At 41.0% G+C, this 72,089-nt stretch overlaps 1 long non-coding RNA gene across 1 annotated transcript; it reads right to left on the reverse strand.

Annotated features, from left to right (window-relative positions):
* Positions 1-35,369: 35,369 nt before the first annotated feature.
* LOC138756231 (uncharacterized) lies at positions 35,370-36,499 on the reverse strand. The gene is made up of 3 exons (XR_011352887.1): positions 36,378-36,499; positions 36,193-36,232; positions 35,370-35,449 (listed from the first exon to the last, which is right to left on the reverse strand). It is a non-coding gene; the product is annotated as an uncharacterized lncRNA (long non-coding RNA).
* Between the last annotated feature and the right edge of the window lie 35,590 nt (positions 36,500-72,089).

Genomic DNA, 72,089 nt, shown 5'->3' on the forward strand with positions numbered 1-72,089 from the left:
TGACCACCATTTGTCGTGGTGCACCAAAATGATGATTATGCCCTAGTCCTGCTCTCCAGACCTGGAATATCTGGCAATCAAGGGCTACCTGCTGAGGGAGTTCACCGCTATCATCCTGGTTGCAGTGTATATTCCGCCACAGGCTAACATCAGCCTGGCACTGGGGGACTGAGCACTATGATTAGCAGCCATGAGACACTAGGTGCTTTCAAACTGCCTTTTAAAATGGGGTTAACTGGGCAATTTGCTTGGTTAGTGCCCCACTCACAAGGCAGTTTGAAAGGGTCAGACCCATTCAGCGTTGTCCAAAGCCAAGTGGGTCGCTGCCCTACCTCAGAGGTAGTCAGGGAACCCAGTTAAACTTACCCAGGTCACCTCCGACTTAGGCCTGAAAACAAAAATGGCTGACCCAGTTACTCCTGTGATGTTAGCACTTGCGCGCTGGTGTCACAGAGAAACCCTGGCTGAAGTGTCTGCGGTGATCGGGGGGGGGGGGGAGAGAGAGGTCGCTGCCATGGCCCAGGGTGGAGAAGTGGGGGGTGTGTGATTGATGGTGGGAGGGAGACTGAAAGCTGGTGGGGGGTATGGGGGAGACTAGTTTGCATGATGCGTCTCTTACACATCACGGGGGCGGGATCCTCCTTAAATTGCCGGGTTGGTGATTTACTGGGGCCATTCCCCCCTCAGCTTAAAAGGTGATGGAGATACCTTTGCTCCTCTAATTACACGTGGGTCCCAGAAGGACTACCCAGGTGCTGTAGTTTAAAAGCACCTACTGTGATTAGCAGCAGACCCTGAAGCCTCATAGGATGTTACTGAATTTCTTACCTAACATGAAAACTAGTATAATATTAAAGATGTCTCTTTAATATATGACATGACTTCACTTCTGATTTTGCTTCATTTCTCCAAAGGTATGTATCATGATAGATGGCTTCTTGCTTGTTTATACAAATGATCTTTCCTGAGTGTTTGAAGTTCCTCTCTTCCAATGGTTTTACAAGCAAAAGCTTCTAGGCTTTCTGTATAGCTAAACCAGAAGAATGGTTGTTTACACACCTGCTTCTCTTAGCAAATACTAATGTCTTCAACATTACAATGAAGAATAATTTACCAGTTTCAGTCAACAATAGTTTTGACTTTCAAAAAAGTTTCTGAGTGGAAGGGTCTGTGGTGTCTGCGCCCCAAATGGAACACAACAGCAAGGAGAAGGTTAGATTTCAAACAGAGAAAGCTTGTAGACAGAATTTGGGGGTGGAAAGGCAGATAATAGAAAAGGGAGATGGTCTGTACAACAGTGGAGGGAGATGATAGAAAAAAAACACAATAGAGTTGTTTGTAAAGAAAGGGGCAAAAGAGAATAAGTAGTGGGAAATCTCTGAAATGCATATTTTTAAAGCTTGGAGCATTGTAAGGAAGATGGATAAGCTGAGGGTGTGGATTAGTGGGCTCATCCAGGGAAGCTTTTTCGGTGGAATTGAGGAGTAGGAAAGGGATAGTTACTCTTATAGGGGTGTATTATAGACCACCTTATGGGGAACAAGAACTAGAGGAGCAAATGTATAGGGAGATAGCAGATATTTGTAATAAGCATAGGGTTATGAGTGTGGGAGATTTAAATTTTCCAAATATAGATTGAGAAACCCATTCTATGAAAGGCCTGGATGGGATTGGGTTTCTGTAAATGATTGCAGGAGAGTTTTTTTACAGCAATATGTAGAGGTACCAACTAGTGAAGGGGCAGTGTTGGATCTACTGTTGGGGAATGAGATAGGTCAGATGACAGAGGTATGTGTTGGGGAGCACTTCATGTCCAGTGATCATGGTGCCATTAGCTTCAATGTAATTATGGAAAGGGATAGATCAGAACCTAGGGTTGAGCTTTCCAAATGGGGAAAAGCTAGATTTGAGGAGATGTGAAAGCATTTACAAGGAGCGGATTGGTTCAATTTGTTTTATGGGATAGATGTAGTAGAGAAATGGAGATCTTTTAAAAGTTGATTTAGAGGGTACAAAATCTTTATGTTCCTGTTAGGTTAAAAGATAGGGTCAAAAGTTTGAGAGAGCCATGGTTCTTAATGGGATATTGGAAACTTGGTTCAAAAAAAGAGGAAGACTTACAATAAATATAAGAAACAGGAATAAAAGAGATCTCTGAAGAACACATTGAATGTAAAAAGAACCTTAAGAAAGAAATTAGAAAAGCTAAAAGAAGGTACAAGGTGGCTATTGAAAGCATGGTGAAAATAAATCTAAAAGGATTCTACAAATATGTTGATAGCAAAAGGAGAGTGAGGGATAAAATTGATCCCTTAGAGCAGGGGTGTCAAACTCAAATTCACGGAGGGCCAAAATTAAAAACTTGGACTAAGTCGAGGGCCGAACTAAATATTTATTGAAAATTTTCAACAACATCTGCATGTTTTCTCTTCTTTCAACATATGTAATGTTAAACTTTAGGAGGATAATGTTACAGATCAGGAGTAGGTAGCTCAAGTTCACCCTTTGCTTGACCTGAGGGAAACATATTTGGTCCCTGTGGAGATGTAGTCAGCATTCACAGGCTGTGTCCATTTTGGCCTGCATCAGGACTCAGCATTTCCTGCTCACTCCTCAGGCTCTAGGCCTCTATTCACCCTCGACCCACCATCCCTCTACCTGACCAGACCTTTACCCAACCTCTACTCACTCCTCACTCCACTCGCTCTGCCTCTACCCACCCCATCCTATACACGCCCCTTTACTGCCTCTCCACTCAACCTGTTCCTCCTTCTACCCATCTCTCACCCTCTAATCACCCCTCCCCTACTCGCCCTGCCCCTCCCCTTTTACCTCTTCCCTATCCACCCCTCCTTCTACTCATCCCTCCCTCTAACTGCCCCTCGCACCACCATAACTTCCCCTGCCCATTACTCCTCACCTACACCCTCTGCCCACCCCTGCTTACCCACCCACTCAGGCCCAGCGAGCTGCTGATCAGCCTTTGCGGACAGCCACCATCTCTCTCTTCATGAGCAGGGCCGAACCAGCCGTCCCTGGGGTCCGCGCGGGTGCAAGCGCTGAAGGCCGTGGCGACCGGGAGAAGTGCGCTCGCGCTGTGGAAGGGCCGTCCAGTGCCAGTCGCGCGGGGCTCGCGCTGCCCAGGGGCCGTGCACAGCCTGCTGTGCCTGTCGCGCCGACAGGAAATCACAGGTGCTCGCCAATCCGTCGCACTGCTCGACAGGTGGGAGAAGTGACTGGTTGTGCGGGGAGCCTTCCAACTGGCTTGCCGGCTGATGACATCGACAGACTTCTCGTGTTACAATTTCTCGTGTTACAATGGGGAAGGATGTGCAATGAAGGGGGAGGATGGTGGGGGTGACATTACCAAAAAACAGCATCGGCTCTCGCTGCAGGGCGGGCCACCTCTAATACATTTTTGAAATGATCTTGCGGGTCAAATATAATTATATCGCGGGCCAAATTTGGCCCGCGGGCCAGAGTTTGACATGTGTGCCTTAGAGAATCAGAGTGGACCATATAACCATATAACCATATAACCACTTACAGCACAGAACAGGCCAGTTCGGCCCTACTAGTCCATGCCGTAGCAAATCCCCACCCTCCTAGTCCCACTGACCAGCACCCGGTCCATACCCCTCTAGTCCCCTCCTATCCATATAACAATCCAACTGTATATGGAACCAAAATAGATGGAGGAAATCTTGAACAATTTCTTTTTTTTCCAGGATTCACTAAGGAGAAGGATATTGAATTGTGCAGGGTAAAAGAAGCAAAAAGGGTAATTATGAAGACTATAGTGACTAAGAAAATGGAAGTACTGGAGCTTTTGAAGTATATAAAGGTGTTTATGTCTCCAGGCCCCAAAAGGATTTTCCCCAGGGCATTGAAAGAAGTAGGTGAGGAAATAGCAGAGGCTCTGACAGTGATTTTTCTAATGTCATTAGAGATGAGCATAGTGCCGGAGGATTGGCGTATGTGGTTCCTTTTTTTAAAAAAGGTTCAAGGAGCAAGCCTAGAAATTATCAGCCTGTAATTTTGACATCTGTAGTAGGTAAATTAATGGAAAGCGTTCATAGAGTTAGTATATTTAAGTATCTGGAGAGACAGGATCTGATCAGGAACATTCAACATGGACTTGTGCATGGAAGGTCATGTTTGACCAATATTGTTGAATTTTTTGAAGAGATGACTTCAGTTAGGTGTTCAATAAGGATCAGCATGGAAGGTTAGTTAGGAAGGTTCAGTCGTTAGATATTAATTTTGAGATAGTTAAATCAATTCAACAGTGGCTGGAAGGGAGATGCCAGAGAGTTGTAATGGATAACTGTTTGTTAGGCTGGAGGCAAGTGAAAAGCAGTGTGCCTCAGGGATCTGTATTGGGTCCATTTTGCTGTTTGTCATATATATTAATGATATGCATGATGGGGTGGTAAATTGGATTAGCAAATATGCAGATCATACTAAAATAGGTGGAATTGTGGATAATGAAGAAGGTTTTCAAAGATTACAGAGGGATTTGAACTGAAAAATGGCAGATGGTACCATTGTGGCTAAGAAAAAAGGTGAAGGCTAAGATAAAGGTGAGGGCATACAAGGAAGCTAAATTTAGTGGGAAATCAGAGGACTGGGATTCCTTTCGATAATTACAGAAAGAGACAAAAAAAGTCATTCGGAAAGCAAAGATGAGCTATGAAAGGAGATTAGCGAACAACATTAAAAATGATACTAAGAGCTTTTTCAAATATATAAGAAATAAAAGAGAGATATGTGTTGACATAGAACTGATAGAAAATGATAATGGGTTATAAAGAGATGGCAGAGGAACTTAATCAATATTTTGCATCTGTCTTCACCATGGAAGGCATTAGTAATATCCCGGACAGTCAGAGGTTTCAGGGAGTTAAATTCAGGGAGTTTAATTCAGTTAGGGTTACTAAAGAAATTGTGCTAGGCAAACTAAATGGATTAAAGATTGATAAATCTCCCGCGCCGGATGAGGTGCATCCATAGGTTTTGAAAGAGGTGGCTTTGGAGATTGTAGATCCATTGGTGATGATCTTCCAGAATTGATAGACTCTGGAGAGATTGCAAATGTGGTTCCACTGTTTACAAAAGGTGGGAGACAGAGAAAATGAAACTATAGGCTGATTAGTTCTGACATCGGTGGATGGGAAGATATTAGATTCGATCCTCAAGGATGAGGTGATGAAATACCTAAAGATAGATGACAGGATAGGTCCAAGTCAGCATGGTGTTTTAAAGGGTAGATCCTGCCTGACCAACTGATTAGATTTTTTTGAAGAAATCTCAAGTAGGATAGACAAAGGAGAGGCTGTGGATGTTATCTATTTAGATTTTCAAAAGGCTTTTGATAAGATGCCGCATATTAGACTGCTAAATAAAATGAGGGCCCATGGAATTACAGGGAAGTTATTAATCTGGATAGAAAAGTGGATGATAGGCAGGAAGCAAAGGGTTGAAATTAAGGATTCTCGATCTGCCTGTAATTAGTGATGTTCCGCAGGGGTAGACACTGGTGAGACACATTTGGAGTACTGTGTGCAGTTTTGGGCTCCCTATCTTAGAAAGGATGTGATGTTGTTGGAGAGGGTGCAGAGGAGATTTACTAGGATGATTCCCGGAATGCAAGGGCTAACATATGAGGAGCGTTTGGCAGCTCTTGGGTTGTATTCATTGGACTATAGGAGATCTCATAGAGGGTTTTTGTATTTTGAAAAGTTTAGATAGGGTGGATACGGATAAGATGTTCCCCTTGGTGGGTGAATCCAAGACAAGGGGTCATAGTCTGAAAATTAGAGGTTATCCATATAAAACAGAGATTAGGAAGAACCTCTTTAGCCAGAGGGTCGTGGATCTGTGGAACTCACTGCTGCATACAGCAGATCACTGGGAGTATTTAAACAAGAAATAGACAAGTATCTCATTAGTGAGGGCATCAAGGAATATGGGGAAAAGGCTGGAAATTGGAACTAGTGTAGAGTAGCTTAGTGTAGATTTACAGAACAGACTCAATGGGCCTAGTGGCCTGCTTCTGTTCCTTTGTCTTGTGATTTTGTAATCTTCTGTGTTTAATGCTGCTAAGTGTGAAGTGCTTCATTTTGGTAGTGTTATGGCCCCAGATGACCCCAAAACCTAGCAGCAATAGAAATTCTCCAAGATAAAAGTTTATTTAAACAAAAGTCATTTTTAATTTTCTTTAAACATTAAACAGGATCAAACTTTAACTTATTACTATTAACTTAACTGATCTTAACTGACTTCCAATTCTAAGCGCACATGTATATAATGTGTATAATTTCTGAAAAGTTATTTGGTTCACTGTCCAATCTCACTTCTCACTCCTCCAAGTTCACCGGTATCCGGCAATTCTTATACTGTGCACAGAATTTAACATTTATAAATTTTCACCAAGCTCTAGTGCTTTAAGGTAATTGGTTATGACTCAGGAATGTTCTTATTTGTTTCAGAGAGGGATTTGTCACTCGTTGGACACACACAAACTGATTCCCTCCAATCAGCCTCTTCAGTGTCTTGCCAAAAAATCTTGCCCCATCAAGGTTTCCAACTGATAAGCTCTTCTTCTGCAGGTCACCACAGAGTTCCTTTTGTTTTCCTTATTTCTGGTGAAATACTCTAGCCAACCATTTCCTCTTGTATGGACCACAAAGCTGCCAGCTTGCCATGACTGCAGAAGCCATTACTCTCTCTCTCTCTCTCTCTCTCTCTCTCTCTCTCTCTCTCTCTCTCTCTCTCTCTCTCTCTCTCTCTCTCTCTCTCTCTCTCCTGCTGCAAAACCACATGCATGACCTTCTTAGAACATCAAACTGCAACCAGAAAGTTTGCGGCACTGGATCCAAACTTCTGAGCCCTTTCATCTTTTGCTTTCAAAACAATAATCCATTTCTCCACAGCATGTCCAATTAACACCTACTTGTGAAGTCTCTATAGGCATTCTTCAAAGTTTTTGAAAAGGCACTCGGAGCCTGGACTCTCCGGGTTGAGCAAAACTCTGGCATTTTCATTTTAAATGAGATTGTTTTGTGAAGTATTTTTGTTTGTTTATGACCTGCATTACCCCCACAATCTATCTCATTTAAAAACATATCTATATATAAAATATAAAATATAATATAATCTGTCACAGTAGAAACAATCAAAATGGGACATACATACTAAATGGAGGGCATTGAGAAATGCAGTGGAGCAGAAAGATCTAGGAATAACGGTGCATAATTCCCTGAAGGTAGAATCTCATGTGGATAGGGTAGTGAAAAAGGCTTTTAGTATACTGGCCTTTATACTGTTCAAGGCATGGGTGAGGCCAAATTATGAGTGCACTGTGCAGTTCTGATCACCAAATTATAGGAAGAATATTAACAAGGTAGAGAGAGAGTGCAGAGAAGATTTACGAACATGTTAACTGGTTTTCAGCATCTAGATTATGAAGAAAGATTGAGCAAATTAGGTCTTTATTCATTGGAGCATAGAGTGGAGATTTCATAGGGTATTTAAGATTATGAGAGGGATAGATAGATTTGATGTGGATAGGCTGTTTCCATTGAGAGTAGGAGAGATTGAGATAAGAGGTCATGGGTTAAGAGTTAAGGGGCAAAAGTTTAGAAGTAACATAAGAGGCAACATATTTACTCAGAGAGTGATGGGTATATGGAATGAGTTTCCAGAAGAAGTAGTGGCGATGGGGTCAATGTTGTCATTTAAGGAAATATTGGATAGGTATATGGATGGGAGGGGAATGGAGGGTTATGGGCAAGGTGTAGGTAGGTGGGACTAGAGGAGAGTACTTAGTATGGTGTGGATTAGAAGGCCAAAAGTGCTCTGTTTCCATGCTTTAATTCTTATATGGTCATATAGTTAAAGATTAATATCACAATACCATCACAGCTCCTATCTGCTTCAAAAGGGCATCAATTATCCTGCTGCCAAAGAAGAGTAGAGTGTGCTCCCTCAATGACTATCATCCAGTAGCACTAACATGAAAAGTTGGCCATGGCCAGAATTAACACAAAGGACTGGACCCACTGCAATTCACCTATTGTCACAATCAATCCACAACAGGCACAATATCATTGCCTCTCCTCTCAGCTCTGGATCACCTCAAAAACAGCAACATATGCATATGGCTGCTCTTCATAGTCTACAGCTCACCTTTCAACACCATTAGTCAATCACCAAACTCCAAATCCTGGGCCTCTGCACCTCCCTTTGCAACTCATTGGTAGATAACATTCAGTATGAATTGGAAACAACTTCTCCTCCTCACTGACTATCAATACAGGCATCCCTCAAGGATGCATGCTTAGTCCATTGCTCTACTCACTATACACCCATGGCTGTGTGGCCAAACACAATTCCAATGCCATCTACAAATTTGCCGATGACACCACGGTTGCTGGAAGAATCACAAACGGCAATGAGAAAACATAAAAGAGGGAAGTAGATCATCTTATTGAGTGGTGTCACACCAACAACCTTGAACTCAACATTAGCAAAATCAAGGAAATGAGTGTGGACTTCAGGAGGAAGTCAGGAGAACACAAACCTATCCTCATCGAGGGCTCCGTGGTGGAGAGAGTCAATAACTTCAAATTCCTGAGTGTCAACCTCTCCAAGGATCTGTCCTGGAGCCTTCTGTTAATGGAATCATGAAGAAGGCTCACTGTGGAGAGCGTTCTGTCTGGTTGCATCGCTATCTAGTATGGAGGTGCCAATACTCAGGGCAAGAATAAACTCCAGAGGGTTGTTAACTTGCCCTGCGACATCACAGGCATCAGACTTCAATCCATCAAGGACATCAACATGAGGTGGTGTCTTAAGAAAGCAGCCTTTATCTTCAATGTTCTTCATCACCCAGGCCATTCCCTTTTCATTCTGCTGGTATTGGGAAGAAGGTACAGGATCCTAAAGATGAGCACTCAGCGGCACAAGGACAACTTCTTTCCCGCTGTCATCAGATTCCTGAATGATCAATGAACCAAAGACTTCGACTATTATTTTGATTTATTTTTGTAAGCTGGTGTGTATGAACGATGACGCGAATCAAATCGTGACACTGACGCAAAACAATGAATTGTGTGATTTGTTCATGACAATAAATTCTGATTCTGATTCCCCCTTCCCACTTGCTGCTGATACTACAGCCCCCTCATCCTCTCCCTCTCCTAACAACACAGTGGGGTTTCTTCCCACCTTTTCTGCAATGCTCATCTACTTCAGATTCCCTTCATAAACTCCATCAGATCTCTGTCTACTATCTACCCTCTCTTCACCCATATGACCGAAACAGCCCACAAGTGAAGCTTTCACTTTCAGAAGTGTTGTCTAGAATTTCTGGCCAATGCTGTCTTATAAATGCCAAAAAAAAAGTAGTTTTATTCATTAGCATGGACTGTATAAAAATACAAAGAGTAATTTTTTAGCTCTAGCTAATTTTAATACCATATCTGCTGAAACGCATAAGCCCTGCCCCTCTTATTGCTGGCATAATCTCAGGAAACTAATAAATGTTCTTTGAGATTCTAGATAAAATGATCCACAGCATTCTGTAGATGAATAAATATGATTAAGTAATCCAGTATGAGCTGGCAGGAATATCATCGACAGGCAGGTGTCAAGCACGCCCATAATGAGAATTTCAATTTTCAGTCAACCTGAGGAATCATATTGTCATTGCTTGCTGAAGGAGCCAAGGAGCTAGATCTGATCCTGCCAGCTTTTTGCCCATACCTTATTCATTGTCATGTTACTTCCAGATTTCGCTATTTCACTATGTTCTTAGCTGCATCTCAATAGTTGTCTACCTCATAGTTACACAAACATACTGGAGAAACTCAGCAGGTCAACCAGCATCTATCAGAAGTAAAGGTTAATCAATGTTCTGGGCCTGGGCCCTTTATGAAGGTATATGCCAATACAGACAGGAACCTGGGGTGGGGGGGAGGAGAGGAAAGAAAGAGGAAGGGGGAGGGAGAGGACCACAGTCTAACAGGTAAGAGGACATAGATGGATACAGTGGGAGGGTAGAAGAGAAAAAAGCAGAGAAGTCATGGGGAGAGGATATGAAGAAAGCTGAGAAATGATAGGGGAGAAGGTAGGAATAAAACATTGATACCCCCTCCAATGTATAGAATGCTGTGTGATCTGCTGAGTTTCTCCAGCATGTTTGTGCATTGCACTCAACCCCAATCTCTGAAGATTTAATTGTTTAAATTCCTCACAGTTAACCATGCCTATTCTTGCTTTCAAATTGTCATGCATCCTTGCCCCTCCATTTACCTGCAATTTCATCTATAACTGCAAGTTCTTCTTTCCCGCCCACAAGATATCAAGGCTTCTCCAGTTCTAGTTTTGCTTGTCTTTACATTTACATCACTCTTCCATTATAGACAAGCCAGTAACTCTCTGGGTTGTCTCTCCCAGGGGTGCAGTGCTAATATTTTAGGTGCCAGAGCTCACCAAAAATGGAGACATGGAGATACCAGAGCCACCCCATGAGGTGCCGGAGCAGTGCTCCGGCAAGCTCTGGCAGCATTACATCCCTCTCCCATAATATCTCATCCTCCTGCTTTCTCCTTTATAAAGCTCCGTGCAACTTACTTCTGCACCAAAATCATGTAACGTGGATAATTGTAACATTTTGACTGAAACCATTCCCTCAAACCCCTTGGAATATTTTGTCACATTAAGTAAAAGATGAAGTTCCTGAAGCATGAAAATTTGACTTTTTTTTGTAAAATAAATAATTCAGGAAATATTGTGCATTTCTTTTGAATTTGAGGTTGTGCACTGCTTAAAACATAACCTTGATTTTCCTTCTCCCTTAGCATCTATAATATTAAAGAGCAAGCTCAGGCAGTAATGTTAATTCAAATATAGTTATTAAAGATTAAAATGCTCATGAACTTTTTTTCCAAGTTGGCTATTAGAGTCTGATTTTATATGTATGTCATGGGATGGAGAGATTCAGGCAAGTGACAATGTGTGGTCACCAGCAAGAAGTTGTTACAAGGTGATTATGGTTGAGGAAGGAGGCTGAAGGCTCCCTTATGTGTCCCAGAGGAGCAGAAAAACTTTAAAAAGTTGTAATTTGCTGATCCTTTTCTCCCACTGGGTCCAATTTAAAACTAGCTTTCCCCAGGTGAGTTGATACTATTTTCCACCTCTATGGCCTATGGATTAAAGTTGTGTTGCCTTCCGAATGGCATGCTAAGTTCTAACTTGTGAATATTTATGATAGCCACAGTGAAGGCAGGCAAGTGAGGATGTCTTGGAGATGGGGATAAGGATTTTTACAAGACCCACTTTCAATTTTTGTGCTCTTTCTTCTTAAATTTGAAAAATGATTCCAGCATTTTTGTTTCTCATTAGGAGGAATTGGAAACTACTGGATGTTAATAAACCATGCTCTGTTTGAGTAATAAATTCATTAGAGTAGGGAACAAAAATAATGCTTGATTTTTGGCATCTCCATAAGAATCTGAGAGGGCTAAATCTGATCTCTATGCTGCTCTGAAAATTTATCTTGCAGAAATGTCAAAGATAATGCTTTTGACATTTTATTCTTTAATAAATAGTGCTGTACTTTGAGCTCAAGGTAAACGTCTTCCATGGTATTTTTTTACAGAGCATTGTGCAATTTAATCAAAAACCTTCCTTGCAATAATATGAGCATGAATACTGAAAACAGTGTCAAACCTCATTTTTTCAAGAATATCCACGTTTCAGAAACCATTAATTCTGAAATTCAATAGCATCGCTGAGCTAAAGAGCTGAATGGAAATATTGACCACTTTTTAGTGAATGCAAGTAATTCAAGTCACAACAACAGAATCCCAGCAAGTTGTGAGTTGTTGTAAATTTAGCCATGAAAGTCAAGATGACTGTTGAGTTGAAGGGTTCAGAGTAAATTGTTTGTGAGTTTTTTGAATTCATGCTAGATTGTGGATGCATTATCAAGAATAATTACCAAAGGAATTGTCAAGTCATTTTGTTATTCTTCAAAATGTAAAATTATTTTTATTTTTATTTCTCATAGAAAGCCAAATGCAAAACATTGAGATGTTTCAGGTTCTGTTTTATCAAATGTGTCCTTGTCCTGGACATTCCCTCAACACCATCCCAATGCCAGCTCAGGCACAAACATGCTGTAGAAACTCAGCAGGTCATCCATCATGCATAGGAAGTATAGAGTAACCAATGTTTCAGGCCTGGGGCCTTTACCTTCATCAGGTCTAGGGCAGCACAGATGCTGCAGTTGTTAGCACAATGCCATTAGAATGCAGGCAACCTGGGTTGGAGTCCAGAGATATCTTTAAGGATTTCTCCCTAAGTCTATGTGAGATTTCCCTGGATGGTCAGGTTTCCTTCCATATCCCAAATTCATTTGGGTTGGTGGGTTTCTAAATTTAGAAAAGTAAAATTGTTGCAGAGCTGGCCCTTCTATTCCTTTAGGACTTTTCCAATGTCAGCAAAGATAGCCGTTCCCAGTATTGACAGGATTAGAGTGATTTGATTTGTGGGACAGAGCCTGTTTCTCCTTTTCCAATTTTAATAATCATATTGCCAAAGAATTCTAAACAATTGGAATTGTGTTGCTCTATCTAGGTGCAACAAACCCTTATTTAAATTATCTTCTTGTACCCGGTCAAAAATAAACATGGGAAGAGGAGAAGGGTGATGTTGATAGTGATACTGATCAAGTGGGAAATACTGTTGCTAGATATTGTTCTAGGGGATAGAACACTCCAGCAAGGTACAGGCCCTTGGGTCCTTGATGCTGTAATAACCAATATACAAACAATGAAACTCTTCCTACCTTGTAACCCTGTATTTTTCTTTCATCCAGGCACCTGTCCAAGAGTCTCTTAAATACCCCTGATGCTTTAGTCTCCACCACCATTGCTGACAAGACGTTCTAGCCATCAACAACTCTCTGGGTAAAAAAATTACCCCTGATGTCTCCCTTAAATTTTCTTCCCTTCATTTAGTACAGATGTCCTCTGATGTTGGCTTTTCCCACCCTGGGAAAAAGGAACTGGCTATTTAACTTATCTATGCCTCTCAGAATCTTCTCATTCTTCGTCGCTTCAGAGAGACATGTCCCAGCTCTGCTCACATTGCCTCATAAAACTTATTTTCCAATCCAGGCAATGTTCTGGTAAATATCCTCTGCACCCTCTCCATAGCTCCACATTCTTCCTATAATGAGGTGACCAAAACTGAATATAATATTCCATGTGTGGTCTCACCAGAGATTTGTGGAGATGCAGCATGACCTCTCGACTCCTGAACTCAAACCCCCAACTTAAGAAAGTCTCTAGAATGCTGGGCTTCCTAACTATCCTGTCAATCTGCGTGGCAATCTTAAGAGATGCATTGATATGGACCCCAATGTCCCTCTGCTCATCCACACTGCTAGGAATCTGACCATCCACCCTGTACTCAGCCTTCAGGTTTGACCTTCCAAAAACCATCACCTCACACTTGATTGATCACTGTCTGCCACTTCTCTGCCCAATTCTGAATTATCTCTATATATCCTTTTACAACCTACAACAACCCTCAACAATATCCACAACTCTTCTAACCTTTGTATCATCTTCAAACTTACTGACCCATCCTTGCACTTCTTCAGCTAGGACATTTATAAATATCATAAAGAGCAGGGGGCCCAGAACAGATCCCTGCAGAACTCCACTAGTCACTGATCACCAGGCAGAATGCTTCCTGTCAACTACTACTCTCTGCTTTCTAGAAGCAAGGCAATTCTGAAACCACAAATCAAGATTCCATGGATCCCATGCCCATAACTTTCTGAATGAGTCTCTCATGGGGGACCTTGTCAAGTGCCTTACTAAAATACATATATAGCTACCACCCTACAATTTCTTTTGTAACTTAGGACCATAGAACATTTCAGCACAGAAATAGGTAGTTCAGCCCTTTTCTAGTCTGTGCCAATCTACTTTTCTGCCGTCCCACTGATCTACACCCTCCTATAGCACTCCATACACCTCCAATCCATGTATCTGTCCAAATTCTTATTAAATACTTAAAAATAAGCTGACAGCTCATTCCACATTCACACTACTCTCTGTGTAAAGATGTTTCCTAAACTTTTCTCCTTTCACCCTTAACTCACCTAACTTCAGTGGAAAAAGCCTACCTATATTTACTCTGTCTATCCCCTTCATAATTTAATTATCTGTATCAAATCTCTGCTCTCTTCTAACCTTCAGGGAATAAAGTCCTAACCTGTTTAACCTTACCCTGTAACTCAGTTCCTAAAGTCTGGCAACGTCCTAGTAAATCTTCTCTTGACTCTTTCTATCTTATTGATATATTTCTTGTAGTTAGGTGACCAAAACTGCACACAATACTCCAAATTTGGCCTCACCAATGTATTATGTAACTTTACCATAACATCCCAACTCCTATTCTCAACACTTTGATTTATGAAGGCCAAAATGTCAAAAGCTTTCTTTACAACCCTATCCACCTGTGACGCTAGTTTCAGGGAATTATGTATTTGTATTTCCAGATCCCTCTGTTCTCCCACACTCTACAGTGCCCTACCATTTACTATGTGTATCTTTTCTTGGCTTGTCTTTCCAAAATGTAACACCAGACATTTGTTTGCATAAAATTCCATCTGCCATTTTTCAGCTTATTTTTCGAGCTGTCCAGATCCTTCTGCAAGCTTTGAAAACCTTCTTCGCTCTCCACACACCTCCAAACTTAGTGTCATTTGCAAACTTTCTGATCCAATTCATCACATTATCATCCAGATCATTGAAATAGGTGACAAACAATAATGGTCCCAGCCTCGATCTCTAAAGAACACCACTGGTCACCGGCCTCCCGTGTAGCCAATTTTGAATCCAGTTTATTACCACACCATGAATACAAAGCATTGGAACCTTTCTGACTAAAGTCCCAGGCTGTGTAAAAGCCCTTTCTAAAGTCCATCTGGACAATATCCACAGCCTTTCCTTCATCAACTTTCCAGGTAACCTTCTTGTAAAATTCTATAAGATTGGTTAAACATGGGCATGGCAAGATGGCGTAGAAGACAGACGAGCAATTCCACCTTCCCTCAGCTAGATTTTTAAATACCCGATTTTAAAATTTATAAAAGAGGTTAAAAGTAGTATTTACAGTTTTTGGAATAGTGGAAGATTGCAATGGCTACTAATGTGAAAAAGTCAAAAGCTCAATTACAGAAAAAATTACCTTATAAAAGTGTTGAAGAATTGAGGCCTACCTATCAAGTTGAAACCACAGAGTTGTTGATGGGAGCCCCCAAGCCTCAGAGGACTCCTGCACAGCTAAGTATTTCGCCGGCGGCGATCCTGTATCCGCAAGATGGCACTGGCTCGATGACAAGCTCAGCTGAGAGAGGAGCCTGCGATGTTACCTAGTGGTCTAGTGGCATGCAGTGTAGCACCAGAAGATGCACCTGCATGATCGGTGGTTCTGCCGGGCATGCATGGTGCTCCAAGGGTGCGTGAATTACTGGAAAAGGTGTGGGCTATGGGGAAACCTGAGTGACGGCGGCCTGACGAGATCAGTGCACCATCGTCGGGTGTCCAGACCCACAGCCGCACCAGAAAAGGACCAGTTGTGGTTGAAGAAGAAGAGGATTTAACTGTATTGGAATGTACACAAGAAGAAACAAGGGCTGAGACAAGAGAAGGTAGGCCTCAAAGGGATGTGATGGAATCTGGACTGGATTCTGTGTTTACTGTTTTGGAAGGGATTGCTTACCAAATAGAGAATATGTCGAAGCAGATGACTCAAAGATTTTTGGAAGTGAAAACTAAAATGAGTACTATGTGTGAAGAAGTGATAAATATGAAGCAAGATATGACTGTAGTTAAAATTGATGTGAACAGATGTATAAAATCAATAGATACTGTTCAAGATAATTTCAAAAAAATTGAAGCAGCTTTTTTTGAATGTAAAAATCAAGTGGAATGTAGTAAGGAAAAAATGGAAAAAGTGGAGGATTCTTTTGTGGACTGGGGGATTCAAAAAAGGAATTATTGAAGAAGATTGATTCATTGGAAAATCAAAGTCGGAGAAATAATGTAAAAATAGTGGGTCTTCCAGAAGATATTGAAGGTTCTGACCCGATAAAAAATTTTATGAAATGGATCTCTGAGGTGTTGGGCAAGGAGTTTTTTCTGGAAGGTCTAGAATTGGATTGAGCACATAGAGCATTAAGGAAGAAGCTGTATCCAGTACAGTCACCAAGGGTGGTTTTAATTCGTTGTTTGAAATACTAAAATAGAGAAATTATATTACAGTTGGCGGGACAGAAGGCCCGACAAAGTCAAACTCCAATGATGATTCAAATAACAGAGTATTTTTCTATCCAAATTTGAGTCAAGAAATTATTAGACGATGTCGGGAATTTAATTCAGCTAAAGAAGCATTGTGGTGGAAGGGTTATAAATGTACTTTTCGCTATCCTGCAGTGTTGAAAGTTTTTTACGGAAATTTTCAATCCCAATTTTTTGAAAATGATCACGATGCATTAATTTTTGTTAATCGTTGCCAGATTTGTGAGGGAATGGTCGGTCTTCATCATTGTCCCCTAAAAGAAGGGCAAATGGAAATGGGAATGGGAATGAGAAGAATGGGAAGCGTGGAAAGAATAGAAAGAAAGAAGAACTGACTCAAAGTCTTCTTGATATTGAAGACCTGGAACAATCATTGGGGCTGGAATCACTGGGTTGAATATACTTACTATATTTGATTGTGTTTCATTAAACAATGTATATATGTCTGGCTGGGGTGGGGGTGGATGGCACTGAAATCTTTGATAGTCATCTGCCGCTAGTGGGCTTTATCACACCCAGACTTTGAGGGTGTCACTACCTTTGGGTGTTTTTTTTAGGGGTGATTTTTCTTTATTTTTTTTCAATTTGATGTTTTATAGGGGGAGGGTTTACGATTTTAAGAATTTATCAGGGGAGCGATATTTTGTAGTGTGTGAATATATTATTAGTTTGTAGGAATGTCTAATTTGAAATTTGCAACCTTTAATGTTCAGGGGTTGAATAATCCAATTAAGCAGAAGCGAGTATTGGCCTATATAAAAAAAAGTGAAAGTTGATATTGCTTTTTTTCAAGAAACACATATGACTGAAAAAGAACACTTGAAATTGAAGAGAGAGTGGGTTGGTCATGTGTTTTCTTCTTTTAATTCTAAGGCGAGAGGCGTAGCGACTTTAATTCATAAGAGTTTGCCATTTGAATTAGAATCGTTGGAAGGAAATGCTGGGAGAGTTTTGAGGGTGATCTGTAAAATTTTTGCTGAATCTTGGATCTTGCTTAATGTTTATGTACCTAATATAGATGATGATCGGTTTATTTCAGAAGCTTTTTTGTTGTTAAATCAAGCTAATGAAAATATCTTAGTTGGGGGAGATTTTAATTGCATTTTGGATCCTTTATTGGATAGATATTCAAAAAGTATAAGGAAATCAAAGATGGTGATACAAATTGGGGCCTTGTGAAAGATTTAAATTTGGTGGATATTTGGAGAAGAGTTAATCCTTCGGAGAAAGATTTCTCTTTTTATTCATCTCAACATGATTCATTTTCCAGAATAATTTTTTTTTGGGTATCAGCAAATTAACAGGGTAGGGTATTACAGGCTGAATATAAAAGTAGGGTTATAATCGGATCATTCATTATTGCTCTTTTCTTGTGTAAGCTCGGAAGTGGTATGTTCGTCTTACAGATGGAGGTTTAATACAATGTTATTGAAAAAAACAGAGTTTGTTACTTTTGTTCAAGAATAGATTACTTTGTTTTTGGCTGAGAATGTTAATTCTGTAGATAGTCATTTTGTACTAGATGCTTTGAAAGCATATTTGAGAGGGCAGATTATTAGTTATATTACAAAAGTTAAGAAACAATATATGGCAGAAAGTTTAGTGTTGGAGAAACAAATTGTTGAGTTAGAGAAAGATTTTCAGAAAGATGTGACAGAAGATTAAAAAAAGCTGCTTTAGCGAATTTGAAACTGCATTATAATACATTACAAACTTATCAATTTGAGCATTTAATTAATCGATCTAAACAGCATTATTATTAATTGGGTGAGAGGGCACATAATGTACTTGCGTGGCAATTAAAAACAGAACAGGTACTGCGGACCAGGTAATGCTGTTAAAAATAATTCAATAGTTATCTGCAAACCTCAGGAAATTAAAGACCAGTTTTCTTCATTCTATCAAAAATTATATACTTCTGAGGGGAAGCAAGATAATGGTTTTATTGAATCTTATTTATCCAAATTAATGTTACCGGTATTAGGGGAGGAAGATGTTATGGAATTTAAATCTCTGTTTACAGATTTTGAGATTATGGAAGCTATACAGGAGATGCCAAATGAAAAGTCACCAGGGGATGATGGATTCTCTGTGGAATTTTATAAAATCTTTTATGAAGATTTATCTTCTGTATTTGGAGATGTATTACAACAAATAACTGAAGAACAGGAGTTACCAGAATCTTGTTCGAGTGCCTTAATTACTGTAATTCCAAAAAAGATAGAGACCTGTGGAAAGTGTCTTTGTATAGACCTATTTCTTTATTAAATGTAGATTATAAAATTATAGCAAAAGTGTTAGTAAATTGGCTCACTAAACACTTACCTATGTTAATACATATTGATCAAACAGGTTTTATTAAGAATAGGAATGCGTCAGATAATATTCTTTGATTGATAACATTGGTCAATGCGCTGGATGTGGAAAAAGCCTTTGATAGGGTTGAATGGGATTTTTTAAATTTAAGGTGTTAGAGAAGTTTAAAATTGGCCCTTTTTATTGGTTGGATTAAAGCTTTATATAAAAGCCCAATTGTCAGGGTGGTGACAAATGGTCAAGTTTCTTTGCCATTTAAATTGACACATTCGACTCGACAAGGTTGTCCATTGTCACCAGCCTTGTTTGCATTGGTTATTGAACGGTTAGCTCAGACAATAAGACAGTATGATAAGATAAGAGGGATAAGGGTTATGGATGATGAATATAAGATTAATCTATTTGAAGACAATGTGTTGATATATTTGACAGAACCAAAACAGTCATTGTCACAGTTGCAAGAATGTCTATTGCAATTTGGAGAGCTATCTGGTTATAAAGTTAATTGAGATAAGAGTGAAATTTTGCCAGTTGGAGAAGGAGATTATTCAGAATATAAAAATATCATAAAATTAAAATGGTCAGATAAAATTAAATATTTAGGAGTAATTGTAAATGCTGATTATCAATCTTTATATAAATGAAATTATGTTCCTTTATTAAAAGGGATTAAAGCGGATTTAATTGAATGGAAAGATCCTCCGTTAACCTTAATTGGTTGGGTAAATTGTATTAAAATGAATATTTTTTCTTGAATTCAATATTTGTTTCAGTCAATACTATGTTTCCTTTCAAAGATTTTTTTTCAGGATTTAAATAAAGTGGTGAGGGAATTTTATGGAAAGGTAAATTACCTCAAGTAGCATTCTATAAACTCACATGGAAATATGCATTAGGTGGACTTCAGTTACCTCATTTTCAAAATTATTACGAAGCAGCTCAGTTGAAATTTGTTAGTAGATTGAGCGACTTGGATCAAACACTAAGTTGGGCGAAAGTGGAGATGACTTGTATTTCTGAAGTTGAGGTACATCAATTTATATTTCAATGGAACATGAATTTGCTGCGGGAATGTAATATGCAGGTATTAAAATATTTGTTAAAGATCTGGACTAAAAGAAATATGGTTTTAGGATCAAAAGGTAAATTATCAATTTTAACTCCATTATATAATAACCAGCTTATTCCTTTTTCAATGTTTAATAATCATTTAAAGGAGTGGTTCCCAACCTTTTACTTTCCACTCACATACCACTTTAAGTATTCCCCATGCCATAAGTGTTCTGTGATTAGTAAGTGATTGCTTAAGGTGGTATGTGAGTAGGAAGGGAAGGTTAAGAATCACTGCTCTAGACCCAATTATTACTGAAATATTTTGCTTGAGAAAAATTGTCATTGGTCCATTTCCTTTAGATTTATGAAACTGTGCATATAACAAATCAATTTGGAATGATTAAAACAGTGGTTTTCAAACTTTTTCTTTCCACCCACATACCACCTTAAGCAATCACTTATTAATCACAGAACACTTATGGGATAGGGAATACTTAAAGTGGTATGTGAGTGGAAAGTAAAAGGTTGGGAACCACTGATTTAAAGGGTTGGGATTCTAAGGTATAAAGATAATGCAGGATTGTTTTGAGGAAGGACAGTTTCTTTCTTTTAATCAATTGAAACAATTTGATATATCTCTAAGTTCTTTGTGTACTACCAACTTAGAGCTTTGGTAAAAGATAATTATGGTAAAGAGATGAATTAACCTATATTTACAACATTTGAATCTTTAATTTCCTCTATACCAAAGAAGGATTATATTTCAGTTATGTATCAAGTGTTTCAAGATAGTATGGATAAACCAGAATGGGAGAAATCTATGCTTAAATGAGAAAATGGTTTAATGTATAATTTTCTGGAAGATAATTGGGAGGTTATGTGTTATGATAGTAGAACTAAATTGACAAATGTAAGATATGGAATGGTTAATTATAATTTTCTACATCAGTTATATTTAACTCTGGAGAAATAGAAAAAAATATGGTTTTAGTACTTCAGATTCTTGTTTTAGATGTGGTTTATGTACTTGAACTTTTTTACATGCTGTTTGGTCTTGTGTTAAAGTAAAACCATTTTGGGAAGGAATTAGGTTAGTTTTGGAAAAATTATATAACATCAAATTACCATTAGACTCATCGATTTTTTAATTGGGTTATATGGTCTCTTTGAGGTGATTAGGGTTGGATAAGTTTCAAATTGCATTTGTATGCTTAGTGTTGTCTGTAGCATGAAAATGTGTAGCTAGTACTTGAAAAGATAATATAGAGATTAATATAGTACGCTGGCATAATGAATTGAAAGCTTGTATTGTTATGGAAAAGAATGCATATAACTTACATGACAATTATTCTTTTTTTGTTAATAAGTGGTCTCCTTACTTGGAGTATATGCATTTAGATATACTTGTAAATATTTTCAGTTTTTCTTTTTATTCATAGCTTTGGCTCTCCTTAAGATAGCTGGGGGGGGGGGGGAGGGTGGGTGGGGGGTGGGTTTTGTTTTCTTTTTCATACTTATACAAAATTGATTTTTTTTTGTTATTAGACTGTATGTTGTTTTTTAAAGATCTTTTAAATTTTAAAAAATTTTTTTAAAAAGATTGGTTAAACACAACCTACCAGGCACAAAGCCATGTTGACTATCCCTAATCAGTCCCTGACTATCCAAGTATATCTGATCTCTTAGAACACCTTCCAATAATTTAGCTATTACTGACGCCAACCTATATTTTCAAGGGATACTGTGGACCCTTTTTTTAAACAATGGAACAACATGAGCTATACTGCCATCCTCTAACACCACACCCATGGCTAAGGATATTTCAATTATTTCTGCCAGAGCCACTGCAATTTCTATTCTCAACTCCCTCAAGGTCTGAGGCCATATCTTGTCACTTCCTGGGGATTTTTGGTGTATAAAATGACATTTGAAGCACCCAAAAATAGTCCCAAAAAAGGGGTTGTCAGCCCACCCAGACTACACCATATAAAAAAATTTAAGATACCAGTATATTAAAAGAAGCTGCTGTCATATACACATTTTTTTATGTTGCATTGAAATTCATTACCAATGTAGTGTTAAACCAATAAAAGAATAGTAAATTTTTTTTTTTTAAATCATTTAAAATCCTTGAAAATCACTAGCTTCATTGTCTGAGGCAAAGAACTCGGCAAGTACATCCAGAGTCTCACTATTTACATGTCATCATGCCAGTCCCAGGCTGAATCTGATGAGTTGGCTTCAGCTTTGTTGTCAGTGTCCTACAATAAATCATTTTCCAAATTATACGTTACATGAGAGACATTTAACTTAAAACTTGCTTCATATTTCCTTCATTTTGCTGGTGGCTTCATGATAATAATTTGATAATTTTTGAGGGGGGGCGTCTTATACCACTGATATGAGCTAAAACTATGAAATTCAGAGTGAATTGGGATCTCATCTTATCTGAAGGTCACCTTATCCACTAAAATATCTTCTTTCTTTCTTCTTTGGCTTGGCTTCACGGACAAAGATTTATGGAGGGGTAATGTCCACGTCAGCTGCAGGATAATGTACAGATGTACAGTATAATGTACAGATGCATCAAAATTCTTGCTCCGTCATTGCCAAACAGCTGCATACTGTTGCTAGATATTTCAATTATTTTTCCTTTGTTTTTTTGCTATTTTGTATTTAACTGTCACTATTTAAAGTAATGGTTATCCAGACAACTTTGATCTGCATACTATAACAGACATTCCCTCTGTTGTCTCCATTCTACAACCCAAAAGACATCCGTGTTCTCTCTTTTGCTGTTAGGATTACTAGTCATTCATCTGAATAGTTAATTCTGTTTTCCTGCATGGCTGCTCGCTCATCTGCTGAATGCTTCTGTCATTTCCAATGTTTGGTTCAGATTTCCAACACCCTGTGGTGTTTTTTTTGTTGTTGCACCAATTGCACCTCTACTGGTTTGAAGAATTGCCACACAGCATTTGAAGAGGCGTGATGTAATTTTTATTAGAGTCTGAAAATCAGGTATTCATGTTTGCAGTGATTAGAGCTGACAAGAAATCCATGAAATGTTGTAATTGAATGTTGCCAAGCGGAATTTAATATGAAGTGAATGTTCCAGTCATGGTTGTTCTATGAATATTCCTGTCAGCCGACATAGAAGTATCCTTGAAGGCAAGATCTTCTTGATCATGAACTCTTGCTTTCTCACAGTCTTCATTTTTATCCTTTATAAGTAGCAAGATAATGAAAGGCAGTATGCAACAAAATCCCATCAAATATTCCATTCAGTTACATTCCATTCCTCTTGTGTCTTCTCAATGGCCTAAAATCCTAAAGTCTTCACAATGGAAAAGGCAGATGAATTTAGAACCTGCATCAAGACATGGAATTATTGCCCATTGGAGACTTGGATACAAGAGGGGCAGGAATGGTAGCTCAATATTCCTGGTTTTCAATGTTTTCGGCAGAATAGAGAGAGAGGAAAAAGAGGTGGAACGGTTGTATTACCACTCGGAGAGGGCAAAACCAGATGTCTATTAATATCCACCAAGAGTTGGAGGAAAAAATAGGTACAGTAGACAGGTAACTGTCGGAGTTACAGTGGAAGAGCATTTTGGGAAGAGTCATCACCACATTTTAAGTTTTAGGATAGTGTTATGAATCAGTATAAGCCTGAACCTTGAGGGAAACTACTAAATTGGAGGGAAAATTATGAAATTATTAGGAAGGAGTTAGGGAGAGTTAATTGGGAATGACTGATATTAAGCAACTGATGTGTGGAAGTTGTTTAAGGACAGGCTGAACAAAGTCTAGCAGCAGATTCCAGTGTGGAGGAGGGACAAGAGTGGCAAAGAAAGAGAGCCTTGATATCAAAGAGATGTTGTGAATTTGGTTAAGAGAAAATAAAAAATATATAGGATTTAGGAGACTAAAATCAGACAAAACCTTTGAGCATACAAAGATTGCTGGGATGACCTCAAGTGGGGCATCAAAAAAACAAAAACAGGCAAGATTAAAAGAGGTGTTTTATAATTACATTAAAAACAAGAGGTCAACCAGGGAGAGGGTAGGGCCACTCAAGGACAAAGGAGAAAATATGTGCTTGGAGTCAGAGAGGAGAGCAAGGTACTAAGTAAATACTTTGCAGTGACTAAGGAGGACATGGAGTTCAGTGAGAGCAGTGTGGAGAATACCAATGTGTTATGACATTTTGAGATCAGGAAAGAGGTGTTTATATATTTTTAAAAAATAGACCTACAGCACAGTATCAGGCCCTTTTGTCCTATGAGTCCATGCTAATTATATGCAATTGACCTGTGTTGTTGGGTATTTTGAAGAACACTAAGGTGGGTATCCCGGCAGACGATGCCACTTTAGTTGCCCATTCAGAGCCAGCTCTTCAGCGCTTGATGTCCTGTTTTGCAGAAACTGCCAAAATATTTGGCCTGGAAGTCAGCCTGAAGAAAACTGAGGTCCTCCATCAGCCAGCTCCCCACCATGACTACCAGCCCCCCCACATCTCCATCAGGCACACAAAACTCAAAACGTTTACCTATCTCGGCTGCACCATTTCATTGGATGCAAGGATCGACAACGAGATAGACAACAGACTCGCCAAGGCAAATAGCGCCTTTGGAAGACTACACAAAAGAGTCTGGAAAAACAACAAACTGAAAAACCTCACAAAGATTAGCGTATACAGAGCCGTTGTCATACCCACACTCCTGTTCAGCTCCGAATCATGGGTCCTTTACCGGCATCACCTACGGCTCCTAGAACACTTCCACCAGCGTTGTCTCCACTCCATTCTCAACATTCATTGGAGCGACTTCATCTCCAACATCGAAATAGTCGAGATGGCAGAGGTCGACAGCATCGAATCCACACTGCTGAAGATCAAACTGTGCTGGGTAGGTCACGTCTCCAGAATGGAGGACCATCGCCTTCCCAAGATCGTGCTATATGGCGAGCTCTCCACTGGCCACCGAGACAGAGGTGCACCAAAGAAGAGGTACAAGGACTGTCTAAAGAAAGCTCTTGGTGCCTGCCACATTGACCATCACCAGTGGGCTGATATCGCCTCAAACCGTGCATCTCGGCGCCTCACAGTTTGGCGGGCAGCAACCATCTTTGAAGAAGACCGCAGAGCCCACCTCACTGTCAAAAGGCAAAGGAGGAAAAACCCAACACCCAACCCCAACAAACCAATTTTCCCTTGCAACCACTGCAACTGTGTCTGCCTGTCCCACATTGGACTTGTCAGCCACAAACGAGCCTGCAGCTGACGTGGACATTACCCCTCCATAAATCTTCGTCCGCGAAGCCAAGGCAAAGAGAGAAAGAAAGAGAAGGTGTGTATCCCCAGGACCTCCCCGATTATTGGGATAGTAAGGTGGGTATCCCCAGGGCCTCCCAGATTATTGGGATAGTAAGGTGGGTATCTCCAGGGCCTTCCAGATTATTGGGATAATAAGGTGGGTATCTCCAGGGCCTCCCAGATTATTGGGATAGTAAGGTGGGTATCCCCAGGGCCTCCCAGATTATTGGGAGAGGAACGAGTGGAGAATGCTCAGGCATTAACCAATATCTTTGGTTCTTCATTAGTAACAGGAGAGACTGGAGTGTAATTCATGGCACTCCTTTGTTCAAGAAGGGATATAGAGATAATTCAGGAAATTATGGACCGGTGAACCTCACATCAGATTATTAGAGAGAATATTTAGAGATATGATTTAAACATATCTAGAAAGGCATGGTCAGTTTAGGGGCATTCAGTATGGCTTTCTGCAGAGCAGGTCACGTGTAACAAATTCTTTTTTTTTGAGGAGCTAACGAAGGTGGTTGATGAAGGTAGAGGATTAGATGTTGTCTACACTAACTTTAGTAAGGCATTGGACAAGATCTCTCATGGGAGGCTGATCTAGAGTGAAAGATGTATGGAATCCAAGATGAATTGATAGTTTGGTCTGCCCATGGAAGACAGAGAGTAGTGGTATAAGAGTATCATTCTGGCTGGAGGCCTGTTACTAATGTTGTTCTGTAGGGAGTGGTATTGGAACCTCTGTTGTTTGTGATAGAAATAAAAATGACTTGGAAGAAAAAGTAGATGTTTGTGTTAATGAGTTTGCAGATGATACAAAGGTTGGGGAGGGAACTGGGTTGAAGCGGAATACAGAATAGTTGCAGATAATAGGCAGAGAACTGGCAGATGAAGTTCATTCTGGTCAAATTAAAGGTGGTCAAATGTAAGAGCAAAGCACCTAATTAATGGCAGGGCTCTCAATAGCATTAATGTGCAGAGGAATCTGGGAGATAAAATCAGCTTCTTGAAAGTGGCTTCATGAGTAGAAAGGGCGGTAAAGAAGGTGAAAGGCACCCTTTCACTCAATGCGAGTATAAGGGAGGAGAAGTCATGTGCATCTGAACAAATCTTCGGTTAGGCCTCATTTGGAATATCGGATGGAATTGTAGTTGTCTCGTTACAGGAAGGATGTGAAGGCTTTGAAAAGAGTACAGAAGAGGATACCAGGATACTGCCTGGTTTAAAGACAAAATGCTAGAGGAACGCAACAGGTTATGCAATGTCTGTAGGAGGTAAAGGTATATAACTGACGTTTCAGGCCTGAACACTTCTTCAAGGTATAAGAAAAAGTAGATGCCTGAATAAAAGGGCTAGGAGAGAAAGAAAGAAATGGAAGGGAGGGAGCACAGGCCAACAAACAAAGGATAATAATATGACATGGAGGGGAGGGCAGGAGAGGAGAAATGTATGAATTGATCAGGGGAAGGGCTGATCAATAAAATCAAGAAAATCAAACTCTGATTGAGTTTGTGCTGAGGAGTCTAATGGTGGAGGGGTAGCAGCTGTTCTTGAACCTGGTGGTGTGAGCTTTGTGGCACATATACCTCTTTCCTGATAGCAGAAGCGAGAACAGAGCATGTGCTGGTCTTTGATGATTGCTGCTGCTGTCCAACAGCAGCGGTCCCTGTAGGTGTGCTCAGTAGAGGGGAAAGTTTTGCCTGTGATGTCCTGGGCTGTGCCCACTACCTTCTGGAGGGTTTTATGTCTAGGCGTATTGGTGTTTCCATACCAAAGCATGATGCAGCCAGTCAGCACCTCACCTCTGTAGAAATTTGTCAAGTTTTCTTGTGTTATACCAAACCTCTGGAAACTCCTGAGGAAGTAGAGGCTCTGACATGATTTCTTCATGAAGCCATTGGTGTTTTGGGGTCCAGGAAAGATTCTTAGAGATAGTAAATTCAACCCTCTCCTTGGAAAGACATCCAATCTCTCCCAATGATCATTGGATTGTACACCTCTGGCTTTCCTTAGTTTTGGTGACATTGAGTGCAAGCTTGTTTTTTTTAAACTTTATTTTTAATATATAAGATATAAGAATGTGTAGAGAGAATATATAAAAACCCCTATTACAATTCTTGATTAATAAAATACAAAGTAATAAATTAGTAAGTTAGTATACTACCCCTCCCTCTACCCGACCTCCCCACTAAAAACAAACCCAACCTACCCCTATCTCTACCTAATAATGGAGCCTTTTACATAAATAGATAAGTGCCTCTTTATTATATGTATAAAAAAATAGTTAACATATACTCAGACCCATATATTTTAAGTATGGTTCCCACATTTTAGTAAAAAAGAGTAATTATTATGTTAACTATGTTATTCTCTCTAAATAAATACATGATTTTATTTAATGATGCTATCTTTGAATACTTATCTCTACATCATCCTTCCATGCTATACATTTTTTGAAATTTATCAAATTTTAATCCCTCTTTTAAATCCGTCATGACTCCCAATAGAAATCATAAAGGATCAACTAATAACTGAATATTATAAAAATGTTCTAAAAATTCTCTAATTTTCACCCCAAAATTTTTCACATGACCAAACAGAATGCAAAAAATCCTTTTTTGTGGAGTGCAAGCTTGTTGTTGTTGTTGCACCATTCATCCAAGTTTTCAAACTCCCTCCTCTATGCTGACTCATCCCTTCCTTTATACAACCCACTACTGTGGTATCATCTGCAAATTTGTAGATGGTGTTATTGTCATACCAGCTACGTCGTCATAGGCATAAAGTGAGTAGAGCAGGGCAATAAGAGCACAGGCCTGTGGTGCTCCTGTACTTATGTAGATTGTGGAGGAGATGTTCTTACTAATCTTTACTCTTTGTATCCTGGAGATGAGGAAATTCATGATCAAATTACCCAGTGGGGTGTTAGCTCCCAGGTCTTGGAGTATGCTGATCAGTTTTGAGGGGATGATGGTGTTGAATGCCGAACTGTAGTCAATAAAGAGCATCCTGATTTGTGCATCTTTGGTGTTCCAGGGCTTTGTGTAAAGCCAGTGAGATGGCATTCGCCGTAGACCTGTTACTACGATAGGTGAACTGGAATGGATCCATGTCACTGATCAGACAGGAGCTGATCTGCTTCATCACCAGCTTTTCAAAACACCATCACTGTTGATGTAAGTGCTATTGGTTGAAGGCAGGTTACTACATTCTTCTTGGGGTCAGGTATGATTGACACCTGCTTGAAACAGATGGGTACCACATCCAGCTGGAGTGAGATATTGAAGATACCCATGAATACCTTGGAAAGTTGGTCAGCATAGATATTTAATACTCAGACAGGAAGTCCATCCGGGCTGGATGCTTTCCTTGGATTCACCCTCCTGAAGGCAACATGCCTCAGATATGCATATCCTCAGATATGCACAGGACCAGCTGGAAAAATGGCAGATGGAATTTAATGGAGACAGGTATGAAATGTTGTGATTTGGAAGGGCAAACCAAGAAAGACATACATGGTAAATGGTAGGGCACTGAGAAGTGCGGTAGAACAAAGGGACCTGGGAATACAGATACACGATTCGATGAATGTGGATAGGGTTGTAAAGAGAGCTTTTGGCATATTGGCCTTCATAAATCAAAGTATTGAGTGCAGGAGTTGGGATGTTATGTTTAATTTTTTTTAAATATAAGGCATTGGTGAAGCCAAATTTGGAATATTGTGTACAGGTTTGGTCACCTATCTTCAGGAAAGATATCAATAAGATAGAAAGAGTGCAGAAAAGATTTACTAGGATGTTGCCCAGACTTCAGGAACTCAGTCCCAGGGAAAGGTTAATCAAGTTAGGACATGATTCCCTGCAGTGTAGAAGAATGAGGGGAGATTTGATAGAGGTATTTAATATTATAAGGGGGTAGGCAGAGTAAATGTAGATAGGCTTTTACGACTGAGGGTAGGTGAGATACAAACCAGAGCACATGGGTTAAGGGTGAAAGGGGAAAAGGTTTATGATGAATATGGGGGGGAACTTCTTCACACAGAGAGTGGTGGGAGGTTGGAATGAGCTTTCAGTTAAGGTTGTGAATGTGGGATCAATTTTAAAATTTAAGAAGAATTTGGACAGATAGTTGGGTAAGAGATGTATGGAGAGCTATGGATGCAGGTCAGTGGGATTAGGAAGAAAAATGGTTCAGCACAGACTTGAAGGGCTGAAAGGTCCTGTTTCTATGCTGTAATATTCTGTATGGTTCTATCCTCCTGGCAGATGGCATCTCACACCCCAAGAGGAAGGGAATCATCACCCTCGTCTTCAAATAGAAGGGGAAGAAGGAGGAATTCAGAAATTGGAGACCATATCATTGTTGAATGTTGACAACAGAAGCCCGTCCAAAATCATTGCCATTCGAGTCATCTGCCCTGGAGCAGGTGATCCACCCAGACAAAACCTGTGCTGTTTCAAGCAGGAACATTTCTGACACCATTGCATTGCTCAGAGATACCATCACCCACTTGTAGGGCAGGGAAGTGGACACCTCCTTCGTCAGCCTTGACCAGGAGAAGGCTTTTGATTGATATTATACATGCACATGATGGATGAACTCTCTAAAATGGCATTTAGGTAGGGAATCTGAAATTGGATTAAACTGCTGAACATGGATATCCACAGCACAGTCTAAATCAATGGGTAGGAAACAGAGAGTTTTCCCATCAATCTGGAGTCAGGCAGGGTTTCTCACTCTCTCTAGTCTTTGTGTGCTGCATAGAAACCTTTGCTGAATCTATCTGGAGGGATTAGAACAAATGGGCAGTGACATTTCTAGGTAGAGGAGGAAATCAGGTCAAGGCCTCCCTTTACATGGACAACGTTTCCATCTTCTGTTTGGACAGACAATCCGTCTGCAGAATGATCAACATCTGTGGCCATTTTGAGCATTTGACACCAAGTCTGATCGGTCTACCATCCACTTCACAGTCATATCTGACTACCTAAAGGTTCTGGGGATCTGGTTTGGAGGGGCCAAGGCAACTAACAAAAATTGGTTTTAGGGGATCCCAAAGGTCTACCAGAAGTTGAGTCTATGGTTATGGTGTTCCCTCTCAATGACAGGGAAAAACTTGGTCATCAGTTGTAAGATGATCTCAGTAATGCTGTATGTGGCACAGGTGTAACCCATTCCCTGCACCTCTGCCCGGGCGGTCACCAGATCAGACTGCCGGTTCATATGGGTATCCACATTGGAAAGGGTCTGAAGGGTTGCCATGTACATGTGGCCAGACAATGGGCGCAAAGGTGTACTCAACATGGCTATCATCCTGATAGCAACCATGTGTGGCTGCATCAGGCTGCGTGTCAGACAAAGTAAGAGGGCACCAAGTACTGCAATGTGCTGAGCTTTTATCTGTATCAGGTGTTGCAAAGGATTAGCCTGCCTCATTGCCATGTAATGTCCCTGTTAGCTGGACTTTGCCATCCTACCTATCTTTCATGGAAAAGTATTTCCACACAAACCAATTTGACCACAATTCCACCAGGCAGTGGTTAGCTCAGAACGTTTCTCAGACACTGAGGCAAGGAATTAATGGACAGAGTCAGATGGTTCCCGGAGCAGAGCGTCCAGGTCATCTGATGGAATGACCCATTGCCAGTGTTCCCAAACAAACATCATGACTTGGTCTGGCTGGTGGTGATAGGAGGCCTCCCAGTTAGATCCTTCCAGTACAACCAGAACATCATCTAAAACTCCCACCCAAGATGGCTGCCGTGAAGTTGAGACAGTCGCCCATTTCTTTGCAGAATGCAGATTTGTCAACCATGTGTGGAGAAGGATGCAAGGTCCTTGCCCTGGTTCATCCCTAGCAGTACCGTGACAGAGGCATCTCCGAGTTTCGGGCTGTTCTAAGGGATGCAGAACAGTCAGACAACTGGAACTGCTGGAAGACCATCAATTCGGTGAAAGATGCCCTTTGGGCAGCCTCAAACCTGACATGGAGATGTCAGTGTCATTTTATTTAAAAATGGTGGCACTGCTGGAGCTGCTGTAATAGCGGTCCTGCTGCTGATTGTGAAGACTCGGGAGAGGGGAGAGCGGAGATACAGCACTGTTCCTAATTCTGGCCCCCCAGTACAGGCTTTAAATGGCCTGTTAAAGAAGCCGGCGGGATTTCGTAAGTAAAATCCTGCAACTACAGAAGTTTCTGCCCAAGATTGCTGGACCTGTGAACGGCAGTGGCCACAGTGTGTAGTAGACTCTGGGGTAGCAGTGAACTGGAGCGGGGACTAGAAATGGGAAAAACACCCCCCCCCCACTGTGAAGGAGAAACATGGGACCCGATCCTACAGGTCAGGTGATCATGGTGGCAGACCAATGAGGTGCTCAGCGGCTGAGAGGCACACACAGACTATAGGTCACTTTTGGCCAAAGATATAGCCAGGGGACTCGTATGAGCTGAGGGCTGCTTGATACTGGCTCATGGCGACCAGGTATCGGTGGCGGGATCCTATAGGATACTAAGGGCGCATGAAGGGCTGTGGGTATTAAAGGCTTTCTGGTCGTGTCAGCGGTTTGGATCTGGAGTTCGGGTTGCCGATGAATTGAACTGGGGTCTGTGCAGCTACAGAGGCTGTGAGAGTGCAGGTCACTTGATAACTGAAGGAACTCTCTTTTGTTTCTCTTTCTCCTATTGCTCAAGCAATGCCCGTGGAGACTCTTTGTTTGCTTTACAGCAGAGAAAAGGTAAGGCATATGATGTATGTTACATTTTTACATGACAAAAAAGGAATTTTGAGCATTGAACCTTTAATTGCTGCCTTCTGCACATTACAAGCTGCAGGGGCAGGTCAGATCAGTTCAGATTCTATTTATTGTCATGTAATAAAACAGAGATGTAATATTAGACGAAATTCCCTTTAGTCTGCCATAAGGCAGTAAAAGATTTGCTATTAGCATTGCTTGCCATCCTTACAGTTAGAGAAAGAGAAGCAAAAAAGAATCCTCTCAGAGACACAAATTGATCTCCAGCTTCTGCAGTTGCACAAGTCTCCAGTTCAGTTCAAAACTTCGGGGGCCCTTCTTGACCTCTCGACTCCCAGTTCCAGCACCTGATTCTCATGAGCCAGTCTTCAGCACCCCAATGCCTGGTGAGAGTCCTTTCCCTTGAGTCGCTAGCTGCCCGCAGCCTATGTGGGTTCCTCACTTGCAAGTCACCAAGAGCTCGCCACCAGTGTGCGTCCTTCAGTGCAAAGCCCCTTGCTTGTCCATCATCATGGTCACGGTCCTGTTGACCCAGCGTCTCTGCTTCTCCTTCTCAACAGGGGGTGTTCTCTTCATTTCTGGTGCCCTGTTCCAGTCTACTGCTCTGTCTGGAGTCCGCAGCATTTCGTGGCTGCTGCTGAACACAGGCCCTACCATCTTGGGCCCAGACCCTATGTTCTCAGGATTTTAAATAAAACACCGTTGGCTACTTTAAGAGGCCATTTAAAGCCTGTACAGAGCCAATGGCAGTAGGACTGGGATGTAGGACCTTTCGGGGAGTGCTGTGTCTCTGCTCCCCACTCTCCCCAAATCTGCACCAGCAGCAGGTCTCCGGTTACTGCAATGTACTGAGGGACACTCTGAGGCTTGGCCCAGTCCACGCGAGGGGGAAGGAGCACAGTCCTTCCGTAACTGAGCATTGAGGGGCAGAGACCAAGGGAAAACTCCTCAAACAACAGAGGGTGGAGTAATGGCAAGGTGTCACATTGGTAGTAATAATGTAAACATAAATGAATATAACAATGTACAGTAATTACAAAACTCAGGGTAGGAAGAGACCTACCCTGAATGGTTTTCAAGAAGAAACAGTTTTCCTTTTGTAAATAATTTATCGTGAATAAAGCCTATTTTTGGTTTAAAAAAATTGATTATGTATCTTCACTTCCAGTGGACGCAGTGGGACCTGCTACTTTCCTGCAGCATTTTTGTGTTTTACTACAATCGCAGCACCTGCAGATTCTGTGTGATGGTGTCTGGTTTAGACAGTGTGAGTTATAGGGAGAGGCTGGATAAATTTGGGTTGCTTTCTCTGAAGCATCATAGGTTGAAGAAAGACCTGATAGAAGTTTGTAAAATTATAAAATGCATTGAAAGGGGTGACAGTCAGAAAATCTTACTGAGGGTAACAATGTCAAATGCTCGGACATGTATTTAAACTGGGGGTGGGGGTTGCGGAGGGTGGGCAGGTATAGTGGAGTTTAAAGGAGATGGATGGGACACATTTTTATACATAGGAATGGTATGTGCTGGAACAGGATGCCAGGAAGAGAGGTGGAAGAAGATATGACAGAAGCATTTAAGAGGCTTTTGGATAGACATATGACTATGCAAACAGATGTGTATCATATGCATGCAGAAGAGTTTAATTTAACTTGACATGATGTTTTGTGCAGACACATGGGCTGACAGCCTGTTCTTGTGCATGTTCTATGACTATTCTGGCCAAATCGTAAGTTTCAATGGACACAATCCAGCTGCTCTCCTCTTCACATCCCTACCTCTGCTCACCCCACCGTACTAGCCCCAGATCAACACTAATCTTTTGCAACTCCCAATGATGTGAGGCTTTGATACCGTAGGTTGGATGGCTATAGGGCATGTAGTATCAAAGCCTCATCAAATTTTTAATCACTACCCTGATTCCTGCTGTCAAATAACTATCCTGTACATAAATTCTCTTATAACCAGACATCTAAAAAACATGGAATATGGTTTCAAAAACTGATAAAAATTTTAAAAAGATATGCAATGATAGTGATCATGTGTGCAATGCAACTAGCAATGTCTTAAAGATCATAGTTCCCATTTGATTATACTTGGCTGACAGCAGGGGCTGACACAGAGCAAGAGATTGCAATAAGAGAGATCTGTAATGGAGACTTGCAGACTCATGGCATGCCTCATGGGCTTCATACAGCAACTTTTCCTTCAACTATGTATTGTCTAAGAACTCACACATATGAATACAAGATGAAACAAACCAGACATCTAAAAAATGTGGAATATGGTTTCAATAATTGAAAAAAAAAACTGAAAAAGATACAACAAACATTACCACCATCATTAATTAATTAAAACATAAATGTTCAGAGAAATAAAGAAATGTCAACAAAATCCTTAACTAAATGTATCTTGTTTAGGAAAGCCAGTGATACCATTCAATAAATGGATTCACTTATAAGGTTAAGGAGATAGATGGAAGGAGTTCCCAGCACACTTTCTCAGCAAGTGCAGAACTGCCAGGCAATCAGTGATGTGTGCAGGATAAAGACAGAGTTCAGCAAGATCAAAACCAGTGTAAAATTCCCTGAGTTTAAAATGATGAGTCCAGAAGATAACTCACGTTTGTCTACTTTAAGTCAACCTGACACTTAATTGCTTTTATCTAAATGAATGCAGAATATTTTCACGTTTCTCAAATTCTGTGCACTATTCCACCCTCACTGTGGGAAATCATTGAGTTTTAAGTGCCTGTCAGCAACTCCTCAAAGTAAAAATAATTCCTGAAATATGTGCCACATCCGCCAAATGACTAAGAAGTTGAGGAAGTCAATGACTTTACATAGATTGCAGTGTAAACAGAACTGCTCAAAACTCATCTATGTCTTTTTTATTTGCATGTAAATCAAATCAAAATCAATGCAGTTTAATGGAGAAGAATTGAAGGGAATGCATATAATCACTGGCATTAATCTTAGTTGCAAGTGTGGACCCGTAATTGTATGAGCAGTGAGATAATCTTCTACCTGCAGAGCTAGCATTTGGACATCGTTAAGAATTCAATAGTTGTGTGGCACAGTGTCCCGATCTCCCTAATTATGGCGATTTTCATTTTACTTATTTACCTCTAAACATTACACACTCAGAAAAAGCAGCTGTCAATTATTTATGCCAAAATTTAAGAAAACTTCTACAATGTTTTGTTAAGTTCTTAGCATTTGTTTTGATGTGAAATGGTGACATTTATTATATTGGATAGATATTTAGTCAGGAGAGGATATGTTCACGTCACTACTTAGTGTGTAGTTATATGCAATGTCTATTCTTGGTCAATAGCATTAGCCTCAAAACATTAGTAATTATTACATGAAATATCAGATTAAACATTTTATTTCATTGATGCTCTTTTTGTACCACCAATCCATGCAGAAAGCCCAGAGACCAGGTTTAGAATCCGTTGCTGTGTTTAAGGAGTTGTACGTTCTCCCCGTGCCTGCATGGGTTTATCTGGATACTCCAGTTTCCTCCCACTCTTCAGAAATGTACTAGAATTGTTGGTTAATTGGTGCATTTGTTGGGTACCAGCTCGTGGGCCGGAAAGGCCTGTTGCCATGTTGTACATCTACATTTAAATTAAGAAAAAACCTACATCTTATTTTCAAAAAAGACTCTGGCTCTATGAACATTTGTTCCAAGAGTTGTCAATCATCTATACATGAGTTGCTATTGCAAGGCTTGATTGATTCCCTGGAGGTTCATCTCTTACATCTTTAAACAATCCTCAATGACATTGAGTTTGAGGCCTCATGTTAGAATCTTCCAGTTCACAATCCTGGGGATCCGTTGCGAAGGTGAAAGCAATTTCTCTGGTAACCAGAATGAATTGTGAAGTGAAGAGCACTTCCTTTACATTCCTTCCCCCTTAGGCTACGCTCAGTTTTTTGCTGATTGTATTTAAAATGGCACAGCAGCAGAGCTGATAGGCAAAATATATGGAAGGAGCACAGCTGGGAGCTTGTTTCTACCATATCAGTGTATACATGACTTCATGCAGTTGATGTAATCTGCCATTCCAGCCTTAGTTTTATTTGTTTATTTTTGGTTTTTTTTTATAAAATGGATGGGGGTTGATAATGTGGGTTCCTTAAAGAACAGACATCCTGAGCTATTCCTTGATGAAAAGCAAAGAAAATGTCATCTCTGCAGGCAGCTCATGATGTTGGGCAGGTCTGGGCTTCTGAGCAAAATGAGCTCTCACTTTACACTGGCCCTGCTATTTAATCCTTCTCTTTCATCAAAATATTTTCCATTAAAATGATTTCACCTTCATCAATTTTGAAAGGCTAAAACACAGAGAAAGCTTACCAACTCTGAGCATGTAGTGTGCCCTCTCGATTTGAGATGTCTGGGGGTCATATAAATGATGAAGCAATAAGTAAGTTAACTAACAGCCTTTTCAATTAAAATCTGCATCACTATTTCACATTTTTTTTTAATGTTTCAGAAGCTCCATTGTAATTTGTGTAACAAAGTAAAGAATTGCCACCAACCTGTGTGTTGTGACCAGCAGCAGTTGTAATTTTCAGCAATTGAACAAGTTTTACTTCTTACATGTTTAAATGTAGAAGAGTGATCTTGAAAGGAAAGAATTGCTTCATACATCCAGCCTGCAGTTGCTTCAAGATGCATGTGTTCTCAGAGTGTTCATGATGAGATGCAAAGGAAACATCAGAAAGCTTTGGCTTCTTATTTGATGCTAACAAATGAACAGGAAGGAATTGCTTAATCATAAGGAGAACTACCTATCAATTAATGAAATGCCAATCATTTATCTTTTCTTTAATTACCAATTACTTATGTTAAATTAACTTTAAAACAAAGTAACATTAACAATAGGGAGATTGTCCAGTGTTTTGAGTCCAGAGGACCTCCAAAACCCAGCAGCAATAGGAATTCACAAAGAAAATGTTTATTAAACAAAAGTTGTTCAGGAAATTTCTTTGCTTTAATAGTCCAATCATTCACTTTTCACTTCTTGCAGTTCACCAGTATCAGGCAATTCTTATACTGTGCCCAAAACTTAACATTTATGGATCTTCACCAGGCTCTGGTGCTTAAAGTTATATGGTTACCACTCAGGAAGGTTCTTGTTGGTTTCATAGAGATATTTGTTGCTCGTTGGACACACACAAACTGATTTCCTCTGATCAGTCACTTGAATGTCTTGCCAAAGAAACTTGCCCCATCATGGATTTTCCAAATGATAATCTCTTCTTCCAGGTCACCACGGAGTTCCTCTTTTCCCCCTTATTTCAGGAGAAAAATTATAGCCAGCCATTTCCTCTTGTAAGGACTATAAGGGGTTTCAACAGGCTGAACTCAGAACTCACAATCCATCTTTAAATGGGGTTTTCAATAAGCCTGCCAGCTTGCCATGTTATAGTTGCAAAAGCTACTGCAGAACTCGCTTCTCTCTCTCCTGTTTTTCTTTCCTCTCTCTTTTGCTTATAAAAGCCAGAACCCCTCCCAAGGCTCCAAACCCAATCCTTGAAAGATCTTTATCTGCACTTGAGCGCCCGGACTCTTCCATTTGCACCTGCTTTAGAAATTCCTTCCAAAGCAGATCCATTATCTCTGCAAAGTCACAGAGCCTAAATGTCTGGCTTCAGCAAAGCTCTTGCATTTCAAATGAGATGTGAAGTGTATCTGTTTGTGAAGTGACCTACACTCCCCCCACAATCTATCTCTTTTAAAGACATTTTTATATAATATAACCTGTAACACCTAGAAATAGGATTTTACACTCTATTTGAGAATTAAACACACACTACATACAGCACCAAGACTGAATTAGATGCCTGCAAAACAACTAGCGAAGTTGAGCAGAAATGAATGAAAACAATATTCTGATAACTAGCACTAAGGATTAGGCACTGCATTGGGAGCTGTACAGTTCACTGCAGAAACTGCCTGGAAACCTTACACCTGTCATGTTGTTGCCATGGGAAAAGTTCCAGACCTAACAGGCACTCTCCTTGTAGCAGCCACAGAAAGTGGCATAAAACACTCTTCTCAAATACAAAGGAAATTGCAGCAACATTGGAGCATTGTTTGCAAGCTTAGGCATTGCTGCCCTCCTCCTTCTCCCCACCAGCATAGTGGTCTGCCCCAACCACTCATGTCATTTGGATCCACAATGCTAAGAGATTATCAGTGGTGCAGAGGTCATGAAAAGCCCATAACAGGAGCATTAGAGATGCAGCTTCCATTATCCATCCATTGAATCCAAGGATGGATAATGGAAGCTGTGTGAATCTCATGAACACCTCATTACCGATCTCATAGTAAAGACACTTTGGACTTCTATGAGTGTCCAGCTGATTTTATCTTTGTAAACAAAAGGTCCATTTTATCCTGGCAATGGGAAAAATAGGCAACTTATAATGTCGATAGAAACACACTGACACTGTTAAGATCTCAGTTATACTGAGATACAGTCAAAAAGTGGAGCAACAATGAGTGAATTGTGAATTAGGTATGTCTGGGTCAATTCGCCAATTGGCATGACTTTACCTCGAGACGTTTGCCAGTGCTCACCTAACCTGAATGAGTGAAAAGAGAAAATGCTGAAAACACTCAGCAGGTCAGTTCTGATGAAACATCTTCAGCCTGAAAGATTAGAATTATTTTCTTTCTCCTAGATACATTTTCTCTTACTTTCACAACCTGAGTGAAATTGCCCTCCTGTGCAATCTGCACAGGTAAATTGAAGTGACGAATGGGTTAAATTTCTGGGTTTGTGTCTCTATTTTTGAATGCAGTCTTTGAAAATGTATTTCTGAATACCAGACTACAATTCTTGTGTGGCTTCTTTGGAATATTTTTTTTCCATTATATCCTAAAAATAACCTTCAACCTTACAATGCAATTATACAATATAAATGATTCTTTTTTAATTTAAAAATATGGCTCTCATTGTTTTAATGGCTTGGAAGCCACATTTTTCATCAATATGCTTCATAAATTATATCGTGGGCTGCTTAATTTAAAGCAGGCTATGGACTGCACATGTTAAAAAGTACAAATACCATACAGAGGGCAAGAGTGGGAGAAGGGTATATAAATACATGAGACCTCAAAAAGATGATTAAAGACTTAAAACCTGACCTGAAAGGCATTCTCCCTATGAAAACCACAGAACATTGGCATAAAAGGCTGCCTTGATTCAATACTGGGAAACAGGACCAACAAAGAATGAACTGCTATATTCATAAGAGATTGATCATAAAAATTATTGATTGTTTAATTTCCTCAGCTCCTTATAAGGGAGCTTGTTTTTCTAATTTGAACGTGTTGGTCAAACAAAATCTTAGAGTCATTGCTCGCCTCAGTGTGTACTTTTCAAATACTGGAGGAAGACTAGGGCAAGCCAATAAACCATGTGTTAGCTCATCAGAATTGAGCTTAAAGGCCATTTCCCAGCTTATTATTCATACTGGAGATCACAAATAAAGTGAGTTGAGTATGCAGTTGTTAGATACTGTATGTTTCCACATTTGCACCACTTCTAATGGTTCCCTTTAAAAAACGATATCTTGGGTGGACTGCATTCTTGAATTGATTCTTTCAGTGACAATGAATTTTAATGCAACTGTTAATTCAGTGTAACTGGACAACTATGAGATGGTGCCAAAATGAAATCTGATCATGTTGCTCTGTTCATGTCAGTGCTCTGGAATGAAACAAATATGTCAAGATCTATTTCCATTAATCTGGAAATTCAGCTTGGTACCTTCTACATATGACTTCAGTACAAGCCACACATCACATGGCATCATTAAATATGATGCTGGTGCATTGTGAGGGGAAATCACACAACATTGTTTTGAGGACTGACAATCAACAAACACTCTCTGAACAAATACATTTCCCTAGCAGTTATGATCATACTTACTTTTCATTCCTTGGCTGTCAAGCTCCTACCCTAGAATGTGGATTGTGGATGGCCATGTGACCTCTCCAGCGAACCTAAGATCGGAAGTGACCTCACCCGCCAATCAAGGGTTAGATCTGCCCTCCTGAGAGGCTGATGTGCAATTGGTCTGAGCAAGTCATGTTATTGCGCCTTCCATTGAAAAGTCAGGTGTGGAGCCTGTTTGGTCATTTTTTTGGGTGCTGCCTTAAGATCAGCACTGAAGTCCAGTCTGCCATCCAAGGCTGGGCATGAGAGGGATGACTGCAATGGGCCCATCCTGTGGTCAGTGCTGGAAACCAGGATCATTTGACATACATGTCATTTGTAGTTTATTTACTGTTCAATAGCGTGCTGTGCCTGTGGGTGTATCTCCCCCTTGCAATCCTACTTGTGAGTTTAGAATGTTTAGTAGCGGTTTAGTTGCACGCAATATGTAGTTATTTATGTATTATTCCGGGTTGGTCTGTGTGGGTGTTCCGCTTTGTGAATACCCCTGTGCGTAAATAAAGACCACTGTTTGTTGATAACACGTGTCCATCCTTGATTCTCTTTGAAGCCATCAAACCTAATCGTGAACACAATATTTGTTGCTGCGAGCAGGCTTCAAGGAGCTTCAACTGGACTTGTGCTGTGGCATTGATTTTGCACAATACTAATCAATTTAACCTTTCCCTGTAACCATCACATGCGTGCAGATTCCCTGTTGTTTCTGTGTGTCCTGTGATGCACCCTTACTGAGAGGTGGTTAGGTGGATCAGCCTGTGGTCAGGTGCAGCATCAAGTCTCCTGGCCAGGGAAGGGGCACTGAGAAGGGGGGAGGTTTGTAATGCACAGACTGGGACTCACTGTTTTGTGTGTGTGTGTGTGTGTGTGTGTGTGTGTGTGTGTGTGTGTGTGTGTGTGTGTGTGTGTGTGTGTGTGTGTGTGTGTGTGTGTGTGTGTGTGTGTGTGTGTGTATGTGTGTGTGTGTGTGTGTGTGTGAGATGGCCTAGTCTAGGGCCAGGTGAAGCGGCTTGTGGCCAGGCAGGTTGGCAGAGCAGCCAGCGGGCAGGCCGGTGGAGAATTGGTTCTCCTGGCTCGGAATGGGATATCGAGAAGGCGGTAAGTTTTTTAGCACACAGACTGGGAGAAATGCAATGGGTGGCATTACTGGGGAAATGGGAATGACACACACACACACACACACACACACACAGATTAACCCGGAGAAAATGAGTTTCCTTCATTCACAGGGTGATTTACCTGTGGGAGCTTTAACCAGTGATGGCAGCACTGAGTGGTGGTTGAACACGTAGCTGATGAATATGCTGAGAGACCCAACAACCTGAATGCTACAGAAGGACTGCTGTAAACACTGACCTGCTGACACTGAAAACAGAGACACCTGGTGAGGGGGGGTGGGGGGGGGTGAACCCTCCAGCTCTGTGGGCTTTGATATTCCTGTGTTGGCAATGAAGTGATCTCCAACCACTTTTCCCCACATCAGTAACAATGCACATCCAGTTTCCCAATGAGGGTGATTGGCCAGAAGGCAGGACTTTCCCTGGGCACAATCTGGCCAATACAATGTCCCGACTCTCAGAGTAAGTCCACGAACTGTGAGCTGGTCTTGGGAATTTCTGTGCAGATGGTACAGCTGGTACTGTTCTGAGCAATTGGTGAAAGTACAAGCAGAAACAGTATCCAGACTTGAGAGGGGCTGAAGCTCACAGTCCAGCGAAGGTGGGTGCTCCCTGGGGGCTAAATTGTCCATCCTGGATGTGTGGCTGATTCTTGGTTACCCATGGGATGTACGACACCCTCTATCTGGGATGCGTGCTACCAAATGCATTGTAGATCTGAAGGAGAACCCAGAGGAATGACCACCATGGTGGAGATGCTGGTCAATAAGGTGGCTGTGGCACTTCTGCATAAGGAGGAGTCAGGATGCCTTGAACTACCTACTCGCAGATGGAAGTGGTACCAGTGCTGTTGTCAGAAAGTAGCGAGGGACTTGCATTCCGGACCAGTCGGGGATTACCACTCACTCACCGCACATGACAGCCAGTGAACAAATTAAATAAGACAGGGACCAGTTGCTTGAACACAATTCCCCATGGGAAAGCTGGAAGGCTTGTGAGGCTGGAGGGGTGGTTGGCAGGCTATCAGTGTGTGTAATATAAATATGTCTGTAGGGTACTAGCTTGTAAATGGATTGGTGTGGTGACTGCCAAGGGGTGGAATGTAGTGAGAATTGTGGATGGTCATCTGACCTCTCCAGTGAGCCTGAGATCAGAAGTGACCTCACCTGCCAATCAAAGTTAGATCAGCCCACCTGTGAGGCTGATGTGTAATTGGTTCTTCCAGCTGATGTGTGATTGGTCCTCTGGGTGTCATCAATTGTTAGATCTGCCCACAGGTGAGGCTGATGTGCAATAGATCCGAGCAAGTCACGTTATTGGGCCCTGCTTTGAAAAGCCATGTTTAGAGCTTGTTTATTCTTTTTTTCTTTGCTGCTTCCTCGAGACCAGCACTGAAGTCCAGGGCCATCCTGGATCCCATACTGTGGTCAATGCTGGAAACCAGGTTTATTTGACATACTTGTTAGTTGTAGTTAATTTACTTTTCACTAGTGTGCTGTGCCTTTGGGTGGACAGACATTGTGTATTTAACCCTTGAATTCCCAATTAGCAGTTCAGAATGTTTAGCAGCAATTTACTTGCACCAAATATGTTGTTATTTGTGTATTATTCCAGATTGGGGGGTGGGTGGGTGGATATGTGTGTGTATATGTGTGTGCGCGCACGCACCATTTTGTGTTTTCCCCTGTGTAAATAAATGCCACTGTTTGTTGATAACACATGTCCAGCCTTGATTCTCTTTGAACCTATCGAACCTATTTTTGAACACAACATAAACCACCCCCAATTATCCTCCCACCAACTTCGTATGTTGATTCTATCAATGACCTCCTGAACTCACTGATGGTCCCATTGGCCAACCAATCCCATCACCTCCAACTCTTGGCTTAAGGCATCACTGAAATTTGCACCAAACATTGAAATCTGACTTGTTGCCACATTAGTTCTATTTTACTATTAATAATTTTTCATTGCTAGTGATATAAATTTAGCAATTAACTAAAAGACTAATTGTCACCTCCTTTAGGCTGTGTCCTCTTTAAGGTACCTAAGCTGAGAAGAGAATCGGCTTTTCAAAACACCAAAGGATTTAATCATGGCCCCTCACAAGCTCAAATTCCATTTTTAATACATTGGAATCTGATATTTTTAACATTCAGTGGGAATGCCATGCATTTACAATTAGGGTGTTTATTTTATCATGATGAGGTAAATGAATTTCCTGTTTTATTACAAGATTCTTAGATGTCAATGTTTTTAAGATACAGTTTTGTATTTGTGAAGCTTTTGACCATTGTCGATTTAATACTGATTGCATTTCTGTGAGCTGTCCTTATAGAATCTGTGAAGACACTGAGAATTTGTTGAAGTTTTAATTCAGCAGAAGCAATGGTAACCACAAAGCTAATATCAAGAGAAATTTCTGTGAAGGTTCTCCTCCTTGTCTGCCATAGAATCAATCAGTTGCAGAAACTGTGGAGGGAATGAGTAAACACAGGATGCTCAAGCTCTTATTTTGTTTCAGTTATGTAGGCAAATGGACAAACTCTGTCAAACTTCCAGTAATATATCAGACTTGGCACCTCAGAAGATGGTTGCCCCCAGTACTTGCCTATGGCTGGACCGGAGATGAAGTTAGTGATCGCTGATCCGAAGCCAGAAGTGATGTTAGCGATCGTTGTCTTAGTGACAGCTCCCCCAAAGATGGCAACCCATCACTTGGATTGCACGTGACACTGCTGGTAGTGGGCTATCCCCGGCACACCTTCGCATAGTGCAGTTTTTGCAATTTGAGCACACTGCGTTCCTATCCAGGCAGGATTACTGAGGGTGCCTGACCAGCCCGCAGAACCTGCACTCTCCGACTCGGTCATTGGTGCCAAATCCCAACATGGTGGTGCCCTCATTCCCCATGAGGATGTCGGACTGCCGGCGGTATAAGCCTCACAGATTTGCACCACACCCTCCCCCAAATCCAGTACTTTTTGCAACGTGCAGTTTCCCTTCTCCAGGAGTCTTTGATGGGCCTGGGTTGATAGCATGTTTGTCAGCAGTTCGTCCCGCATCAGCTCATCAGCATACTTGGAGGCACTCACCACGGTACATCAGCAGGCTCTCACCATCTCTCTCATTGCCTGCTTGAACTGTGCGAAGGGGTCCCCATGAGCTTGACACTAGGTCATTAATTTGTACCTCATGTTCATTGGGTTCATCGGGGTCCTGTACTGCTTCTATAGCAGGGCCATTGCCTCGTCATACTTTCGGTAGTCTCTAATTATTCGAAACGCCGATCACCCATGGATGCAAACAGGAGATCGTACTTATCTCCAGCATCCCTTAGGTTGTGAACATCCAGCCACCTCTCGAAGGTAATGTCTGTGTTGGGCTCCCTGGGTTCAATCATAAGTGTGGTCGGCTGGCAAACGTATCACATTATCCGCTGCAGAGTTGATGCAGACCCCAGGAATGTGTCCGCTACTGCACCATGTGGCTGAGTCGACTCCACTATCTGTAGGCTGAATGACCAGGCATCTTCCTGATCGCTGCTGCTTTGTCCTGTATGCTGAGCTTCCATGGCTTTTGTTTTGGCAATTAAATTGAGGACCGTACAATAATCACATCGACATGATGGATTGATTAAACGGCTTTATTACCAAAAACCTGAGCATTACTGATACACTACTTGACCACGTTCCAGATACAGGAGTAAGAGGGGGAAAGTCTGGGTACGCCAGCCTTTATTGGGAAATCGGGAAGGAGCCAAAGGAGGAATTAGGAAAGGTCAGTGAAGCTCAGGGAGGTTCTGACTGGCCAGTCCATACATCTATGCAAATGCCTTTCACCACTTCCTTTGCACAGTACGTCAGCACATTGTAAATGGTTTCATTTTGTTGACATCCAAGTATTCCTCCCAAGTTCCATGGACAATGCAAGTCATAACAACACCCTTTCACCACATCTTTTACCGCTGTACAGAGATAACTCTTGCAGCGATCGGGAAGATGCCTGGTCATTCAGCCTACAGATAGTGGAGTCGACTCAGCCACATGGTGCAGTAGCGGACACATTCCTGGGGTCTGCATCAACTCTGCAGCGGATAATGTGATAAGTTTGCCAGCCAACCACACTCATGATTGAACCCAGCGAGCCCAACACAGACATTACCTTCGAGAGGTGGCTGGATGTTCACAACCTAAGGGATGCTGGAGATAAGTACGATCTCCTGTTTGCATCCATGGGTGATCGGCGTTTCGAATAATTAGAGACTACCGAATTTATGACGAGGCAATGGCCCTGTTGTAGAAGCAGTACAGGACCCCGATGAACCCAATAAACATGAGGTACAAATTAATGACCTAGTGTCAAGCTCATGGGGACCCCTTCGCACAGTTCAAGCAGGCGATGAGAGAGCTGGTGAGAGCCTGCTGGTGTACCGTGGTGAGTGCCTCCAAGTATGCTGACGACCTGATGCAAGAATAAGATTTATACTGAAAACAAAATGACTAAATGCAATTTTGTTTGCCACTGATGCAAAATAATCGAAGTTCCCTCCTGATGTTTGCATTTAATATTTAAGATTCCTTGCTGATGGACTTCAGTACCTCAGTTGAGGGCTGGGATCATCAGAGAAGCAGGCTGGGTAAGGCATTAAGCACAGCCAGAAATGTGGGCTGAAAATTACTAAAGAACACAAGTAAACCTATATTCACCATAATAAAAATAAAACATTCTGAAAATAGCCAACAGGTCAGACAAGATCTACAGGTAGAGAAATAGAATTAACATTTCAGGTTGAAAACTCAACATCAAGTAACTTTGTTTCTCTTTCCAAAGATATTGTTGGATCAGTGGAGTATGTTCAGCATCTTCTGTTTTATGTCAGATTTCTGGCATTATTTTTTTAAATTTACTTTCCCAGACTCACAATAGAGTCATATGCATGTAAACAGCTCCTCGGGTTCAACTTGTTCATGCTGACTAAGTTGCTTACCTGAGTTAGTTCCATTTTGCCTGCACTTGGCCCATATCCTTCCAAACCTTCTTTATCTATGTACCTGTCCAAATGTCTTTCAATTGGTGCAATTGTACCTGGCTGTACCACTTTCTCTGGTAGATTGTTCACTATGTGCACGGTTCTCTTTGTGAACAAGTTACCCTTTAAGTATTATTTATATCTTTCCCTTCTCATCTTTATATGTCCTCTAGCTTTAGGCTCCCATATCCTAGGAAAAGGACTGTGACCATTGACCTTATCTATACCCTTTGCGATATATAGCTCTATAAGATCAGAATCAAAAATAGATCAGAACTTATTGTCATGAGCATGTAATGAAATTCATTGTTTTTCAGTAGCATCAAAGTTCAAAAATTATTTTTAAAAATCAAAGTAAGGCATTGTTCATTCAGGAATCTGATGGCAGGGAGGAAGAAGCTTTCCTTGTGCTGCTGAGTGCTCGCCTTCATGCTCCTGTACTTTTTCCCAATGATAGCAGAATGAAGGGGGTTGGTGGTGGTACTTGAGGATAAGATACTTCCTCTTGTAGATGTCCTCAATGGAGTGATGACTGGTGCTTGAGATGTCGCAGGCTGAGTTAACAACTCTGAATTTTTTTACTGTCTTCCATACCAGACAATGATGCAACCAGCCAGAATGATCTCCATGATACCCCTGATGAAGTTTCAGAATCTTCAGTGACATACAGAATATCCTCACAATATCCTGACGAGCCTTCTTCAAGATTGCATCGACATGGAGGCACCAGGACAGATCCTTGGAGTTGTTGATACCCAAGAATTTGAAGTTCTCGACCTCCATTGCTGACCCCATGATGATGACTAGTTCATGTTCTCTTGACTTCCTCCTGAAGTCCATAATCATCTCCTTGGTTTTGCTAATGCGGGGTGCAAGGTTGTTGGTGTAATACCACTCAACTTGATGATCTATCTCCCTCAGCCCCCCCATAGCCCAGGGAGAAAAGTCCCAGCCAATCTAGTCTGTCATTTATAACTCAAGCTTTTCAGTTCCAGTAACATCCTCGTGATTCTTTTGTGAACCTGTTCCAGGTAAATGACTGATACACCTTCAATATTACCAAAAGGCTGGAGTTGCAGGATGACAGGCTTTAAATACTATAAAACCTGGAACATGCTCCAGTTCTGGCCCAATCCCAGGACTTGTACTGAGGGAGGGACTTGGCTTAACTGCCTTTATTAGGGGATTCTAGGAGAGTGGAGTCACCGAGGGAAGGTGAGCCAGTCATGTATATGAACTAAACATATACACAGTACCAGTAGCCAAATAACAGTGTACAGTGATATATCACCACATTGACATCTGTGCTATAACTAGGTTACTAAAACAATGCACAAAGTACAAGTGCAATCTCATCAATGTCTTGTACAGTCGTAACATGACTTTTGATTTCGCAATTGCCACCCATTTCAATTCCCCACCACATTCCCTTGCTGACAGGTGTGATAGATTATGTTGTGATTGTATTGTATATAGATATGTTTTGGGAAGATAAATTGCGGAAGTTGTTTAGTGTAGATCACATACAAACACTTTAAAGCAGATCTTATTTAAAATACTGGAGCTCTGCTAATGCTAGACATATTGGCACCAAGAGCCTTTGCAAAAACTTTGGAGAGTGCCAAAGAGACTTCACTAATAGGGAGTTGTTTACAAAAAGGTAACAGATGAAAGAACTTGTCAGAGTGCAGACAGTCTGGAATAGAACTTGCTGTTCTAAGAGAGTCATGTGGTTTTGCAAGCAGAGAGAGTAAAACCGGTTTTCTTTTAGAGAGAGAGAGGGAATTCAGTTCTGCAGTTTTACAGTCAGCAACAGCAGCTGGGACTGGAACAGGACAAGCTGGAAAGCTTGTGGAAACCCCATTTTGGAAGATGGGTTGTAAGTGCTTAGTTCAGCCTGGTCAAAGCCCTTGTGGTTCATGCAAGAGGAGAGGACTGGCTGCCTAATGTTTCACTTGAAATAAGAGAAAGAATAAAGAACTCTGTGGTGACCTGAAAGAAAGAGCTTATCATCTGGAAAACCCTGAGAGGGCAAATTTCTTCAGCAAGACACTGAAGTGGCTGATTAAAAAGGAATCAGTTGTGGGTGTCCAACAAACAACATATCTCTCTCCAAAAACCGACAAGCACCTTCCTGAGTGTTAACCATTTACCTTTCAAACATCAAAGCCTGGTGAACTTCATAAATGCTAAATTCTGAGCACAGTAGAAGAATTGCCTGCAGCCAGTGAACTTGGAGGAATGAGAAGTGAGATTGGACTCTGGGCTCGTAACACAGGTCTACCTATAGTCTCCTTTCCTCCTGCTCTGTCTCTCTTTCCCTCAGTCTCCTTAACTCCAGCTCTGCATTCACCGAGCCAAAAACACCTTTCCTCCCCAATCAGTTCTCATCTTGCCTCTCTCCTATCCTCCTATTTATATCCAATGAACACCTTTTGTCTGTTGGTCTGTTCTCCTCCCCCACCCATTCTTCCCTTCTCCCCAGCCTTTTAATTCAGGTATCCGTCCATTTTAATCAGTCCTTGAAAAAGGGCTCAGGCCCGAAATATCAGTTGTATCTCTCTTCCTCCTATGGACATTGCAAGACCTGTTAAGTTCCTCCAGCATTTCTGTGTTTTTACTACAATCACAGCATCTGCAGACTTTAATGTTTCTTGCACTCTTACACTCAGTGACCTGACCCATGATAGCATCCATTCCAAATGGTTTCTGCACCACTCTGCCTCCCGTGTCATCACTTTCAAGGAACTATGTACTTGAATGCCTAAGGCTCTCTGTTGAACTCTTTCCTGGCTCTGCCAATCCTGAGTGCATCTTGCCCTGTTTAAACTTCCCAAAATGTAATATCCCTCACATGTCTCAGTTAAAGTTCATCTCCCATTCCTTGGACCAATTTCCCTGTTGATCTAATGTGAAATAACCCTCTTCACTGACTTCATTACCACTAATATACAAACTATTTTCATCCAAATTATTAATATAGATGAGAAACGACAATGGACACAGCACTGATCCCAGCATCACACAAATGGTCACAAACATCCAATATGATAAACGATCCTCCACTACCAGCCTCTGACTCCAGAATCAGAATTTATTGTCATGACATTTTTTGTTTTGATATAATTACATTTAAAAAGTAAATAGTGCAAAAAAAGAAGAGGAAATGCAGTAATGTCTGTGATTAATTATCTGTTCAGTCATCTGTTGACAGAGGGAAAGATGTCTCTGTGCTGCTGGAGGTTCTAATTCAGGCTCCTGTACCTTCTTCATGAGGGTAGCAGTTTGAAGAGTGTGGTGAGGGTCCCTGAGGATAGAGGCTGGTCTCTTAAGACACTGCCTCTTATAGATGTCCTCAAAGGAGTGAAGACTGATACCATGATAGCGCTGGCTGAGTTCTCAAATTAGCAAGCATATGCACTCCTTCTGAGAGGATGTTGTAACGCAATGGGAAGTAGGGGGCATTTGCGAGAACTGAATTTGCTTGCTAATTTGTCAATAATTTTAAACAAATTGCTTTCAAATTTACGATCCTTTGGGAATATTGGCACCGGTAGTATTAATAGCCAAGAGGGGCAATTGTCTCCACTTCATGGCAGTCATCTTGAGTAGATGTTGTGGGCATGGGTGGAGTGCTAATTTTTTAGGTTCCAGAGCTGACAAAATGCTTGCCATTTCCTATATCATCTCTCTCTATATGTCACACCCAATTTGTGTATGTGCTCATTACATGAATGGACAAGGAAGTTGCCCAGTACATGAAATGAGCAGGTACACAAATTTGTTATAGGGTGCGTGCGTGTGTGTGCGTGTGCGTGCGTGTGTGTGCGTGTGCGTGCGTGCGTGCGCGCGCTTCTTTTAATGTCATGCACTAAACCAAGATGAAAGAAATATATGAATTCCTGAGCTCCATAGAAATATAGTGATAGTTAAGACATTAACAAGATTATAGCCTATCACTACATTTCAGTGTATAACTGGAATAATAAAACATATAACACCTAATTTAATAAAATGACAAATTATTGCATGGTTGCACTCACCAAATATATGCAGAGATCTGATAGATTAATTCAAGTGAAGAAAAGATTGTCTAACACCCAAAAGGTGTCATGTCTCTGGTCCTTGCTTTCTCAGGTCTCTCCCTTGTTTCTTTAAAATGCCATCTCTTTCTTCATATACCTTGAGTTTGTCCTGTCTCTCCACATCACGAGTTTCTCTCTCTCCATGTTTGTCTGTCCAGGTCATTCTTTCTCTCTGTTCCTTCCCTCTTGCTTTCCTGGTCATTCTTTCTTCCTCCACCCAGACCCTCAGGTCACAAATCTCATTATTCCTATTCCATGTCTCTCATTTTCTTTCCTGTGTCTCTTCTATCTATCTATCTAGTCCAGATCTCCCTCCAACCTGGATTTGTCCCTCTCTCTCTCTATGACATCCTTTGTTCATTCTTCTCTCCCACCCCTCCCCCCATCCCCCTACCTGATTTAGGTCTCTCTAGAAATCTCCCTCTACCTATCTATTCTAGGTCCCTCTCTCTCTTTCTTATCCCAAAGCTCACTCTATCCCATGTGTTTCCCCATCAGATCTTCTCTTCTAACCTAAGTCTTACACTATTGAAAGTCTGTTGATATTTTTCCCCAGATTCCCTCTATACCACAACTCTCCTTTTCTATCTCATATTTCTCTCTGCTGGGGTTCCTCACTCTGTCCTGCATCACCCTATTCCAAGTATCCTCTCTCACTGTCCCTAATTCTCATTGTCGATTCATTTATCTTTCTCACTATTCCGGGTCTCTCTTTCTCTCCTGGGTGGATCTCCCAGGTTTCCGCAGCAACCCCCCTCCCCCCCACCCAACACACATACACACACACATTTAAAGTCTCTCTCAATTTTGACTGTATTCAGAGTCTCCTCTATATCCCGTGCTTCTATCTATCCCATGCTTTTCTCTCTCTCCCCCTCTCTATCCAGAGCATTTCTCCCCACCCTGCCATTACATGTCTCTCTCATTTTTCCCAAGGTATTTCTCTCTCTAAACTCACTTGCACAACTTTGACCCCAGCCAAAGGTCCCTCCTCTGCAACAACTGCTGAGAAATAAAAAATATAACTTCTACTTGAGGGCTAATTTTGAATGGAATATCCATATCCAGAATGGTTTGATCCATTCTGTAAATGGCGAGCACAGCTGAATTGATAGAGGCAGGCGAGACAGGATATTGGAGCTTCCTCTGCCATGACCTTACCATGTGATCCCAACCATATGGCAACGTCCCTCTCTGTGTAAGTATCGTGAGATTTAGCAGGATTGTGATGTCCTCGCTCACGCACATTGGAGTACAGGGACAGTAAAAAATATCCACCAATCATTCCCTCAACTTGCAGTCTGGCCTCGCCACCATTTCTGATTCACTAATGCCTGTGTGCCAAATGGAAAGTTGGGAGCAGAGAGTATTCCGATTTAATTTCTAAAACTCGTTGGAAGAAGAATGTTCTCTAAACCTCCAATTGCATCTCCCTTATTCTTGGAGACATTGATCCTATTTTTACAGAGGTGCCGAAGCTGCGCTCAGGTGAGCTACTGCAGCACTGCACCCCTGGTTGTGAGTCGTGGTTGTACAGGAAGGATCTAACTGGGAGGGCTCCTCTCACCACCAGCCACACCAAGTCATAATGCTTGTTTATAGCCCTGGCAAAGAGGTGTCCATCAGATGACCAGGATGCTCTGCTCTGGGAACCACCTGACCTTGTCCATCAATTCCTCATCTCTCAGTATCTGCTGGATCTTCTATGCTGATGACTACCTGATGGACGTGGTCAAATTTGTTTGTGTGGAAATATATTTCCATGAAGGATAGGTGGTATGGCAAAGTCCAGCTGACTAGGACATTGCGTGGCAATGGTACAGGTCCATCCTTTGACTGGTACAGATAAAACCTCAGCACGGTGCCCTCATACTTTGTTTGATGCACAGCCTGTTGCAGCCACACATGAAGGTTGCCATCAGGATGAGGCCCATTGTCTGGCCACTTGCATATGGCAACCCTTCAGTCCCTTTCCATCTTGGATACCCATATGAATCAGCAGACTGATCTGGTGACTCCCCAGACAGAAGTGCAGGAGATGGACCACTCCTGCATCACAAACAGCAATACTGAGTACACCTTGCATTTTGAGGACCAAATGTTTCACCATTATTGAGAGGGAGCACCATGACCACTGACTTAATTTCTGGTTGACCTTTGGGATCCACATGACCAATTTTTGTTACATGCCTTAGCCCCTCCAACCAGATCTCCAATACCTTTAGGTAGTCAGATCTGACTATGAAGTGGATGGTAGACTGGTCAGGCCAATTATCCTGATATTGCCTTGCTCTACTTCTGGTTGATCCTGGTGCCAAATCCAGACTCAAAATGGCTGCAGATGTTGATCAGTCTGCAGACTGATCTTGTGTCTGAGCAGAAGATGGCAATGTTGTCCATGAACAGGGAGGTCTTGACCTGAGTTCCTCCACTGCCTGGCAATATCACTCCTCTTTTGTCCACATCCTTCCAGATAAATTCAGCAAAGGGTTCCATTTCAAACACATTGCAGATTCCCTACCCAAAGCCCATTTTAGAGAGTTTATTCATCATGTACATGAACGATATCATCAAAAGCCTTCTCCTGGTCTAAACTGACCAGGCTGGTGTCCACTCCCCTGTCCTGCATGTGGGTGATGGTACCTCTGAGCACTGCAAGACTGTCAGAAATGTTCCTGCCCAGAACTGTGCAGTTTTGGTCTGGGTGGATCACCTGCCCCAGGGCAGACGACTCAATTGGCGATGGTTTTGGACAGGCTTTAGTTGTCAATATTTATCAATGATATGGTCTCCAATTTCTGAATTCCTCCTTCTCCCCCTTCTATTTAAAGATGAGGGTGATGATACCCTTCCTCATAGAGTCTGACATGCTACCTGCCAGGAGCATAGAACATTACAGCACCGAAACAGGCCACTTCAGCACTTATAGTCTGTGCTGAACCATTTTTCTGCCTATTCCTACTGACCTGCACCCAGTCCATAGCTCTCCATACCTCTCCCATCCATGTACCAGTCCAAATTATTCTTAAATTAAAATTGAGTCTGCATTCAAAACCTCAGCTGGCAGCTCATTTCATACTCCCACCACTCTCTGTACGAAGAAGTTTCCCCATACGTTCCTCCTAAACTTTTTCCCTCTCACCCTGAACTCGTATCCTCTCATTTATATCTCGCCTACCCTCAGTGGAAAGTCTGCCAACATTTACTCTATCTCTACCCTTCATAATTTTAAATACCTCTATCAAATCTCCCCTCATTCTTCTACACTTCAGGGAATAAAATCCTAACCTGTAATTCAGCACCTGAAATCCAGGCAGCATCTGTAAATCTTCTCTGCACTCTTTCTATCATATTCATTTCTTTCCTGTTAGGTGACCAAAACTGCACACAATTCTCTAAATATGGCCTCCCCATTGTCTTATACAACTTTACCATTACATTCCAATTCCTGTACTCAATACTTTGATTTATAAAGACCAAGATGCCAAAAGTTCTCTTTACAATCCTATCTATCTGTGATACCCTTTCAGGGAATTTTGTATCTGTAGTCCCAGAACCCTCTGTTCTACTGCACTCCTCAGTTTCCCTACCATTTACTGTGTTATGTCCTTTGTTGGTTTGTCCTTCCAAAATGCAACACCTCACACTTGTCCATGTTAAATTCCACCTGCCATTTTTCAGCCTATTTTTCCAGCTGATCCAGGTCCCTCTGCAAATTTTGAAAACCCTCCTTGCTGTTCACAACACCTCCAGTCTTAGTGTCATCCGCAAACCTGATGATCCAATTTACACATTATCTTCCAGATCATTGATATCGATAACAAGCAACAATGGTCCCAGCACCGATCGCTGAGGCACTCCACTAGTCACAGGCCTCCAGTCTGAGAAGCATCATCTCTGCTTCTCCTCTTCTGCAATTGCCATATCCAGTTTTCTACTTCACCATGAATACTAGCATCTGAACTTTCCTGACTAACCTCCCATGTGGGACCTTATCAAAGGCCTTATTAAAGTTCATGTAGCTGTCCACACCCTTTCCTTCATCAACAGTCCTAGTAATCTCCTCAAAAAACTCCATAAAATTGGTTAAATATGACCTACCATGTACAAGGCCACGTTGACTATCCCCAATCTGTCCCTGACTATTGAAATAATTGTATATCTAATCTCTTAATACAACTTCCAATAATTTTTGCACTACTGATATCAGTCTCACCGGCCTATAATATGAAGATTGATAGTCAAGTAAACCAGTGGGAAAATGAATGATATTCACATGGCTTCATGAACGATTAACCTGTCTTTAATTAGTTTGTGCTCAGTAGCAAGATTGCTGCAGATCTACAAATATTCAAAGGGAGAGAAATTGTCAGCAAGCCTATAGTGTAAATCAACACAGCAAACCTTCCCCTCCATTGTGTCTCTGTCCTACTGCATATGGTTCACTCTCACTTGTCCAGTGCTAGAGAAGCTCTAAAGTTAGATCCCTGCAATCTCACTCTGCGATTCATTTGAGGATGCCTCTCAGGTATTTCCTCTCAACAACTTTCTTATCAACATCATCACAAAGCATGGCTGATATAATGCAGAATAAAAAGAACAAGAAGTAGACCATTCAGCCCTTTGTGCCTGCTCCACCATATAGCAAGCTCAGGACTAACCTTTCGTATGAGTATCATGTTTCTTTCCTAACCCCATATCTCTTGGATCTCTTACTGTCTTTGGCTTGAATGAACTCCATGACTGAGCCTCTGATGCAGAGCATTCTAAACATTTATTCCATTGATATAGACACTTCTAAACTTTGTGCAGAATGGCTGACCTCTTACTTTGAGGATTTTGTTGGATATCCTAGACAAGGGAAACATCAGATCTCAACTACCTGATCAAGTCCTGTAAGAACATGGTGTATTTTGCTCAAGTTTTCCTGTGCAGCACTGAAACATAGCTCAATATGTTACCATCTCCCTTGATCCCACTGCCTCTGAGATGTTGGATTGTTATCTAATGTCCTTGATGAGCCTTAAATGGCTCTGACTATACCAATGGCTCTGATCGAGCCACAACCTCCTCTGGTCTGTGTTGCAGAGCCTGAACCAAATAATTTCAACTTCCAATTCTTATTGATCCTTCAGAGATCCCTTAAAATCTCAATTTCTTTATCACAAAATTCTACCAGCTTCTCCAATGAATCTTCTCTTATCCTTCACTCAGAAGCTCTGACAGAAGACTGATGTTCAAGGCCATAAAACTTGGTTGACATGTTTGAGCACCTCTGAGAGGTAGTGTGCTACTGGAAGCACAACTTTCAGATAGTGTTAAGTTGAGGTCCCTGACTGCCTTCTCCACAGTTTCAAGAGATCCCATTGAATTCTTTTGAAGAAAACAGGAGAGTGGTTCTTGTATGGGTCTCCTCCTAGTGCTCCGATTACTTCACACCCTTCCAAAACGTACCAGAAGAGCTGGTCAATTGGCATAGTTGGCATAATTTAGCAGTGTGAGCTCATGGGCTGAAAGGCCTTTTTGCATGCTTATGCCTCAATTTAAATGTAAAATGATCAGTTATCACATCGCTGTTTGAGGAAGCTCAATGCTTGCATATTGTGTGGCATTATTTCTTGTGTTATTGCATTTTCAAAATGTGTTGTTTTGGCAAACTTCCACAGGTGTGCAGTGGAAAGTGTGCTGACTGGCTGCATCAGGCAGTATGGATGTACCCAGACGTCTAAACGGAAAGCCCCACAAGAGGTAGTGGACATAGCCCAGTATATCACTGGCAAAACTCTTCCCACCAACAAAGAATTCTCCATGGAACATTGTCGTTGGAGAGCAAGGGCAATCATCAAAGATCCACACCACACTGTTTTTGCTACTGTTATCAGGAAAGAGGTAGAGGTACTACAAGAATTATATCATCAGATTCAGGAACAGTTGCTACCCCTCCACCATTAGACTCCTAACAACAGACTCCTGAATGATCAGTGAACCAAAAACACTTATTGCACTATTTTTATTTATTTTTGTAAGGTAGTTTATTTAAATATTTGCATGGAGATGCTGCTACAAACAACAAATTTTGTGACTTGCTTTTTTTGGAATACTTTATTTATATTTTCACGCAAGCTTATACAACCATATATAGTGCCATTCCCAACAATGGCAGTTTACATTCAAATATACATATATTCATTTTCTTTATGACTTTATATACAAGCCCTTGTCTCTACCTGGCCTCACCCCCCCCCCCCCCCCACATAAAACAAGACGACTCACTCAAACTTCGACCAACAACAACAAAACTTTAATACCAGGAAAATAAATAACAAGGGACAGGGATTGTTGCAGCTCAGTGGGCAACATTCATTCCTAATTTTCCTTGATCAGGGTCAGTGCGAGGGAGAGGAAGCCACCTATGTAGTGCATGTACGGCTGCCAGATCGTACGAAAGGTACCATATTTGTTTCTCGGGTTATGTTATTTTTCCAGGGGTGCGCAGCTCTGCATTTCCATGTTCCATCGTTTGATACTAAGACTAGAGTCAGACTTCGAGGTGACTTCCAATGCGATTGACACAAATTGGATTTGAAATTTGGACAACTTCATTGTAAGCCTTATGTCCATTATATTTCCCAACAGGAACAACTTTGGGTCGTGTGGTAATCGCTTGCCCATAATTTTCTCCAGAACTTGGCCTAGATCGACCCAAAAGGGCCTCACCTTGGTACATGACCAGGTTGCATGCATGAATGTACCGGTCGCAATGCCACATATGAAGCATTGGTCCGAGAGTTCTGGTTTTGACTTGTTAATTTTCTGTGGTGTTAGATGCAACTGGTGCAAGAATGATCTTGCACCAACCTGTACCTTGCATTAGTGACCGTGGTCATGCTGTCCCGACGCAAGCCGGACCAGCATCTCTCATTAATTGTAATCCCCAAATCCAACTCCCATCTTTCTCTTGACCTATGAAGGCCCAGTTTGGGTCCCTCTGACTAGAACATGTAATACTTTGCCAAAATAAATTTCTTACCACTCCCCCATCGAATCAAGCCCTCTATGTTACTTCATTGAGGTAGGGCCACACTTGGGCCCAATGTGTTCCATAAAAAAGACCTTATTTGAAGATAGCAGTGGAATGTCTGATTTGGCAAATCATATTTATTTTTTAGCTGCTCAAACAACATTAATTATCCCTGCTCGTAACAGTTCTCTATGTACCTGATGCCATTACAGTGCTAGGTGTCCAGGATCTTATTACCTACTATTAATGGTATTAATTTATTTGGAGTCAGGGGCGTTTTTGATGACAGTTCCACTTTAATGTTCAGATACTGGTTAATTTTGGTCCAGATACTAATCACTTGTTTTAGTATGGGGCTGCTCTTTTTCCCTGACAGGCATCCCATTTGTAAATGAAATCCTCTGCTATCTTCTCGCCCACCAAATGCAGATCAATTTGAGCCCAGAATGGTACACCTCCTCCCTGAAAGAGAGAGGCGACGTATCTTGACTGAGCTGCCCAATAATATTTTTTTGAAGTCTGGCATTCTCAATCTGTCTAGACTATAGTCCCATGTTAATTTTTCCAAAGAGAGCCTTGCCACCTTGTCCCTCCAGAGAACCTTCTAACCTTATGTAGCAGCTGTTTAAAGAAACCCCAGGGCTACCGCACAAGCAATGTTTGAAAAAAAATACTGGAATCTTGGCAAAACATTAAATTTGATGCAGTTAACCCTGCCCACCAATGTTATGGGCAGGGACATCCATCTCTTTAGGTCCTCCTCAACTCTCTCCAGCAAGGGAGGGGGTATTGTTTAACTTGTATAGATTGTTCAAGTTACCATCAATATTAACTCCTAGGTGTTTGATCCCTCCTGCGGCCACTTTAAATTAGTATTTTCTTTAAATTTACTATAATTACCCTCGGTGAGTGGCATCACCTTGCTCTTTTCCCAATTGATCTTGCACCCAGAAAGTTTCCCATAGTCCTCCAGTACCACGTGCAGTTCATGAGCATAAATTCTGATTCTGATCAGAGACTCCTGTAAGAGTCTTACTTTGCACATTATATATTAATGATTTTTTTTCTGTATTGCAGAGTAATTTTGCTGATATTTCTTTCTTTGTTTACATTCCTCTTCTGTGTACATATCTTTTCTTGAGTACAGTTTTTTTTTGCGCAATACCAATAAGTAGAATTTCTGTATGACCCACAGGAAAAAGAATCTGAGAGTTGTATGTGAAATCATGTATATACTCTGACAATAAATGGGAACTTGAAAGTGATGTTAAAGATGCTACATAAATAAATATTTTGCACCTTTTATGACTTTCAGGCAGGCTAAACCCCTTCTGTCTGAATTCTGTTATAACCCACCCATGTCTGTCCATTCCACCAGCAAACAGGTTTGAAGAAAAAAATATCAGCTGACTGCAGTGCATGTGCTCATCGATTCATATTTCATCAAACAGGCCCTTCAGCCCATTTCACCCATGCTGGCCAAATTGGAATTCTGGGCAAGTCCCATCTGCCTGTATTTGGTCAATACTCTTCTAAGCTCTTCCTCTCTATATAACTGCCCAAATGTCTTTTGAACTTTGTACTTACTCATTTGTGTTGCTTTCTCTGCCAGCTTATTCCAGATACAGACACCATTCCGAGTGAAATAGTTGCCCCTCAGATCCATTTTAAATCTCTCCCCTCTCAATTTAAAGTGAAGACATCTATTTCTATAATTATCTACCCTTCATGTTATTCTGGATCCTCTGCAACTGGTAGCGCAGGTGGGTGATACACACTGGAGGTCATACTGCAAAACTGAGTCCAGAGAGTATGTGTCATTCTGAGCTGAGAAGTTGGAAACACTTCATATCCAATACCTCAGCATCACCCCTTGGGATTGAAATGGAAATCACAGATCTTGATAGTAAAAAGTGATGGTAACTAGTTTTAACTTTATTTTTTAAAAATGCTTTTTTTTTAATAACTTTACATATCTGTATGTGTTGTGAGTAAATTTTATTATAATTTAAATATTATTAATTACTTTAGTTTTCCTTCAGATTCTAAATATGGTTGTTCATCAGAGTCATTTATGAGTTGGGAAAAGGTCTGTCAGCACAAGCTGGTTAAAATCTTAATAACCGAGATTGTTCCAGTACCTTCTTGATCATCACAATAAAAGTGGAATTTCAGGCCAAGCAACGTGTGATTCAGTTATACCATTGGACATGTGAACCTGCCATGTGTTACTAACAGTCAGACCCAGGAAGGAATGTCCCCACCAACTAGATTCTTGAAAGCAAATTCCCATCCACCAACCATATTGTGGAGTTAGTAAGTTTTATTTAAGTGAAGCTCTGTTTGTGGAATAAGCCACGTGTCCATGAAACTATATTCTCTATGATCTGCCGTAGAGCCATAGAACAGAACTGCACAGAAACAGAATCTTCGCCCTTTCTAGTCTGTGCCAAACTATTCTGCCTCGTCCAACCAACTTGAACCCAGTCCATAACCCTCCATACTTCTCCTATCCATGTACCTGTCCAAATTTTTCTTAAATGGTAAATGTTAAAATTGAGCCTGCATTCAACACTTCACTTGAAGCCATTCCACATTCCATCTTGTGACTAGTCACATATGTTTTCCAACAATCCTTTAGAAGCGGGTGGGAGCAAATGGGAATGAAGTAGGTCTATAAAATGTGCATGGTTGAAATACAACATAGAACATTACAGCACAGTACAGGCTCTTCAGCCCTCGAAGTTGTGCTGACCTACATATTCCAACCAAAAATAAATACTGAATACCTCATAACCCTCTATTTTTCTTTCATCCATGTACCTGTCTAAGAGTCTCTTAAATGCCCTGTATGTTTTAGCCTCCACCACTACCACTGGCAAGGCATTCCAGACACACACAACTCTCTGTGTAAAAAAAAAACTTACCCCTAAACTTTACTTCCTCTGTTGTGCTTTCTTTCCTTAAAAATACACTCGCACAGGAGAAAGTTGTGCTTTGTTAGTTCTTTATTCAAATCAAAATGGATCCTCCCAGCCCCACAATACAATGCTGTTGTGTGACATGCACCTGTGCATACCCATAACACTTCCCACCACAAAAAAATGTCTTGTTTAATGGCACATAAGCAGTAAGTATACTAAATTATGATCAAACTAAATATACAAATATATAACTAAACATGCTAATTACTATCCCGTGCCACAACATAAATATATTGATGTGAAAAACGGCAAGTAATTGTACGTGGACAAGTCAGATGTATTGGAGGATGTCTTTCCCTTTTGTTCTTCTTGGAGATGAAGAATCCGGAGGGGGACTTTTCAGGAGAAGGTAATGCCTCCTCATCTGCTGGCTCCAGTGGCTGTGAGCTCAGCAGTTGTTCGACACCATTCTGTATCTGGTCTGCACTGCTCTCCTGAGCAGCCCACAATGAGAGTGCCTCCGCAATTGGTCATGGGGTTATGTCAGGAGCATCACCAATGGAATGTGCCCAAAATGGAGTGTCTTGGCGATCATTAATCTTTGAACAGACATTGGATTATCCACCTCTCTTAACTGGTTGATGTGTCACTTCCATATTTTGTTTCCCACCAGTGCAGAATATAAAAATGAAAATATTCCGTAGTCTCTCAATTGTCTGTTCTGTCATTGTCGTTCGCATATGTGATACCATTGGCCATTTGGAGTGTGCATCGACAACAATGAGAAAATTTTCACCCATAAATGGACCAGCAAAATCAACATGTATATGGTGCCATGGTCATGAGGGCCATTTCCATGGGTTAGGTTCAGCTTGGGATGTTTTGGGTTGCATTTCCTGGAAAGTGTAATATCTTCTCACCGTCTGTTCAATATTGATGTCAATTGATGGCCACCAGACATGCATGCATGCCAGGGCTTTCATTCAGACCATCCCTGCATGGTTGGAGAGGAGCTCAGGTAACATGGCTACTTCCTATTTCTTAGGAATGATTTATATTGTCCCCCACAATAAACAACCCTCTTTGATCGATTTCTCATTGCTTGAATATTAAGCCGTTAGTTCGGGAGAAATTGTGTTGACCTCGGGCTACCTATTTAAGGTGAAGTACAGAATCTTTGACAAGTATAGAACCTAGAATCTTTCCATACCTCTTTTCTGATAATCTTTGCTGTAATCGGTAAGTGATGAAGTTGTTCCTGATTAATTGCTTTCGCTTCCACTGTCCAGTTAATCATGCGCTCTCTCTCTCTTTGTTCTCTTATTTTTGTTTGGTTCCACTGTGAATGAGCACGTGTGACTCATTGTGGTTCCAGTTTTCATTTTTCCAGACCTAAATCTCCCCTTTAACACTTGGAGTATGGAATAGTTTTCATTTTTTTTCTCATCGCCAATTTGTTGTGTATTCTTTCCTTAAAAATACACGTGCACAAGGAGAAATGTTGTGCCTTGTTAGTTCTTTATTCAAATCAAAATGTTTCCTCCAAGCCCCACAATACAATGCTGTTGTGTGATATCACACGCCTGCGTATACCCATAACACCTTCACTTTGTACAGATGTCCTCTGGTGTTTGCTTTTACTCCCCTGGGAAAATAGCGCTGTCTGCCCACCTGATCTATGCTTCTCAGAATCTTGCAGACCTCTATTAAATGGCATCTCATCTTTCTTTGCTCCAAAGAGAAAAGTCCTAGCTCTGCTAACCTTGCTTCATAAGACTTACTTTCCAATCTAAGCAACATCCTGGTAAATTTCCTCTGCACCCTTTCCATGGCTTCTACATCCTTCCTATATTGAGTGAATACAATATTCCAAGTATGGACTCACTAGCAATTTGTAGAGTTGCAACATGACCTCTCGACTCTTGAACTCAATCCCCCAACTAATGATGCCCAGCATCCCATAGGCCTTCTTAACTATCCTATCAACCTGCATGGCAACCTTGAGAGATATATAGATTTGGATTCCAAGCTCCCCCTGTAAGGCACATCAATAAAAGTTAATATGTCCAAATTCCTAATTTGGCTAACCATGAGAAAGTACAGGAAATGAAACATTCTGATTGTGTAACTTTGCACCTGGCATCTGGTTTATCACAATTGTTATAAGGAAGTCTATCCGAACACACAACAGTATTTATTGAGGTGTATGGTTGCAATGATACAGGTTGGACTGACTATGCAGCCAAATGAGTGAAAGAGAATTTACATACATTTGATAGTTTTAAACTGAGTTTAATGCTGATTAAAGCACAGAATTTCAACATATCAAATAATTTATATTAAATTCATAATATAGAATTACTATACTACACAAAATTGCTGTAAATTCTGATCCAAGAATATTTCCTTTTAGTCCTATATAATGGATATTCAGTCCTGTTATGCATTTAATTGCAAGGCAATGGTTCATATTATTATTATTCCTCTCTTTTGTTACAAGGACACCTTGTAAAAGATAATCAGCTCAATGTACTTTATTTGGTTCCAGCAATGTTTATGCACTATGGATGTGTTTCATGCTAGAAATTACAAGCAGGAGGATGTCAACTTCAACATTTTGCTTCAAAGCTAAATAAAATAAAACTTAGTTTAAATATATGTTAATTTATCTTCAGTAACAAGTGCCTTTGTTCTGTGGCTTCAAAGCTGAATACCATCGAGAAGAAAACTCAAAAAATTTCATTTTGGATTGCAGAATGCTTGCGAGCAATGTGTTTATTTTAGTATGTTGAAATTGACATTTTTTTTTCTTCCTCAACCAATTATTTAAACTTCCAAACCCCAATAATTGAGGCAGTGTTGATAGCATGTATTGGGGTTAAGGAACCTCATCATCTGATTGGCAGTAGTCAGATGTTCTGCCGGGTACAAGATTGTCAGCCAAAAAAGGAGAGGGTCACTGGTAGCATTTGCACTCTCTGTCTGATGTGCTAATTATGGAAATCAAGCTGGTCTCCCAAAGACACAATTCATAAAAGATGCTGCTGCTGTATTTGTTAGTTTACTGAAAAGATATTAGGGCAATTAATCTCAAAAAATTAGGGCATCTTCAAGCTCTCATTTGAAATGCTCTCTGATGTATACTGTAACTGGGTCCCATGTGATCGCCAGACCTTGAGTAGAGGTAAGCACAACATTTCCCCAACAGGGCAAATCACCCACGAACTAATGCAATGTGAAATGGTGTTAATTATGTCAACCTGGAAATTAGAAGATAGCCTGAGAATACAGCAATGGTACATAGAAATGAATAAATCTATTCCATTGGAAAAAATAACATATAATTTAAGAAATAACATCACAGTATTCGAACAAATTTGGGAACCATACATGGAACACAACAGAGAAGTCCTACCGCGGACCTCCACTGCCTAAAATGACAGAAGGAGAAGAAGACGAAATGAACTGACCCAGTGTGTAAAAGTAGAAGACACAAATTTCTTGTTTATTTTCATTGTGTGATGACATTGTTTAATGTATCATATAGGTTGAACATTGAGTGGGTGGGGAGGGGGGTTGAAGGAGGGAGGGAAGGGAGCGGGGGGGGAAAAGGGGAGAAAATGACACTGTATATTCAAGAGAGAAATGTTTGTGTGTATTTTGGTCAGTGTGGTTCATAGTGTGAAAAATAATTTTTTTTTAAAAAAGATGCCCTAATCTCAGCACAAAGCTGAGATTCTAATTATTGCCCTGTCTTTCTGTTGCGACCTTTACGTTATCTTTATTGGATTGGCCTAATTTCCATCATACTTTTCAGTATATATAGCACTTGAATTGGTCGAATTACAGGCTCTCCCAGTTCTCATATGATTCCTGCAGATTCCTTCTTCATATCATACACCTAAAGCCTTAGCTGTATTTCCCTAGATACCATTGTTGAACAAAATCAATCCACCTCATTCTCGGAAGCCTGAAGAAAACATAAGATTTAAAAGCAAATCTAAGATTTCAACAAACTAGTTAAAATAATAATGTTCTATATTCCCTATTTGCTCCATTTTTAAAGATTTTGTTTATTTATTTGAATGCACTGCTGTGAAGAAATAGATTTTGCCATCAAATCCTTTAAACACCATGAGGCCATTCTTGAGGTAACCAAGTTTATCTGATCCATTTTCATAATTTAATCCTTGATATTATTTTGGATCTCTTACGTTCATTCTGGCATTTCTAGTTCTGGAATTAATTTTTGGCTTCTCTTTTGCAGGAAACAATCTGTTTCTATCCCAGTTCCCCCTTTCTTAACTCTTATAAAATATTGTCCAGGAATTTATATTCTTCAAACAAATAGGGACAGGCTTTGTTGCCTTCTCTTTCTTTAAACCAGATGTTTCCCTCATATTTCCTTGCACTTGTCCTTTTTTTTGGTATCACTTGTCTCCAATGATAAACAGCACCACCTGCAGGGTTCCCTCCACATTCACATCTTGTGGGAGAGCAAAATTTTGAAATTGAAAGAGCTCATAGGCCTTCTTCCAAATCAAAGACCGAATTCTATATTAATTAAATTCCTGCATTATCAAGGCAGAGAGAAGGTTTTAAGTCTTGCTGTGAGAGGGGCAAGGGAACAGCAAGGCCCATTACAATGGAAAGGTGATAGAATTTTATTCTACCCTGATCTGAGTGAAGAAGAGAAGGAAAAAATTCAATCCAGTTATGAAAGTTCTTTCTGATAAAGGTTATAAATTTGTTCTTTGCTCTCCTGTGACTTTGAAGAATTTTGTGCCTGGAGACCAAAAATAGATTATTTTCTAACTTTGGTCAAGCGGAAGAATTTGCTCAGCATCTCCCTAGAGTGCAGCTCTAAGAAAATACTTCATCTTTGATGGGATTAATGATTTTTTTCCCCTCATTTCATTGTTATTGGAAAAGGGGAAGTTGGTAAGATGGAAAAAATAATAAGAATTATTAGTTTTTTTCTCTTATCTCTTCCTTTTTGATTTCCAGGAAGCTATTTTAATTGAGGTGAATTAATTAATTAATGTGATTAATTAAACTTTATTAAATGTACCAAGGGAGTTGGGAGAAGTGGGGAGTGCTGATCGCTGCAGGATTATGTGTGTTTTTGTGACTTTAGCCACAGCGTATAAAGTGGAGGGAGGCAGTGTTGTATATTTATATCAATATAGTTATGTATCGGACTAAATATACTTTGTATTTTTATTTTTATTTTTATTTTTATTTTTTTCTTCTATTTGGATTGCTGGAGGAGATGAGAACTAGCACATGAAATATTATTTACTGGAATTAAGGAGACGTGAGGGGAGGTGATGGAGGGGGATTGATTACATCTTATTGAGATGAGTAAGGTAATGAAGTTTCTAAATTTTAATGTTAATGGTTAAACAGACATATAAAAAGGAAGTGAGTGTATTAAGAAAATGGAAGTTGATGTGGCCTTTCTTCAAGAAACATATTTTAACTGAAAAAAGAACTTTGAAATTAAAAAGGGATTGGGTTGGATATGTAGTGTCTTCTTCATTTAATTCTAAAACAAGAGGTTTGGCAATTTTGATTTAAAACATAATCTTCCCATTGAAATTCAAAAAGGTTGTGATCAACCAAGCAGGGAAATATGGAATGGTACACTGCCAAATATTTTCTGAATTGTGGATTCTGCTCTTTACATTTGTTGTATAATTGCAGCTCAATCTGGCAGACCTGGTGCCAAATCAGTGATGTACTGGGAATGATTCCTTGCCAGCTTGGTGCTGGACCCAGCCACACTTTGCGATTTCCCTCACCCCTCTCCATGAGCAGCCCACACCATCAGAGAGCAGGCAGTGGGCTGCCAGGAGAGAGCAGGACAGTGGTATTGTTATTAAAAAGATTTTTCCTGTTGTCCTACTTGAATGTTTTGACCAAATTTTAAATGCTTACCGGTAAATAGACTAAAAAAAATACCGTATACATCCTTTCCAATCATGGTGTTGGATCGCCTCTTTTACAAATATCCCAGAATTAAATGCTGGGTAAAAGATACCATTGCCTTCAGGGATCCTTACCAACATGACCTTTCGAGGACCTTCACTGCAGCAGTTTAAGAAGCAGCTTGCCAGCATCAGCTCACGGAAAAATTAGAGACGAGAAAAATGCTGCCCCTTCTGGAAACACTGACATACTGAAAAATGAATACACAATAGCATAACGCAAAGCCAAGGATTATAAAAAAGAAAAAAAGAAACCGATCAAATCAAAGAAAATTGATGTCAAGATTCATTTTGAGCATCAGTGTTAAATACATCAGCACAGCAATTGCCTCCTAAAGATTTTGCAGAATGTTCTTCCTGTTTTTCAAAATGCAAACATCTTCAAACTGCCTCACAATTTTCAAACTATCTTCAAAATTTTATAAAATGAATGAAAAACAATGTAATTCATATTAAAGAATATTTAAAATTCAACATCCTTTAGAATTAAAGAGTAAGAATTAAATTTAGTTAATATTATGCCATTCATTTTCAGAAACCTTGTAACAACTTGAATTTAATCGTGATCCTGTTATCATGAATGACTTAAGACCTTCTCCAGAAATAAATAATCACTCTCCAGTTACAGTGATGGGTTAAATACAATAATTTATTAACCCCCTCCCCCAAGTGTGTAGCTTAACCGACCTAACACACTAACAGCATCATGAAGAAAGCACATCAGCGCCTTTACTTCCTCAGAAGTTTGCGGAGGTTTGGTATGACACCAGAAACCCTGCAAATTTCTACAGATGCGTGGTGAAAAGTCTGCTGACTGACTTCATCACGGTCTGGTGTGGGAACACTCATAATCCTGAGCGTAAAGCCCTCCAAAAGGTAGTGGACACAGCCCAGGACATTAAGGCAAAACCCTCCCCACTATTGAGTACATCTACAGGGAACACTGCTGTCGGAGAGAAGCAGCAATTATCAAAGACACCCACCACCCCACAAATGCTCTTTTCACACTGCTGCCATTTGGAAAGAGGTCTAGGTGCCACAAGACTCACACCACCAGGTTCAGGAACAGCTGCTTCCCCTCCACCATCAGACTCAATGAAAAACTCAGTCGAGGACTCATTTAAGGATTCTTACTTGTGCACTTTATTGATTTTCTTTTGTCCTCTCTGTATTGCTTAGTCAGTTTGTTTACATTTGTTATCTGTTAACAGTTATTTTATTTGTTTACATGCTTACGCTGTGCACAATTTATATTTTGCACTACCAATTAATTGTAATTCTGCTGCGCCCACAGGAAAATTAATCTCAGGGTTGTGTGAGATGTCATGAATGTACTCTGACAAGAAGTCTGAAATCTGAGTGGTAGAATTGGGAGGTGGGAAACGGAAGTGTGGGGGAGAAAAAAATGGAGTTAGTGTAAATAGATGTTTCATCGTCAGAGCAGTCTTGATGGAGGGAGCTGGTGAGAAAGACCATTTTCTGTGGTCTCTGTGGAACTCTAAATCTGTGTAACTGAAAATGAAACTGACAGATAGAACAACTATGTTTTGCATAAGAGACTGAACTCTTCATGTGGTGGCATTGATGTATACAAAGGAGTACTGAAAGGCAGCAATTTAATTTATTCAACTACAATGGCCCTATTTTGAAAGGGTTAAGTCTGTAATCAATTAAATCAAATAATTTTGAGTGGTGCCTTGCAGACCAAGGCTGAAAAAAAAGTATTGAAGTAACAGCCTTGTTCCTTAATGAATTTGCATGATTTAGAGTGTCTATGATATTGTGAGGCTTTTGCCTCACATTGAGAAAACGTTACAGCAAAAGATGTGAAGTGTTTTTATATCACAAATCATTTTGAAGTCCTTTTGTGTAACCTTCAGTATACCATGAATTTCTACATTTTAGGTTATTGGTACCTTCTGCTCAGGGTCGGCGTCAGAAGAGATCTATTTGAGGGTATTTGGGTTATCGTTCGAGAACTCACTAAGCTGGGGTAGGGAGCTGCCTTACCTGCCATGGACCTCCTCCGTCCACCACACCATCACACTTACCCATCCCTCCAGCGTTTCAGACAAGCAGGTGTAGAGACAAAACCACCTGACTCATTTTGGTGACTCCTCCTCTGATGGCATCACCCATAACCCCCAGTGGTGCTAGTTTCTGCACTTGGACCTCCAACGTAAAGTCCTACAACTTCGGATTCAAACCATACTTTAATACTAAACCTATTTTCGAAAGCAACCATTTTGTGCTTCAGATGATTTATCTTCTCCTCAATGCTATTATAAGATGAACTTTGAACCTCATCCAAACATAAACATTTTTCACAATAAAGTAAATACAAAAGGAAAATGCTTCAAATTTCTGTATTCATAAATTTCCATCACTGTTACATTCATTTCTATTTACACCATTACCACCACTGTGGCATCATGTCCTTCCCCCTTCTGTAATTTGAGGGGCTTCCCCTTGGTCTCAGCTCTCAGTTGTGGGCCCAACCGGCCAGAAATTCTCCCTTTCTAACCACATACAAGCTGCTGATAATAAGTCTTTGCCTACAACAACCAACACAGTAACCCAATTCTAATTTAAAAACATGCTGCAAAGTCTCTCTCTCTTTCACACACACACACTGAAATGTGTGCGTCACTAGAACATCATTTGAAATTGACTATATACTGCACTCTTCCTGAATAAATGCAGGCGGACCCAAAAATCACTTGACATTTTGTGTAATAATCATGAAAGCCTAGGATGGCATCATAAAGTGAATTAAAGACATGGCTTAGCTTTAGGAGAGTTGCAGACAGCGAGTGTTGGTGCTGAATCTCCTAAGAATGGTGTCCTTCCACTCTGATGCACTGTCAATCACTCAGGAGACTATTGTGGAAAACCAATAGGCTTTCATTCACTTAAGAACATAGCACATCGCTACTGTTCAGTTGTCCTGCACTGAGCTGCAGGGGGCTGTTGTCAGCCACCTTTATACAGGATCATGTGGGGAGGAGCCACAGGTACAACCGGCCAATAGGCATGCTTGACCAGATAATTATACATTACAATGGTTTACCACACACTCATTTCTGCATTTTCAGGTTAAGCTGAACCAACTGGGCCTTTCTTTTGTGGAGCATTGCACGTCTGTGGTCCGAAAATATGTTTATCAGAGGAGAGAAAAAAATTCTCTCTCATTGTTGTGTAAGTGCCAAATGTTAAGGCATGTGTGAAAGCAGTCAGTACACTGGGCATTCTGCTTAAATGTGTGTGGTACTTTGAGAGGTGGTGCTGTATAGTCCAATCCCCCTCGAATGGCTGTGATTGTGTTTGTGAGCTGAAAAACTATTTAACAACTTCGTACTGTCTTGGTTCTAGGTGATCGTGGTAGGTCCATAATATGCTTCTCAGCCTTTTCTGGATTCAGTGCCACAAGTGCACTAACCAACTGTGAGTTACGCTCACTGAATCTGTAATCTATCTCTCCAAGTACTGAATCAATAGTGTTGTAGTACAACTACCGAAGTTCTGTTTTATCGTCATCATTCCTGTGTTCTGTAGTTCCCATAACAATATAATAATCTGTAATCATGATTGCTTTGCGTCTCTGTTTGGTGACCATGGGTCTCAGTGAAGCACTGGCAGCCATGGCCATGTCCCACACCTTATTAAACTCCTTGTCACATCGGAGATTCAGTACACAAGCTGTTGCACTAGCCCATGACATTTAAACCTGTCATCATGTCAGTGTCCTCTTTCTGTAGAAGCTTGTTCGATGGGCCCAACTTGGCAATGAATGAGAAACTGGGCTCGGTCATCTTGCGCAGCAGGCCCACAGTCTCCATTCATATCTTTGCACTATAGATTAGTACAGAGTCAATCCCACTAGTCAAAAGAGATGTATGTCATTGAAGGATTTTGGAATGACTGCCATAGTGGCAAGTTGTCCCATCCATCTCTGTTCCAGAAGGTGTTTAATTGTGGGCTTTTTGCAGAATTTATATTCATCCCCCTGGAATTCCCCAATAAAGGTGATTACACTGAGTCCCTTCCTCAGTACAAATCCTGGAATCGGGCTAGCAGCAGGCACTTGTGTCCAATCTTATAATATTAAAAGCCTGTCGTAAAGTAACTCCAGTCTTTTGGCGTTATTGATAGTGTATAAATTTTATTACCATAAAGTTGTTTTTTTACTGCAATGGCACAAATTGCTAAAGCTGGACAAGCTAGATATTGATCTGCATTCGCCCAAAACCCCAGACCAATTTCTGCTCTGGCTACTCTGTTTTAACAACTTACTACACATCTCCGCTCAAACTATGGATTCCAATGACAACAAGCTACATCTGCTATGATTGTGGGTCGCCCACCACCCCTAAGTGATCATCAGGGGCTGCACGATGTACGAGGAGACCATGAACAAGCACCAAAGCCAGTAAAGTCTACACCAGACATCTTTTTGCCACCCACAAGCAACAACCCTGTGAGCCCCTCAAGGAGTACTTTTGGGTCCTGCGTGAACTCAAGCGAGGCTGCGGCTGCAGGGATGATACTGCTGAGGTCTGTGTAGATGATTAACTCATTTGGGATGCCTTCGTGGCAGGCATCCAATAAGATTCTATCCTCCAGCGACTGGATGACCTGACATTGCAGAAGGCCTTTGAAATTTCCAAAATGTTGGATGAAGCTTTCCAGAACATGGATTAATTCTCTAACAACGTGACCACCTCATGGAGAGCATGGACGCCACTACCTTGGGATGCAGGATCCAAGGCCACCTCCACACAGGGGCACCCCGACTTCATTTCCGCCGCCGCTGCCACCAAGCACCCGATGTGCTACTTCTGCAGCCACAGAAACATCTCTGCAAGCGCTGCCCAGCCAAGAAAACAGTATGATCAGGATGTGCAAAGAAAGAACACTATGCCAAAGTTTTCCACACCTTCCAGATGTTCCCTTCTCCCTAGCAACGCTGCATGTGGGCAGTGGGGGCTGGTGCGATCTTGGCCAGTATCATCAGCATCAATTCCGCCCCTGGACTACCAACACTATATGTGGGAAAAGGGGGCCGCCATCTTAGCCTGCGTCACTTCCGGCACCACTTCTGCCCCCGAGTAATAGCACCACGTGCTCATCATGGAGGCCGCCATCTCACCGGTCCAAGTCACGGGCACCATCTTACTAGTCTAAATCAGACAATGACCAGGTACTGGCATTGATTGTATTCGACCAGGACAGCCCCTACCACCTCGCCTATTTGATGATGGAGGTCAAGGTAAATGGTAATCTCACTAACTGCCTATTCGATAGCACAGAGAGCTTTGTGCATCCCGACATCATGTGGAACTACTCTCTTACAGTGAACCCAGCAATTGCAAGATCTCCATGGCCTCCAGATCCCAGTTGGCAGAATTTTGTGGCACAACCTATGAAAATTTAAAACTGTTAGTAATGCCACATTTCTGCACGCCTGTGATACTGGGGTTGGACTTCCAGTGCCACCTCAGGAGCATCACTATGGAATACGATGAGACACATCATCCCCTCATGGTCCGCAACCATCTGTTTTTAAACCACTCACCCTTCCTGTTGCACGTGACCAAGCGGCACAATATGATCCACCCACTGCATTCCTCCTGCAGCTGTTCATCCTCCAGATATCCCCCCCCCCCACCCCTGTTCACCAATCTCATCCCCATCTGTAAGTCAGTTGCTTCCAAATGCAGTCAATACAGTACTGGGAACAGGGCATTCATTAGGATGGAGGTGCAACAGCTTCTAGCCAATGGAGTCATTGAACCGAGAACTAGGCCCTGGAAAGCCCAGATCTTGATGGTTAAAAATGGGGAAAACTCCACATGGTGATCAATTACAGCCAAATCATTAACCGTTTCATACAACTGGATGCATACTCCCTCCCCAGATTTGCCATATGGTGAACTAGATCGCTCAGTCCCAGGTTTTCTCCACCACAGATTTAAAATTGGCATATCACCAGCTTTCCATCCGCCCAGAGGACCACCAGTATACTCCATTTGAGGCAGACGGCTGAATCTACCTCTTCCTATGGGTCCCCTTCAGAGTCAATAATGGTGTCTCCGTCTTTCAGAGAGAAATAAT

Source organism: Narcine bancroftii, chromosome 3 (genome assembly GCF_036971445.1).
Source record: "Narcine bancroftii isolate sNarBan1 chromosome 3, sNarBan1.hap1, whole genome shotgun sequence".
In the NCBI taxonomy this organism is placed as follows: Eukaryota; Metazoa; Chordata; class Chondrichthyes; order Torpediniformes; family Narcinidae; genus Narcine; species Narcine bancroftii.